At 37.3% G+C, this 72,089-nt stretch overlaps 1 protein-coding gene across 1 annotated transcript; it reads right to left on the minus strand.

Moving 5' to 3' along the window:
- Nucleotides 1-10,243: 10,243 nt before the first annotated feature.
- Nucleotides 10,244-45,989, minus strand: LOC150089147 (uncharacterized). The gene is made up of 4 exons (XM_090390351.1): nucleotides 45,734-45,989; nucleotides 25,261-25,433; nucleotides 16,817-16,852; nucleotides 10,244-10,412 (listed from the first exon to the last, which is right to left on the minus strand). The coding sequence occupies exons 1-4, from the start codon at nucleotides 45,956-45,958 to the stop codon at nucleotides 10,298-10,300; spliced, it is 549 nt and encodes a 182-aa protein (XP_090246477.1). The 5' UTR covers nucleotides 45,959-45,989; the 3' UTR covers nucleotides 10,244-10,297.
- Nucleotides 45,990-72,089: the final 26,100 nt, after the last annotated feature.

A 72,089-nucleotide genomic window follows, 5' to 3' on the forward strand; every position in this document is an offset into this window, starting at 1 on the left:
TATTCTCAGTGGACTCATGAAGATATTCACAATGAGATATACTTAATGATGCCAATTAACATTAGTTAAACTATTTACATAACCTGAGGCTTTAGCAAACTATACCGTTAAATTTTATATTTATTCAGAAACAAAAAAAAAAAAAAAATCTGAAAAGGAAACAGACTGTACCTAAAATAATAGAATTTTTAAGCAATGGGAAATTCGCATTTTCACTTTAGAAAGGAGTTCCAATGCTTCAGCCATATACCATTTCCAACCTGGAATTCAATTCAAGTTCCAGCAGGATCACTGTTCCCCAACCACTGGGGCATCTTCAAAACAGAATACTGGATAAATTTTATTCACCAATTTAGGTGTTAAGCCTGTAAAAATTCAATTAGCTGATACTGTAAGTCTGTTGAGAAGTAATAGGAAGTCATGGTTGATCAGTTCTAACAGTTTTGTGACTAAATGAATTATAGTTCCACTGGTTATAATCTCATTGGTGTTAAACTGGCCAGATGTTGTGGGGATCGTGGCTTTTGCTAAATGACAAACTCCCTGTCAAGAATGGATTAGTTTTTAGCTTGAATTAATATAAATCATAATTGTACATTAATATAATACATAATCATATGCAACCTTTTTACTCAAGAGGACCCATTCAGTGTGCCTTAATTTTCAAAATGTTGAGAAATAACATTCAAGAAATTCACAAAAATGATTGAAACTAAAGTCTGGAATTCATAGTTAAAAGTGAACACTTACTTATGGACAGCTGTTAAACAGAACAGAACTGAAAATTTTATCAAAAGTTTATTTTATGTGCGTATCCTCAACACAAGTATATGCCTCATGTTGAGGTGCTACGGGGAACTCAGAGATTTTTTTAAGTTCTATACAGTGCGACCATTGATGATGTTACCAACAGCAAATTCTAAATGGGAAGTAATCTTGGAAGCTACTAGGCTTTTTGTTCCAACTAAGATATACTGTTTAGGCACAAATGGATGTCAGATGAACTAATGAAATGTAGCAGAGAAGAAAAATGCATGGATGTATATAAATTATCAAGCGACACAGAAGCCTATGGTATATACAGGGTGTCTGGGCTAGAGGTATCCAAAAATACACACATATCAGCATCTATGAGGTTTATTAAAATTATTTTTTTGTTATTATACAAAGTAACTCACCAAGTTTTTATAAAGGTTAGTAAAGTTCAATATCGGCACCTTTTGTAGCTCGACAGATGTCAAAACTTCAAAGATACTTTGAAGCATTTGCTCTAATAACGCCTCAGATGCTGAAAAACACTTGGCAAGAGCTAGAGTATTTTATTTTATTTTTTTTTTTTTTGCATAGTCATATCTATGAAAAAAAATGGACCGATGAAGCCGTTTTTGTGCACTCCTAACCAGACATTGACTTTTGGTGTGTCCCTTTCATTTTCGATCACTTGGTGAGGATTCTCCATACCCCAAATGCAGCAAAATGTGAAGAAACAAATCTTGGAGAGATTTCCTATCGACTGTATTATTGTTTGAGAAAATATGAATAGTTCTCGCATTATAAGCCAGCACCTCCGTAGCCAGGTGAGCAGAGCAGCACTGCCTAGCACATGCTTCTTGATTAGACCAGGGTTCGAGCCCGTGACCACCAAATACAGAGGTTGCGGAAAGGTCAGGGAATGATCACCGCATATCCCCGGAGCAATTGGCCTTAGTTGCTAATGCTCCTAAAAACCAAATAACAACAACAGCAGCATTATAAGCTGTTATTTTTGGATACCTCTAGCCCAGACACCCTGTATAAGCTAGTCTGTAATCAAGTCACAAAGGAGTTCAGGCAACCGAAGGCAGATTATGAGAAATCTTGGGCAAAAATTTCTTTACTTATATAAAGTATAAAAGGAAGGGTATGAAGCAGATTGGTCCACTTAACATAGATGGTTTGACTATTGATGATCCTGCTCAAGTGGCTGTAAACTGAATGAGTATTTTGCATCTACATACACACGAGGAGTTATTCAAGGAGGAAAGCAAAGTGGAGGAGAAATTGTTGGGAAGTTAATATAAGAAAGGCACCTAGGGGTGGACGGGATCTATCCAGTTAAAAGAGGTGGCAAATGAATTAAGCAAACCCTTAGTCATAATTATGAGAGCATCCTTGGACTCAGGGGAAGCCCCCACGGACTGGAGATGTGCAAATGTATCTCTAATTCACAAAGGGGGATCAAAGAGTGATACGAATAATTACAGACCTATTTGAGATCTGTTCCAGGGAAAATAATGCAGTCACTGGTTAAAGAAACATTGCAGGATCATCTAGACAAGACAGCAGTAATAATTCAGACATATCATGGGTTTGTTAAGGGGAAGTCTTGTCTGACCAATTCGATTGGATACTATGATGTGGTTACAAAGGAACTGGATGCAAAAAATAATTTTGATATCATATACCTGGATTTCAGGAAGCTTTTGATACTGTTGCAATGGAAGACTATTGTACAAATTGGAGCATTAAGGGCAAGTTGCTACAACGGATAAAAGGATGGTTGAGTGGGAGAAGAGAGTGGTAATCAATGGATACTGCTCTTCATGGACTAATGTTAGTAGTGGTGTACCCCCAGGGTTTGTGTTGGGCCCATTGTTGTTTTCTGTATTTATCAATGATATTGATGAAGGTATATCAGGGGTAATGTCCAAGTCTGCAGATGATACAAAGGTTGGGAGTGTTGTTAATAATAACAGTATCTGGAAAAGTTGGGCAGATGAGCTGAGAAGTGGCAACTGAAGTTTAACATTGACAAATGCAAAATATTCCATATGGGTAGCAGTAACCCCAGAGAAATATACCAACTGGGTGGTGTTAAACTCAAGGTAGTGGAGAATGAAAGAGACCTGGGGGGTAATTGTGCAGTCAGCTATGAAGTTTTCTGAACAGTGCAGACAGGCTGCCAAAGTAGGTCATGGGGTCTTCTCAACAATATATGGGAATTTTGCAAACAGATAAGGTGATCATCCCTTTGTATAAGGCAATGGTCAGGCCACACCTTGAGTACTACGTAAAGGCCTGGAAGGATGGAGAGTTGCTAGAATGAGTACAGAGAAGAGCAACAAGATTGGTGAGGGGAACAAAGTGGTGCTCTTATGAAGAAAGGTTTAAGTTCTGAAACTTGCAGAGTCTGGAGACTAGGCACCTGCAAGGTGATCTGATTGAGGTGTATAAAGCCTTGGATAGATTGAGTAGGTTCAATGCTGATAGGATTTTTCCTCTTGCTCAGATTACAAACCTGAGGGTAGCATTAACTGAAATTGAGGAAAGGCAGTTGTCGAATACATGTGCAGAAATTTTCCTTTAGCCAGCGGGTAGATGATTGCTGGAACAAGCTTCCATCTGTCGTGGAAGTTGATAGCTTAAATAAATTCAAGGCAGAACTAGACAAACATTTGGAACAAATGGATGGGAAGGGTTTTTTTTTTTTTTTTTTTTTGATGCTGTATAAGCTTGCTTTCTTGCATCATATGCCTCTACTAATGCTAATGAGCAAAAACAAAAAATGTGCACCAAGCCACAAAAAAAAAATGTGAATCACTGATGCTAATAGCCCAGAGTTCAGTGTTCTGATAGGATTTAGCAGTTCATTTCATGTGGCATTACTTTTACACCATTCATAAATTTACTGTTTCACAACGAACACCTATGCATTATGGCACATCGGTTGCTGTGCTGAAAGGCATATATGTGCTACAGCACATCACTTGGGGTACCATTGTATATGCATCGCCACAGCAAACATGTTAAGGTAAGAATGAAACAGATGCTTCTAGTAAATAGTTCTTTGTAGAGTTGATTCCTTAGATCAAAGTAAACTGTTCAAACAATTCAATTAGTCAAGATACAATTTATTTTCCTTCCACTCCCTGAGGACACAGAGGAATAATTGAGTTCTTTAAGGAAACCTGCTGGTTGACAATGCAATGTGCAATCTGCAGTTGTGAAAATTATGATAACTTGACAACTTAACCAACATGGATTAAGTTTTTGAGATTAAACAGAATGGCAAAAACATCTTTCTCATTGAATAAAAGAAACATGAGGAAATAAATATGAACATTTCCACTGATTAAATTGTAGTTGATTACAAAAAATAAATGGTAAAATATATAAAATGTAAAGGATTTTATTAATGCAATGAAAATTCAGAGCTATTAAAAAGAAAAGAAGTATAAATAACATAAAACTAGAGAAGAGTCAGACACATTAAATATGATGATTTAGTTTAAAGTGAAGTAAACATGAAAGGTGTCCAGAAGCAAAGAAAATTGGGTATCACACAGTTCGATAAAATTAAACGGAACTCGAAGGTAATAAATAAACATGGAATAAACCTGAAGGAAAAATTACATAATACAATGAAAATAAAGAAAAATTGTTTATCACCAATAAATTATTTAATTTTTCTTTTATTTACCCATTGTTTGCTTGCATTTCACTTTCAATACTTTAAATTTTTTGTCCCAAATTTTCTACTTTCCTTTATCTGTACATCTGGCATATTTGCTTTGCCTTAAAGTATATCATATTTTATTTAAATGTTTATTAGGCACTAGAGTTTACACATTAAGTGGTTGCTAGGATTTTATAAAACATCCCAATTTTAAAAGCTTATAACATATAGTAATATTTTTTCTTTTTTATCTTGTTTAATAATAATGCATGCATCATTATTAAATTAATTATTAATTTATAAAATGGCCATGTATGAATTTTTTTCCCTCATTAGTACTATAAATGTAAAGTTTAAAATAAAAAATTCAAAAATGCTTCACTTAATGCTCACTTCTCTACCTGTCAAATAGGACTTTTATTGAAATCTTTTGTCCACTCAAACCTTTGAATACAGTTTATGCTGCTTACTGTAATCATGAATAATGTTATCATTTGTTTAGTGTTATCACTTTCATGAAGTTCCAATTGAACATAAGAAAAATGACATTTATTGTTATCACCCACTTCAGTTATTGCTTTTTTGAATTATCATGACTTCCACATGTACAGTGGAAGTGATTACATAACATCCAGATTTGAACTCTGACATGCTGTGTGTCTAGTTATTGTTTCTAACTGTTCTTATGGTTGTTGGTGTTGTTACTTGAAAGAAGGTTCTGTGTCTGTACTCCTACTAATGTGATTGTTTTGCAGTAGAGCATTAACCCTTTTCTAATTCTTGATTTCAATATTTTCTTTTATTTGTTTTAAAAGTTTGCACGGATTTCCAGAAACACATAGTTTCATATTTTTATTGATGACTTTCTTGAAGAAATAGTGAATAGTCAGATTAAAGTAATTTATATTGCTTGATTTTAATGTTTTCTTTCTGTCCATTTCCACCCTTTTTAAGTACACAATTCCGCTGTGAATCAAACATCACTGAACAGCTGCATTCTTGTTCTATTGGTTCTTGTTACAGAAACAATTTTTTGTTTTTTTGTTTTTCAGCCTAACTGGTCATTTTTTTGTAATACATTTTTAGAAAATTATAACGTGGCAGTGAATAATTTTTTAATCCAGTTTTTTTTTTTTCTATTCCTGCCATTAATGGTATAAAATTATCAACCACAGGGTGAAAAAAAAAAAAAAAAAAAAAAAAAAGAGAGAGAGAGAGAAACATCACTCATATTTTAGGCTACACAAATTGTGCACCACTAACACAGCAAGGTCTAACTTCACTCAAGTGCTATTTAACCCTATCTAAGGCTCCTACCAGTGCTGGACCAAAGTATTTTCACACCCCGGGCAGAAAGATTTTTTGGCACCCCCTTTACTAAGGATATGTGTGTGTATATATATATATATATATATAATTTTTTTTTCATGATTTGTAAAATTTGGCACCCTTTAAACAATGGCCCCTTTGACAAGAGTCCTGCTAGCTAGTGCCTTAATCCGGCACTAGCTCCTGCTCTGCTGCTGAAATTTTTACCATCACATACTTTTCATAATGGTTGTTGTTATTTGATTTTTAGGAGCATTAGCAACTAAGGCCATATTGCTCGGGGGGATATGTGGTGATCATTCCCTGACCTTTCCGCATCATCCATATTTGGTGGTCACGGGCTCGAACCCCGGTCTAATAAAGAAGAGTGTGCTACGCATTGCTGTTCCTGCCCACGGAGGCTCCTTCATAATGGTAGTTACCACTTCATAAGAAGCTGTACTGTTTAGCACGAAAATGTCAAAAAGTCACTAGAGTGCTTCAGGTGTCCTTTAGTTTGTTTTCCAGAGTTCTATGCTTATTATTTATTTTTTTTGCAATTTTGTTAACTAATCTGCATTTTCCTTCAGTAAAATTTACAAGCCACCATATCCTTTACTCTACTTAATTGCACACAAAAACATATAAAAAAAGATGTGTATAAAATATTTATAAAGAGATGTTTTAGGGGTGGGGGATTGACTGATTATTATAGAACAAGTTAAAGCTACAATTAGGGTTATTTTAAGCAAAATGCCATATTGCCACCTGGATACTCCAATATTAAAATAAAAATAATATCATAAAAAGAAAAGACAAGGCAAACACTTACCCTCAGCAGTACAAAAGTGAAAAGAATTTCGACCATCTTTGAAGTCTATACACATCATCTGGAAGGAGTGTTGTTTGGTGCTGATCATTAACCACTCTCCCAATCTTCACATTATCTGCAAATTTTGTTCAAAAATTCTGAACAAAAATTTTTGGTTCAAGGAAATAATCGAAACTTTCTCTACTTTCATAAATACAGATACTATTTTACTGGACCATTTTTTGAAGTGAAATTTTATGGTTTCACAGCATAATTGCATGAGAATACCTGTCAAGTGTAGCATGTCCTCTACTCCTTCATCAATGTCATTTAAGAAAATCAGAAATAACAATGTCCCAGAACTGATCCTTGGGAAACCTCGTGAAGATTTCTAACATTAGCACAATCTCAAGAGTAACCATTAATTGCAACCCACTGCCTCCTGTCCTGCAGTGATCCATCTTATAATCTTAACTGTGATTCCAACATGTTCCAGCTTATATAGTAACACCTGATGAACTGAGTCAAATTGCTTACTAAAATCCAAATAATGTCAAAATTATTTCCTACATCCAGCTCATGAATAAATGAAGGCAATGATGAGTGTAATACTGAGTAAAGTTTTATAATTTTTTTTATAAATTCATAAAAAATTTATAAATATATAAATTTTGTATAAATATTTAAACTAAAGTTCGCTCTGAGTGAAAAAAACAACAAAACTTTCTTGTGTTCTGAATTATATAGTTAGGATTCCTGTTTCAGTAGATATACAGGGTCCAGTCACATTATTATGACCACCTTACCCTAGTATCCAGGATATGCACCTTTCTCACATGCACGGCAGCTAGCCACCTTGGGAGGGACTCAATAAGTCCACGAAAGGTTGCTACGGGTATCTGTGACCATGCAGCAGTACACCCCGGAGTTTCTGTAAGGTCCTCGGTAGAGGATCCATCCGTCTGATGTGTCAATCGAGGTGGTCCCATAGATTTTCAACTGGGTTAAGATCCGGGGAATTTGGTGGCAAGGGAGTAGCTTGAAGTTTTCATCGTGCTCCTCAAACCACTCACAGACAATTCTGATGACACAGCATGGCGCATTATCTTGCTGATAGATGCCATCGCCCCCAAGGAACCCGGTCAACATGTATGGATGTACCTGATCGGCAACAATTGATAGGTAACCATTTGCGTTCAGGGTGGCCTCCAGAGGTATCAGCGGACCCAACCATGCCATGAAAACATTCCCCAGACCATAATTCCACTCCCACCAGCCTGCCTTCTGTCAACAGTTGTGTCTGTTCTCAAAGGTTTCATGCCTAATATGCCACCGTCCATCCACCCGGAGGAGCAGAAACAGTAACTCATTGGAGAAGGCCACCTGTTGCCACTTGGCCAGGGTCCAGTGTCAGTATTACTGTGAAAACTGACACAGTTGTTTGCAATGAACGGCCATCAGCATGGGTGCTGTCTACAAGCGTCTGCTCTGGAGCCCAATGTACAACAGAATTGGCCGCACTGTTGTGTTGGAGACCTTTCTGGTAGCCCCATGACTCATTTGGACGGCCAGTTGAGCAACAGTAGCATGCCAATCGGTCCTGACCAACCGTTTCAGCTGACTTTCACCTCTGGGATCAATGGTGCATCGGGTCATCAAAACTATCCAATTTGTCCAGACTTGACACACTTTCACCACTACAGCACGTGAGCATTTCACAAAGTCAGCTGTTTCGGAAATGCTAGCACCCCTGGCTTGATAGCCAATGATCATGCCTTTTTCCAGGTCTGTTAGGTTGCATGCTTTACCCATGACAGAGGCTGTTACTGTGTTTACGGATGCCAAAATTCAAGCCTTATATGCTTACGGTGTGTGAACTTGACACATGCGCTGTTTGATTCGCTAGACATGTGTGATGTCTGCCTTGGGGGGTGGTCATAATATCGTGACTGGACTCTAATCTGCCTAAGGTAGATTTAACTGATAGAATGAATAATTTCATAATACCAGAACATAATACGAAACCTCTTTTTCAGTTCCCTTTTTTTTTTTTTTTTTTTTAATCACATAGCAGAACAAAGCAGTGGTCATGCTGCTGCTGCTGCTGCACCTGACAGGTATAGTGCAAAAGTAACCTACACGATTATTTCCTTGAACCAAAAATTTTTGGTTCAAGGAAATAATCAACTTTCTCTACCTTCATAAATATAGACACTATTTTACTGGACCATTTTTTTTTTAAGTGACATTTTATGATTTTCACAGCATAATTGTATGAGAATACCTGTCAAGGGTAGCATGGCCACTTTTGCAACTTTTCTGTTTAGGGGTCATGATATAATTTTTTTTTGGGGGGGGGGACTCCACCCCAAAAAATTATATATATATATTAGATAGTATGTATGAATCAGAGCTGTAATACTCAATACGTTCTATGTTGATATTAATATTTGTAAAATAATAAGAGGAGTTTACCTCAATATAGTACGTAGAACACTTCCGTATGATACTCTCCAGAAATTAAAATCGAAGACTTACATTAGAGTAAAAAATTCATAAGGAAGGAAAATTGTTTTGAATAATTTCATTAGATTCTTTTTAATTTTTAATTGTGTTAAATTGATTTGAATTGTGTTAAACTGGTTTTTAATTATTTATTTTTTACTCTAATGTAAGTCTTCGATTTTTTCGTTTTAATTTCTGGAGAGTATCATACGGAAGTGTTCTATGTACCATATTGAGGTAAACTCCTCTTATTATTTTAATAAATAAATATATATATATATCTTGTTTATATGTGTGTGTGAGTTCATGGCTTTTTAACATTTGTATACATAGCATAGGTGGACTTTTCAGATATTTCATTAATGCAATTATTTAGTTAAATGTCACACAGTGGTATATTCTAGCTGGGAAGCAGGACAGCTTCCCCAGGTGTAGCATGAGAAAGAGATACATGTACAAGGCTATGTAGATTGGAATGGGGGACATTTCTAGGGACTTTCTCTCTGACATGACATACATCCTTTACTGAGATTATTATTAACCAACCAAGCAAGAGAGATATGATTTTCAAAAATACATTATAATTTGTATAGTAAAGCCATGTCACCTATGCTACTGTTCTTTTTATTCACGACAAAAGTACTGCTGGTATCTGATATAATGATAAATGTTGGAAAAGGTACTGTATATCAAAGTGAGATATTAAAAAAGTAATAACATGGATGATAATATGCTTTATATTTCATAAAATATACACAATGAGAGCAAAATGAAGTCATTTTCATGCTGAACATATAAATTCCACAAAACAAATCTCAAAGTTTTTGAGTACAGCTGACATGTACATTTTAACATCTATAAACCAGAAATCAGAATGAACTATTTATTGTTAGCATAATGAATTTATATTTCTCTTGTGAAATATTTTAATAATATACAAAATATGGTTCATTAAAAATTTTTAATGATAAAAAAATAGCTGACTTAAAAATTATCTATGACGTAGCTGCTACTAGTGTTATTAAAAAGGAAAAATGTACTTAGCTGCACTTCCCCTCCCCCCACTAAACGTGTGACCTTAAATATTCACAGTGATACTGTTATACCTATTATAAAAAAGACACACACACACACACACACACACACACACACACACACACACACACACACACACACACACACACACACGGTAAAATAAATGTTAAACTGATGCTGATTACAAAAGCAGCACAGGTTTTCTACTCCAATACTTTGCATCCCAGTTTCTTTGCCATTGAACTAAAATCTCTCATTCCAGAAGACAAATCTTCTACGTCTTTCCTGAACTTGCCTGAAGGACTTGAAAAAGTATACCTTGAAACAATATTAATAAGCATTATCAAAACTTCTATCATTCTAGTTCTTGAACATGCAACACACTAGTAATTTTTACTATAACAATAGAAATTTATATCCATGTATATGAGTGTGATAAAAATCATATTCAAACTTTGCTTGCAGAAGTAAATCTAAGGTAAAAGCTAATTTTGTACTTAGCTATGAGCACACTAAGTTTGCTCAAAATAATTGATCTAACATTGTGTAGGCATTTTATGATGAGTTGGCCCAATATTAAATAAAAGCACACTGCTCCAAAGGAAAAAGTATGTTACTATTTATTTGAAATACAAGCCATTATCCCCACAAGGTATCTTGGGATGCATTTCAAATTAAAAACCACATACTTCTCCATTTGCAGCAGTGCTTTTCATTTGAAGTCCAAGTGAGGCAACTTTTGAAGTGCTTCCACCAACATGAGATTAATTCATTTCATATTTGCTTATAGCCATGTATAAAACTGATACTATTGCCCTAACCTCTACACCTTGTGCTTACATAAAAGTTCTGTTGGGTATGGGGGAGATTATACAGAATCTCATTTGTGCTATATTCTCCGTTATTTCAAATCAGTCACTGAGGAATAATAAACATTTTGTAAGCTTGCAGCAAGGTAAATAAGCTCCTTCCACTTTTCAGGAAGAGTTAATGACTAATACAATTTTTAAATTGTATTAGAAGAGTTAATGACTAATACAATTTTTAAACAATTGAAAAGCTTTAAGCTATATATATAAAGTTATTTCCCACTTTTAAAGATTAACTTGAAAACAGACTACATACAAATTTTTTTTTTTGCATTGTAATCAGTATATGTTCAAGTTTCTTTAAACAATAAAAATTTGTTCAAAATTTGACCAAAAGGAGTCGCAAAGTGATTCATTTAGAAAAATAACACACAAGTAAATTTTTCCAGTCTTTATTGATAATCAACTCTACATGCCCACCATTATTTTCTAATAAGCAATTAAGATGGAGCATTGTCTAATTTAAATTTCCCTTGAACAGATTGCATCCTTCAAATCTGAAAGATGATATTGTTTCACTCCAATTCTTTGAACAACTTTTTGTAATGCTGATGGCAACCACTTCTAGACTTAGAAGTAAGATAGTTCTCTTTGAAATGCCTTACAATATTTAATATAGTTCTTCTCAAACAAGGAAGCCTAGAGACGTCTCTCTTTGATACACTCTGATTGCTGTAATAACACTATTGCCCCTCTTTTAATAAATTTAATTAAAAGGCAATGTTTTAAATTGAACTTGAGTGGACTTGGTTACTTAAGTTAGGGCAGCAGCTTTAAGCTATTTTATCTTGAAGAAGAAGAACACGACAAGCAACCACTCAAATTCTCGGATCCCAGTCATTCCTTTTTTCAGAAATTAAAAAAAAAAAAAAAAAAACCTCCCGTATACACTGATTACAATGCAAGAAAGTTTTTTAATACAATCTATAGTTCTTGAGTTAGTTTTTAAGTGGGAAAGGACTTCATAACCCTGTATACCCCAGGGGCTCACATCTGGTGAGTATGGGCTTGGCACACCCAGAGTCCTAAGCTGGATATCATCATTCTTCTCTTTCTTGGTGTTTCCCTTCTACCTCTCTCTCTCTCTCTCTCTCTCTCTCTCTCTCTCTCTCTCTCTCTCTCTCAAGGTAACTCAGAAATTTTTTTTGGCTGGTGCAACGTAAGCCTCAGGTTCCTTGCACCATATGGCTAATAATAATAATAATAATAACTTGCTTTTTTGACTGTGAAGAGTATAGGTTTGTCGTTATGGAAAAAAAAATAAAATCCTGGGAATTTTTAATTCATTTAAATTTCAATTTATCTTTTATGACAACTGTTACTCCTTATCCATTATTATGTTCTTTATTGATTACAAGTTTATTAAGTCTGCAGTTACCAAAATTTTAATGGACAAATCCTGCCATTACTCCTTTTAGGAGTTAGAGACTTAATGACTCCCATTTTAATGTGTCCATTTGCAAGGACACCTGCAAGATTTTAAGGAAGATAAATTAGCTCTTTTGTTTAATTCAATTTAATGCCACCAAGGAAATATAAATGCTACACAACTGTACATTCTTAAATTTAATAAGAATAATGTAATTCAGATAAACTAGCACATGATGTACTCTAAGCATGGCACCATCTTTACCAGAGCACCAGAATACTGTCTTGCACTACCAGCTTGTGAAACTTTGTTTTCGTGCATGCACACCAATGCAGAGAAACAACTTTCAAACTGACAGGTAGATCCAAATGTTAACAAGACAAGTTTCTGCAGATGATATAAAGGTTGACAGGGTGGTTAATGAAGGAATCAAGACCTAGATAGATTAGGCAGATGGCCAAGAAGTGCCAATTAAGATTTAACATTGGTAAATGCAAGGTACTGCATATGGTATGAGTAGCAGTAATCCCAAAATACATACCAATTAGGTAAACTTTAGGTATTTACTCAATTAAAGTTTACTCAATAATTTAGATTGAGTAAACTTTAGGTCAAGGTGGTCAAGAATTAGAGAGAGATCTAGGGTCTCTATGAGTAGTCTGATATGAGGTTAGGAACTTAGCTAGCAGGGAAAAGAGGTGATTATGCTACTGGATAAAGCAATAGTTAGGCCATATCTTGAGTATTGCATACAGGTCTTGAAGCCCCGTTTTAAGAAAGATGTGGATCTCTTCAAATGGGTGCAGAGAAGAGCAACCATATTAGTCAAGAAGACAAAGAAGGGGACAAAGACTCTTATTGCAGAAAACTTTAGTTCTGCAAATTACAACAATTAGAAAATAGGCACTTGCAAGGAGACCTGATTGCAATGTTTAAGGCTTTAAATGGATTGAGCAAACTTTATGGTATTCTAACCCTTTCTGAGACAATGCACACGAGGGGACATAAATTGAAATGGGATAGCTATAGGATAGATGTACGAAAATTTTCTTTCAGCCAGAGAGTACTTGATTGTTGGAACAAATTACGATCTGGTGTTGTGAAGTGGGTAATTTGAAGAAATTTAAGAAAGAATTAAACATACTTAGATGAGATGGATAGTATAAGCTTGTTTCCTTGCATCATTTGCCAGCATTACTATTACTAAAATGAATCACTATAACACATTTGGGAAACACTTTCATCAAATCACTGCACAATTTGTCAAGTTTTTCTTCCTTAAAGAGAAAAACTTGAAATTGTCATAAAGCTGTTCATGCTTTAAAAATCAATTTGCTTCAAGGCATGGTTTCTATATGTAACCAGGCAAATATTCACTGAATTGCATGCTGCTATGCTGTGCATAACTGCATTCAACCTCACAACTTTGCCACTTTTTTTTTTTTTTTTTTCCCATGGATCACTAAAATTACGTTATCCCCACTTTGAGAACAGCAGCATTAGATACTACCAGCAAAGCCTCTAAGAGAGATTTTTTTAAAAACATTTTCCAGAATTATTTTATATCTCGTGTGATAATCTCAGAGAAAGCTAGGGATTTCAAAAGCCAATTCTTTGATTAGTATTCTTTTGGAGACAGTATCTTATTACACACCATGAGAACAGCAATAAAATAATACATTTATAAAACAAAAGCATCTTTCCAAGTCATAATGAGTGTGAAATTTCAGTTGCATTTTCAATTAAGCTAATGGCATACATATTTGTCTCAACTACTAATTTTGCAACTTCTGTACACATTTTATATAATGCACATACCAAAAAAATGTCAACTTCTTTTGGATTACTACAGAATAAGGAAACACTGTTTCCTTAATTCCTGAATTGATGTTATCAAAGTTATATATTTTATGCTCAAATTTATCCCTATGCGATTTCATTTTGAAGGTTATTGGCCTCTTTCTTCACAGGCTGTTTAATTTCTCCATTAGGACTTGCCTGAACATACTGGAATTTCTGATCACTAGGTTAGCTCTATTTCATCAAAAGCAACATTTTCTGAATCTTTGACATCAGATTCACAATTTTAATATACTTATGACATTGTCACGTAAAACTGCAACTTGATCGATCCACTATTGTCAACTGTTTATACGCCACTCCACAGTAATGTTTCAGAACCACAAGATATGTTTATGGTTTATGAAAAAAAGACTCCCATTTCTTAAATATGACATTTAGTTGATGGTTCATTAGTTTTATTATTTGCAATCATAGTTCACAGTCATACAATCATGTTACGTGGTTTTTTCAATTAAGATTATTACTATAATTAATACCACTCACATATCACGCGAAATTAATAATTTAGTTTATTAAGCTAATCGCCTAAACCACTAGGGGGGGGGCAGAAAATAGTCCAGATATCTGGAAGAGCAGCAGCCCACATGCAAACCCCTCCAAACCCGCCGAACCAGCCTGCACTCCAACGCCAATGTTTGAAGTATGAGAGCAAAGGTCACCCCAAGCTTCCAATATACAAGAACCACCGGATCCAGAGTAGAAATGGCACCCTTCCATTGGCTAATGGTCTTAATCCCTCGCCTATAAATTAACTTCTGGCAGCATCCCTTGCTTGAATGCACATCAAGTTTCTGGGAACACTGGCACAAGGAGCTTGTCAGCAGGTAAGAATGTAATCTTTATGTATTTGGTTTCACTTAATTTAATATCCGTTTTCTGTTGTAACAATAATTCAAACTTAATATTTTAGCCTTCACAATTAACTTAAATTTAATTAATTCACAATTAATTTATACGTAATTGTAATATATTCAAATTTGTAGCCCTTTATATATTTCTTCCCCCCCAACAGCATGGTCTGATGATGGTATCAGTAAGATGCATGAAATGTCACCTTAAATGTATAGTGGTTTAGGAGATTAGCTTAATAAACTAATAAACTATTAATTTCATGTGGTACATGAGTGCTATTAATTATAGTAATAATCTTAAGAAAGAAAATTATTTATTCCTTTCATCTCAATTAAGTGCATCTGTGAACTGAAAAGAAGAAGATATATTTTTATTAACACGCAAGGTGTGATTAATCGGCTTCTTTGATTTAAAGGTAAGGTTTTTACTTTTCTATGTCATAATAGTGAAAAATCTTAAATAATTTTGAACATGTTCCAAAGGACATTTTAGTTTTCTGCACTCTACTAACATATAGTATTTACATATTTTTGTAAAAATTAAGTGCTAAATTATATTATATTTTAGTTTTTTTACTGAAGAACCTTCATTTAAATTTATTAACTTTTTTTTTTTCATTGTACTGAATTTTTCAGTGGATTTATTTTATAAATTTGAAATTGTCATACATTAAATACTGCAGTTTAATTAATTTCAATATTATTTTTGTGTAATTTTGTCAAAATGCATTTTACATCCGTGTTTTTGTTAGCTGGTTGAAACTTTTCAAAAAGTACCTACCCTGAAATGATGGGTGGAAATGTGAAAAGAAAACTGAGCAGGAGTTCGTTTTGTTCACCTTTGGGTGAGCTACGTAGGCAAGGATATGATAACATGGCAAACATGAAAGGTAAATATTAAATTTAAATCCATATGCATTTTTCATTCCTTGTGCAAATCATTCATTAAATTTAGTGATTAATGATTCTGTATCAGCCTCAATAGAAGGATAGCTTTATTTAATACCATCCAAGAGCTTTATGTATATGTTTCTGGTTCTAATTCTAGGTGGGCTACATTACTAAAACATGTTACATCAATAACTTTAAAATCTCTGTCTGAAACACATTGGTCAAGTCACATAGATGGTCTTGAACCACTGTGATATCATTTAGATCAATGTTGGAGTTGTCAGAAAATAATGAAAAAGATGCTGTCTTGTAATTTAGCATTCACTAGCAAGAAAAATAATAACTTTCAAATTTATATGTTCAGTTGTGATATGCTATCCTAAAAAAATTTAAAATGTGGTTTGCAAGATTTTGCAGAACCCATGTTTAAATCTTATAGAATGTTTAAGACTCCTTAAAGAAGCTAAAGATTTTTTAGTAGAAAAACGTTCTGATGCAGGGTTTGAAGAACTGATACAAATTTCTAGCAAATTTAAAGATTGTATTTTACTTCACTATTATAGATAAAGCAGTATCTTCTATCAAAGAACGATTCAAGTTATTGGAAGATCATTGTAGCAAGTTTCACTTTTTGTATAATTTTAAAGCACTAAGAAAAATGTCAAAAGATGATTTAAGCAAACACTGCATAGATTTACAACTATCTCTTACAGATGGTGAACATAAAGATATTAATGGGACAGAGCTTTTCAAAAAATTACTAGATCTATCTCTTCCCATTGATATTCATTACCCTTTAGACGTTCTCAAATATTTGCATAATAACAAATTGCTGTCTTTGTTTCAAAATGTAATAATTGCATTAAAAATTTTACTTACTTTATCTGTACCTGTGGCTTCGAGAGAATGCAGTTTCTGAAAATTAACAATAATTGAACTACAAGAGAACAATAATGACACAAGATTGTTTAATAGCGCTAGCGATAATTTCTATAGAAAAAAAGAGATATCAAAAAGCATCGATTATTCTGAACTTTTAAACAAATCTGCAGATGTAAAAGCCAGAAAGATTGAGTTTATGTAAAATTTGTTTATTTGTAACCTTTATATTTTCCTGATTTGAAAATATATTTGTTAAGCATCTTTGTATTTATCATTTATTTTTAAATTTGCATCTTTTATAATAATAATGTCTTTATTAATTTAATAAATTTATATACCTATGTATATAACATCTTTAATTTATTATAATTATCTACTATAAATAGTGTGTTTTACTCACCCCTCTTGTTAACGTTTCATAACTCAATTTTGAAAATACAGTCAATCCTCGTATAGCACGATAGTTGTGTTCCTAGAAACCCTCATGCAATATAAACAGTCCCTATAGGAAAAATAGGGTTAGGTGCCGACCACCCAAGATTGAACACACATTTGTAACCAAAACATTACCAAACACAATAAATATCATAATAAAATACTTACGTATTTTATTACAACTATTACGTAATAAAATATTGCTAATGCTTTTACTTCGATTATAAGCAAACTTGTGCTTTGTTTGATTTTCTATCCAAACAGATGACAGCCGTTCCATCTCTTCCAATTCTTTGTGTCTTGATATAATGGATTTTAATTACACTTTGAATTGTTCCTACTATGAAAGTTGTTTTTATTTTCTCTGCATTCTTTCTAATTCTCAGCGTTGCCTCATTTAGGCCTGTAGCATGTGCAATATTACATGGTCTTTCATTTCACAATTTCATATTTTTTCTCCATCGACAGAGGCGGACTAGCCATAAGCCTTACCGGGAAAACCCCGGTGGGCCAGAGGCCAGTGTGATTTTGGCCACAAACACTAGTATGAGGCCACTACAAATTTTCCTGGGTAAGAATTTTTTGACCCAGTCCGCCTCTGTTTATCGATATCTTCACCAGGATGCTTCCTCTTCACACCTTAAGTATTTTACTCATTTTTAGGGAATAAAGCAAAATTACAAAATGAGGAGGCACGCTTGATACATATAAACAAAGCTGCGTGCGTAGCAAGTGAATAAACAACACTGTAAAGGCAGAGTTATTAACACCTCACTAGCTCACATTTTACTAAAGCACATTTCTGGGCGTTACTACCATAAAACAATAAAAACAATTTCCTGTTGCATTTCTGCTAGTGGAATCTGTTATAAACTGGTAGTAAACTCGATCTAATTGCATTTGCGATAATACCGATAGCTGGAATAGTGTGGGTTTTTATGTTATTATGGTGAAATGTGTTTCCACTTCACTGATATAAAAAACAAATATTTTCAGAATCTTCTCTTCATTCCTATCATGTTGTGTTCAGTTGGAGTGATTCCGCATTTGACTGCCATTTCTTGTAAACACAAAGGCAAATTCGGTTCGTGTTATATACAATATCATTCCCCTATTTATAAATCGTGTATGATCGAATTTGTGTAGTGTAAACACATGTTATACGAGGACTGACTGACTATCTAAATTTAGGAATTATTAATGAACTATTTTGATAATGCTTTCTTTTAATGGTTCTGCAGAGTGCAGACAACACTTTTCTATATTAGTTGCTGTTACAAGGTTTATGACCCCAGGTGCCACAAACGCTAGCACCGGCCCTACTGGTGGTTCTAGAGATCCACTAAAAATCTAAATTTATTAGTCCCTACATGATAATAGAACAGCCCTTAGTAGTCAATCTTCAATAATGAAAGTGATAGTGATAATTATGTGCAACAAGTACTAACAAATGTAAATAAAACAGATATTTTATGAATACTCTGCTCCCGCGGTTATACCGCAGGGTTTTAGGGGCAGGTTGTGACCCGCATTATAAGACAACCGTATTATAACCAATGCCCACAAATTTTCTCCAATTCATTGATTCTCGCTCCAAATATATATGCGAGTGAAATCCGACCATATTTGCGATATTTACCATGCTCTATTCCGTGATTCCATGCATAAATTTTTTTTTTAATCCCACCTGCAGACCAAAAAAATCCACTTGGGAAGGGTTAATACTAATGTGTGAACAAATGAATTTTTCAAAAATTATTTATTTTCACAAAAAACATGTAGCAGTAGATACATAATTATAACAAATTCAAGGAATTTATTTGATCACTTCTTTAAAAAGTCTGTAATTTTTTGTTGCTTTTTTACGGGAGAATCGTTTTTGAAAGATCATATTTTGTAAAGACACAAATTGCAAAATCTTTACTTGTTCAACCTCCTGCTGTGCCTCTAACCACCCAATCACAGTCTCTTAGCCTTGTACTGCTTCCTGATCTGTGAAAACTTTAACAGGCTGCTCCTCTAGTTCTTCCGTTTCCCCATCACTTCCATCTGTTCTTTTCTCATTGGTGATGCTTTCAACAATGTTTTCATCAGTTAATAAGTAACATACTAATTTTTCTTTGTCAATATCAACCCAATGATCGATCATATTCTCTGTGAGTTCCTGTTCCTTGAGAGTATCTCTAACTGCTTGTATATCACAATGCATAGCAATTTGCTTTGCTCTTTAATGGCCAGTTTGATTCTCTCCATCAGCTGTTCTCAGAAAACCACTTTTTCTCCAACAATTTTGAACTTTATCTTCTGAAATACTCTCCCAAGCAAGACCAATTTTATATGCTACTTCCTTTAAAATTAACACCTTTAGAAATTCAGGAACATCATGATCGGAGGACAGCAAAGATAAAAGTAGCTTGCGTCTGTAATTTACCTTAAAATTATAAATGATTCTTTGATCAAGGGGTTGGATTAATGCTGTGGTATTTTTTGGTAAATACATGGCTCGAATCTTTCCATCTTTGGATATGAGACTGTCAGCAGGTGGGTGTGCTGGACAGTTATCTAAAAACAGTAATGCTTTTGGTTCAATGTGTATTTTTCTCAAATGCTGTTGCACTGATGGTACAAACATTTTGTGGAACCAGATCAAAAATAAATTTGCAGTCACCCATGCTTTTGAGCTGCTGACATATTTTACAGGGAGATTTTCGGTTGATGGATTTAAAACATCGCAGATTCTTATTTTTTCTGATTACTACGGGAGGCACCTTATGGATTCCTGTTTTATTCAAGCAAAACAGTAAAGTGACATGATCCTTACTTAACTTCAATCCTGCTTTGTTCGGAGCTGATTTTAAATCCAAAGATTTTGTTGGTAACATTCTGTAAAACAGTGCAGACTCATCGCAATTGTATAGTGCTCATCACAAAAACCTTCACATGTAAATTTTAAGTGACTAATAAATTGTTTTGCACTATCAACATCTGATGATTTTGATTCACTGCTAATTGTTATTTCCCCAATACCATGACATTTCTGCCAATGCCATAGCCATCCATCACTGGCAGAGAATTCACCATCAAGCTTTAACTCTTGAAAAAATTTCTCTGCTTGCATCTTCAGAATGGGAGCTGACAGTGGAAATCCTAAACTGCGTTTCTGAACGAACCACATTAGCATTAGCATTAGCATTAGTAGAGGCATTTGATGCAAGAAAGCAAGCTTATGCAGCATCAGCCAAAAAAAAAAAAAAAAAAAAAAAAGTAACATAAATAAATAAAAATAACCACTTCCACTTCACCCCTCTGTTCGTTCGAAATACCTGTCCAGCTGAGCCTTAAACTTATTTAGGCTATCAACTTCCACGACAAGGGATGGAAGTCTGTTCCACCCACCAACCACCCGCTGGCTAAAGGCAAATTTCCGCACATCTATCCTACATCTGTCTTTCCTCAATTTGAATTTATGCCCTCTCAGGTGATTTTTCTGAGCTAGAGGAAGAATCCCATCAGCATTGAGCATGCTCAAACCATTCAAGGCTTTGTACACCTCTATCAGATCACCCCGCTGGTGCCTAGTTTCCAGACACTGTAATTTGCAAAACTTAAGCCTTTCTTCGTAAGAGAACCCCTTTGTCCCATTCACCAATCTAGTTGCCCTTCTCTGTACTCGTTCCAGCAGCTCTACATCCTTCCTGAAATGAGGCCTCCAGGCCTGTATACAGTACTCTAGGTGTGGCCTGACCATTGCCTTATACAAGGGAATAATCACCTCCTTATCCCTGCTAGAAAAATTCCTATATATCATTGACAATACACCATGAGCTACTCTTGCAGCTCGTCTGCACTGCTCAGAGAACTTCATATCTGCCTGCACCACCACCCCCAGGTCCCTTTCATTCTCTACCACTGTCAGTGTAGTACCACAGAGTTGATACGTTGCTCTGGGGTTGCTGTTTCCCATATGTAGTACTTTACATTTGTCAATGTTAAACTTCATTTGCCACCTCGAAGCCCATCTGCTCAACCTTTCCAAATCCTGTTGCAGCAGCATAGTGTCAGTAGTGTCCTTGACAACCCTGCCAACCTTCGTATCGTCTGCAAACTTGGACATTAAGCCTGATATACCATCATCAATATCATTTATAAATACAGAAAACAATAAAGGCCCCAATACTGAACCCTGAGGGACTCCACTAATAACATTAGTCCACGATGAGCAGTGTCCATTGATTGCCACTCTCTGTCTTCTCCCCCTCAACCACCCCTTTATCCATAGCAGCAACTTGCCTCCAATGCCACACTGCTCCAATTTGTGCAGCAGTCTTCCATGTGCAACAGTATCAAAAGCCTTTCTAAGATCCAAGTATATAATATCAAAGTTATTCCCTGCATCCAGTTCTTTTGTGACTGCATCATAGTATCCAATCAAATTGGTCAGGCAAGACTTCCCCTTAACAAAACCATGCTGTGTCCTAGCTATAACTGAAGTCTTGTCTAGATGATCCTGCAGTGCTTCTTTCACCAGTGCCTCCATTAATTTTCCGGGAACAGAAGTTAAACTCACAGGTCTATAATTACTTGTGTCAGCCTTTGATCCCCCTTTGTGAATTGGGGTCACATTTGCACATCTCCAGTCAATGGGTACCTCCCCTGAGTCCAAGGAAGCTCTCATAATTATGGCTAAGGGTTTGCTTACCTCCTTTGCTGCCTCCTTTAATATAACTGGATAGATCCCATCCACCCCAGGTGCCTTTCTTGTGTTTATCTTCAACAATTTCTCCTCCACTTTGCTCTCAGTTATTACAAGATTCTCTAGCTTACTGCTAGAGTTGAATACACCTCTGGCATTCCCCTCGCTGAATAACTCCTCATGTGTGAATGTCGATGCAAAATATTCATTTAGTTTGTTAGCTACCCGAGCAGGGTCATCAACAGTTGACCCATCGATCTCAAGTGGACCAATCTGATTCATCCCCTTCCTTCTAGAGTTTACATAAGTAAAGAACTCTTTGCTGTTTTTCTTCGCATCCCTTGCCAAGGATCTCTCGTAATCTGCCTTCGCCTGCCTAACCTCCTTTGTAACTTGGTTACAGATCAACTTGTATCTATCATAGGCGTCCGTGTCACGTGTTAATTTGTATGTATCCCATGCATTTTTCTTCTCTGCCATATGCCTCATTAGTTCATCTGACAACCATTTAGGCCTAAACCTTGAACAATATTTCTTAGTTGGTATGTAAAGCCTAGTAGCTTCCACGATAAGTTCTTTGAATGCTTCCCATTTTGAATTTGCTGTTGGCAATATCATCAGTTGATCCCACTGTATAGAATTTAAATACTGTCTCAGTCCATTGTAGTCGCCTTTACGAAAGCAATACCCCTTCCCTTTACCCCTAATGGTAGTTACCTCTTTGAGTAACTCCCACTTCAGCACACTGTGATCACTGCCACCAAGTGGTTCATTTATCTGCAGATTCTTAATGCATGAAGAATCACTACTGATAATCAAATCAAGAGTATTACTCCCTCTAGTTGCCTCCCGAACATGCTGATGTAGAAAACAATCATCCAATAAATCCACAAAAGCCTTGCTACTGTGTGAGTGACCAGCCCCCAAATTCCAGTCAATATCTGGGAAATTAAAATCCCCCATTATAAGACTCTCTGATTTACTGGCCCACTCTATTTCTCCGAACAGTTTCTTATTATACTCATCAGAGTCATTAGGCCTATAGCACACTCCTACTCTCAATTTTGATCTCCCAATGCTTATGTCACACCAAACTGACTCGACACTGCACTGTCCAGCGATGTCGACTGGCTTCACTTCCTTGGATTTTATGTGTTTTTTAACTAATAGCATAACCCCTCCTCCCTTCCTATCCTGTCTATCCTTTCTGTAGACATTGTACTCCCCAAATTCCAGTTCTGCATTTCTTATATCTGTGTGACACCACGTCTCTGAAATCCCCACAATATCTGCCTTTGATGTTTTGAGCAATACCTCAAATTCATCAAATTTATTTACTAAACTCCTAGCATTGGTGTACACACAAGTATACATGCACCTGTTCTTTTTCTTAGCTACCCTAACACAACCCATGTGTTTACTTGTACCCCAATGATTCCCAGCAGTCTCTGAAATATCCTGCATCTTATTTTCCAGGCTGCGGCTCATTCCAATAGAAGCAGTGCAAGAATCACTTTCACCTCTGCCAGTGGCTACTGTTAATCTATTAGTCCTTGTATCCCCCCAATCTAGCAGTTTTCCGACCCACCTAACATTGCCTCGATAGCATCAGCAAACATTCTTGCACCCTTTCTATTTAAGTGTATCCCATCCCTGTAGAAGCAGTCTCTCCTGTTAACAAGTACAGACCAGGCTGAAAAAAATTCTACCCCTTGAGCCCTGCACAATCTTTCCAGGGCCGAATTGATTGACAGGGCTCTCATCATATACTCCCTCCTATCGTGTCTGGGCAGAATTGCAGACACTTTCAATTTCAACCCTAATTCACGGCTTTTTTTCATCAGTGACCTGTACTTGTCAAGTAATTCCGCCGGTCTCATGTATAAACAATCATCCACTACCTTGTTTTTGCAGAGTCTTGATTTCTTTCTTTCCAGTCCTGGGGTCCAACTTATCCAAGAAGGAACATGGTCTCCTTTTTCTGTAATCCATTCTCGTATTGCTCCAGATACCCAACTCCCATTTTATTTGTGCATTCGAAACATCACTTTTTACCACTTTTTACTTGTCTGATTACAGTCAGCTTTTCCTTGATGGTGTACGACTTTCTTTTATTAATGTTCGCCATAACCCCTTAAATCAATTTTAATTTATTATGAATGATAGCCATGTCTGTAAAGCTCGCAAAAATGTAAAAAAAATCGCCAATACATATCGAACAGTCACAAAAAACACAACCGGCACAGGTAAGTCCCAAACTGCGGATCACCTTTTTTTTTGCAGTAACAACCCTTACACAAGGAAAGACGATAGATACTAACTGCAGACTTTAAAATCACGTCACATCTTTCGAATGCACTGCTCCCATCTGACTCATTTTGGGGAAAACCATTCTTTTATGTTGGAGGAGATAAGCAAATCGTGCGACTCAAGCTATGGGTATAGTAGTTAGTGACCTTGAAGAAGATTAGCAAATTTTCTTTGTTCAATAAACATCCTTTTTGCTTCTTAACTTGGCAGGAGGGTAAAGGTCCCTGGGATTTCCGAGAACCTCCACTTTTTCCCTTTCTCGCAAACACTCATTTGAGTTGGGAAGCCTCGTGCAGTGCAAGGTTTGCAAAAGAATGTTAATGTTTTTCTTGGAATTTAATAGCAATGGCAATGTCAGGGAGTGAGGCCCATGGTATATCTGAATCCACGGTATAAACAACAGCATTATATCCGTGAAGCGGCGTAGAAAAAGAACATCATAAAAGAAAATACAAGGCTGCATAGAAAATCAAGTGAGAATATTAATATTTATTAAGAACCAAGACTAATTTGCACATGAAGTAATTTTTTTGGGGGAGGATGGAATTATTAACACAAATATTGTTTTGGGAGCTGTCTTAGTCCCTTCTTCTAAGGTCAGAGGAACACCTACTGGCTGGGACCATCTGCTGAAGTGCCAATGGTGTTAATAGTTCCCCGCTTCAAGCTCCCAAATTAGTCCTAGTTTATAATAAGCATCCTCACATGATTCTCTATGTATCCTTGTGTTATTTTATACCATTTCTACTACTGAATAAAGCAATAATGTCCTTCACACAATATATTTTAGGTGAAAATGAAGGCCACAGATCCTTGAGAAACATACAAAGAAATTTCAATTACTACACAGAGCAAAAAAAAAAGTTTCATTTACTAGAAGCTAAATATAGGCAATCTGTATTTAAGATTATTGCTTATAACCATTGTTTTTGCAAGCTAATAAAATAAATAACACACATGCTTGAAATAAACTATATTAATCTCACAAAATTCTAGGACCTACCTCTTTGGAGTAAAAATGCTTTCTGCAGGAATTTCAGCATCCTTTTTTTGAGGGCTTGGTGTTATTATATAAAAAGGGGAATAAAGTTTGACTGGTGTTCCAAGTTCTTTTAATTCATTATAGCATTTTGGAGTTGAAAGTGAACAGGTCCTTTGTGCAGAGTTTCGAAATTTCTTCAAAAAATATGGAAGAAAGTAAAAAATTGAAATAGTAATTTAATAATAAATTCATACAGGTAATAACTAGATCTTATGTATAGCTTAGCTTAATTTTCAGCACTCACCTCATGAGGTGAGTGCTGAAAATTAAGCTAAGCTATACATAAGATCTAGTTATTACAATACAGCACATAAGGACTCCTTAAAAATATAGGTAATACATAGTTAAAAAATATTCAACTAATAAATTAACGATGAATTCAGCTTCACACTAAAATAGAGGTACCCAAACTGTCTGGCTTTTGGATCCCTCACACCTAACACAAACAGTTTCTGAATAATTCTCACTGGATTCTTTTTTTTAACAATTACGTATTTTAAAATACATGCACTGGCTATAAAATATGAACCTTTGTATTAAGATAATCACAGATAGAAGAAATGCAAATAGATGCAAAGAAAGCTATGATATTGAGTATAAAAACTGCACAGGCTGTTCAACTGCAGTAATACAGAACGGGGAAAACACGTGATCTATCAGACTTTGAAAAAAGGGTCTTATCATAGGTGTACATTTAGCAGGAGCCATGATTTGAGAAACGAAAGAAATAACTGGTTTCTTAAAAGCATCCATCTCAAAGGTGTAAATGTAGTGGAAAAACAAAGCCATACTTTAAGGAGGACTATGCAGAAAAATAGGATATTCAGTGTGCTAAAAATAACATCTGAATTCAACCAGTAGAGAACTGCCCTATTTCAAGCCATACTATGCACAGGGAATTTAAGAAACTGGGTATTAGCAGTCGCCTGCCTATTTGGAAGCCACTTGTTTCAGAGAAAAACAGAAAAATCCACTTCCAGTGGTGCCAAGAACATTGTGACCGGGCAGTGGAGCAATAGAAGAAAGTCTTGTGTAGTCAGACAAATACCACCTCCAATGATCTGGAGGTGGTATTATGATAAGGGGAACGTTTTGTTGGCAAAGACTAGGTCTGTTGATACCAGGGGAAGGTCGAATGTCATCCAGGGAGTACCTGAATTTTGTATCAGATCTACTGTGCCCTGCAATGTTAAAGTTTTATCCCAAAGGTGGTGGCCACTTTGTGGATGACAATGCAACAGCCCATTATGCCAGAATGGTTTAGAGAACATGACATGGATTTCCACATTCTTGCCTGGCCCCCCCACATTCATTTCATTTAATCTCAATCCTATTGAGAATGTGTGGGATATGCTGGAGAGAGATATTCGGCAACAAAGCCCTCTTCCTTCAACTTTATCACAGCCATGCGATATTTTGCTGGAAGAACGGTTACAATTAGATAAAAATGCACTAAAACAACTTTCAGAATCCATGCCACACCCCACACTTGCTGTTATTTGAAACAGGTGTTTTTTCTTCTTGTTTTCAGTTTGTAATGCAAGTAGTTACAATGAATGACTTTAACAACCCAACGTTTAAAAATTCCTAATTTGAAAATATATTTTTCATTTAATTTATTAATTTTTTTTCTGGCTTGTAATTCTCATCTTAATTATTTAAAAAACCCAGAAAAGTTCATAATATAAATCAATGTTTTTCAACCTCTGAGTAATAGAACACCTTGTTTGTTTGTTTGTTATTTGGTTTTTAGGAGCATTAGCAACTAAGGCCATATTGCTCCGGGATATGCGGTGGTAATTCCCTGAATGACCTTTCCGCATCCTCCGTATTCGGTGGTGACGGGCTCGAACCCCGGTCTAATCAAGAAGCGTGTGCTACGCACTGCTGCTCCTTCCACCTGGCTACGGAGGCGCCAATAGAACACCTTGGAATGGTTAAGAAATTGGCAGAAAACCATGTATGGCATTCCATACATTGGCAAAACATCAAATCTATATAAATTTTAACTTTCACTTAAAAAAAAAAAAGTTTTGCGACTAGAAGCAAATAATTCAAATTAATTACAGCAAATTTGTTTTTAGTATATTTTTCTTGTAATGTTAAAGTACAGTGGATTCCGGTTATTTGGGGCAAATCTTAAAAAACAAAACCCAATCGAGAAAATAGCCAGAGTTTATTTCGCTTAATTGGGACAACATACCGTTTAATCGGGGCAGGAGACCGCAGCACTGGAAATCACCCTACGATTGTCTCCGACCGTACCACGTGGTCCGATTTCTGGAGGTCACAACCATAAAACAATTTGGCAGTCACTTGTTTATTTGGCTTTTCTGTTAGTGCAGCCTATCATAAACGGATAGTAAACTCGATCTTATCGAATTTGCGATAATACCGACAGCTGGAATTCTGTGGGTTATTATGGTAAAATATGTTTACACTTCCATGAAATCTTCAATCATATAAAAAAATTAATTTTCATAATCTTCTCTTCATTCCTATTTTTAAAGATTCATAACTTGTTATTCCGTTCTCACTTGCGCGTATCGTGTTACTTGCAATTTGTGTGTGCCGTGTTCTTTGTTATCGATTGCTTATCTTTTTACTGTTTTTAATTTTAACCCCACCCACAAATGTCAGTGAACAGAAATGTCAACTAGTTAGTATGTACATATTACAGTACGTATTAATTGCGATTTTCACATATCATTTAATTTTTTAATTGGTAAGGTAATAAAGGGTAAATTTGTGCTTAATATATCTTTACCTTTATAGCCTGTGGATAATATTCCTCCTATTTTCGCTAATTAGAATCGCAGTTTAATAGAACTAAAATTCAATTCACAAACGTGATCACAATGAACAGCGCTTACTACACATCGTATAGTGAACGGTACTTTACTTAGGTGACTCCATCGTAACTTTTTTTTTTTTTTTACGTGAAACTTCGGATAATTGGGGCAGCCGCTTAATCGGGCCAAAATGCACTAGTCCCGATGTGTCCCAATTAACCGGAATCGACTGTTTATCAAAATACTGAAACGTAGATAAGTGCTTGTTTTTGGCAGAACATCTCCCATGTTTGTTAGCATTAGCATTAGTAGAGGCATTTGATACAAGAAAGCAAGCTTATGCAGCATCAGCCAAAAAAAATAGATAAATAAAAAATAACCACTTCATCCCTCTGTTCGTTTGAAATACCTGTCCAGCTGAGCCTTAAACTTATTTAAGCTATCAACTTCCACCAACCAACCACCCGCTGGCTAAAGGCAAATTTCCTCACGTGTATCCTCCATCTGTCTTTCCTCAATTTGAATTTATGCCTTCTCAGGTGATTCTGAGCAAGACGAAGAATCCCATCAGCATTGAGCATGCTCAAACCATTCAAGGCTTTATACACCTCTATCAGATCACCTCGTTGGTGCCTAGTCTCCAGACACTGTAATTTGCAAAACTTAAGCCTTTCTTCATAAGGGCACCCCTTTGTTCCATTCACCAATCTTGTTGCCCTTCTCTGTACTCGTTCCAGCATCTCTACATCCTTCTTGAAATGAGGCCTCAGACCTGTATACAGTACTCTAGGTGTGGCCTGACCATTGCCTTATACAAGGGAATAATCACCTCCTTATCCCTACTAGAAAAATTCCTATATATCATCGACAATACACCATGAGCTACTCTTGCAGCCCATCTGCACTACTCAGAAAACTTCATATCTGCCTGCACAACCACCCCCAGGTCCCTTTCATTCTCTACCACTGTCAGTGTAGTACCAGAGTTGATAAGTTGCTCTGGGGTTGCTGTTTCCCATATGTAGTACTTTACATTTGTCAATGTTAAACTTCATTTGCCACCTCTCAGCCCATCTGCTCAACCTTTCGAGATCCTGTTGCAGTAGCATAGTGTCAGAAGTGTCCTTCACAACCCTGCCAACCTTCATATCGTCTGCAAACTTGGACATTAAGCTTGATATACCATCATCAATATCATTTATAAATACAGAAAAGAATAATGGACCAAATACTGAACCCTGAGGAACTACACTAATAACATTAGTCCACGATGAGCAATGTCCATTGATTACCACTCTCTGTCTTCTCCCCCTCAACCACCCCTTTATCCATAGCAGCAATTTGCCTCCAATGCCACACTGCTCCAATTTGTGCAGCAGTCTTCCATGTGCAACAGTATCAAAAGCCTTTCTAAGATCCAAGTATATAACATCAAACTTATTCCCTGCATCCAGTTCTTTTCTGACTGCATCATAGTATCCAATCAAATTGGTCAGGCAAGACTTCCCCTTAACAAAACCATGCTGTGTCTGAGCTATAACTGAAGTCTTGTTTAAATGATCCTGCAGTGCTTCTTTAACCAGTGCCTCCATTAATTTTCCTGGAACAGAAGTTAAGCTCACAGGTCTATAATTACTTGTGTCGCCTTTTGATCCTCCTTTGCAAATTGGGGTCACATTTGCACATCTCCAGTCCATGAGTACTTCCCCTGAGTCCAAGGAAGCTCTCATAATTATGGCTAAGGGTTTGCTTACTTCCTTTGCTGCCTCCTTTAATATAACTGGATAGATCCCATCCACCCCAGGTGCCTTTCTTGTATTTATCTTCAACAATATCTCCTCCACTTTACTCTCAGTTATTACAAGATTCTCTAGCTTACTGCCAGAGTTGAATACACTTCTGGCATTCCCCTCGCTGAATAACTCCTCATGTGTGAATGTCGATGCAAAATATTCATTTAGTTTGTTAGCTACCTGAGCAGGATCATGAACAGTTGACCCATCGATATCAAGTGGACCAATCTGATTCATCCCCTTCCATCTAGAGTTTACATAAGTAAAGAATTCTTTGCTTTTTTCTTTGTATCCCTTGCCAAAGATTTCTCGTAATCTGCCTTCACCTGCCTAACCTCCTTTGTAACTTGGTTACAGATCAACTTGTATCTATCATAGGCTTCTGTGTCACGTGTTAATTTGTATGTATCCCATGCATTTTTCTTCTCTGCCATATGTCTCATTAGTTCATCTGACATCCACTTAGGCCTAAACCTTGAACAATATTTCTTAGTTGGTATGTAAAGCCTACTAGCTTCCAAGATAAGTTCTTTGAACGCTTCCCATTTTGAATTTGCTGTTGGTAACATCATCAGTTGGTCCCACTGTATAGAATTTAAATACTGTATCAGTCCATCGTAGTCGCCTTTACGAAAGCAATAACCCTTCCCTTTACCCCTAATGGTAGTTACCTCTTTGTGTAAATCCCACTTCAGCACACTGTGATCACTGCCACCTAGTGGTTCATTTACCTGCAGATTCTTAATGCATGAAGAATCACTACTGATAATCAAATCAAGATTATTACTCCCTCTAGTTGCCTCCCGAACATGCTGATGTAGAAAACAATCATCCAATAAATCCACAAAAGCCTTGGTAGTGTGTGAGTGACCAGCCCACAAATTCCAGTCAATATCTGGGAAATTAAAATCCCCCATCATAAGACTCTCTGATTTACTGGCCCACTCTATTTCCCTATACAATTTCTTATTATACTCATCAGAGTCATTAGGCCTATAGCACACTCCTACTCTCAATTTTGATCTCCCAATGCTTATGTCACACCAAAGTGACTCGACACTGCACTGTCCAGCAATGTCGACTGGCTTCACTTCCTTGGATTTTATGTATTTCTTAACTAATAGCATAACCCCTCCTCCCTTATCACTTATCCCTTTTGTAGACATTGTACTCCCCAAATTCCAGTTCTGCATTCCTTACATCTGTGTGACACCATGTCTCTGAAATCCCCACAATATCTGCCTTTGATGTTTTGAGCAATACCTCAAATTCATCAAATTTATTTAATCAACTCCTAGCATTGGTGTACACGCAAGTATACATGCACCTGTTCTTTTTCTTAGCTACCCTAACACAACCCATGTGTTTACTTGTACCCCAATGATTCCCAGCAGTCTCTGAAATATCCTGCATCTTATTTTCCAGGCTGCGGCTCATTCCAATAGAAGCAGTGCTAGAATCACTTTCACCTCTGCCAGTGGCTACTGTTAATCTATTAGTTCTTGTATCCCCCCAATCTAGCAGTTTTCCGACCCACCTAACACTGCCTCAATAGCATCAGCAAACATTCTTGCACCCTTTCTATTTAAGTGTATCCCATCCCTGTATAAGCAGTCTCTCCTGTTAACAAGTACAGACCAGGCTGAAAAAAATTCTACCCCTTGAGCCTTGCACAATCTTTCCAGGGCCGAATTGATCGACAGGGCTTTCATCGTATACTCCCTCCTATCGTGTCTGGGCAGAGTTGCAGACACTTTCAAATTCAACCCTAATTCACGGCTTTTTTTCGACAGTTACCTGTACTTGTTAAGTAATTCCGCCGGTTATTTGGTTTTTAGGAGCATTATTAACTAAGGCCATATTGCTCCGGGATATGAGGTGGTCATTCCCTGACCTTTCTGCATCCTCCGTATTTAGTGGTGACGGGCTCGAACCCCAGTCTAATCAAGAAGCGTGTGCTACGCACTGCTGCTCCTTCCCACCTGGGCGGCAGAACATCTCCCATAACACTTGGCAATGCTTGCAGAACACCAGTTGGAAAAATTCTTATATTTTAAATTATCAACACTGCCATTGTACATCTACAATATTTATTACTTTACAGCACAAACGCATATGAACGTTTCATGCTAAGTTTTTGATTTTGAGTATTTTTAATATTTTTTTATCATTATTTTGATATGCATTATTAAAATTACAATATTTTCTAAAATGTGCAAGTTTTATTATTTGTTTACTTCAATTTCACCCAAGTTGTCTTGCATGCTAATTTTCATACACCAATGATGTAGCTGCATATATCACTATTGCTCCCTGATTTTTTTTTTTTTTTTTTTTTTTTATGGCAATCCCAAACATGAAAGTACTAGAACCTGTAGTACTTAATAGAATGTATGGGTTGCAGGTTGAGAAGACAGAGGATACTTGTTGATATTAGACTTGAATTTCTGCAGATTGTAATTTTTGGAATAAGGAAGGTTGTTAAAAAAAAAACAAAAAAAAACATGAACTAGAAAAGAGAGAGAAAAAAAAAAGCTGGTTCTCTGAGTTTGAACTCAGACAGTGAATGGATGCTACCAGGTTGTGGCATGTCTTCAGACTAGTCTGGGAAAAGAGTGAGGAAATTACCGATGCCAATTTTAAAGAACAGTGCCCATGAAAGTATCTATACAAAAGGCATACAGCAGGAACTGAACATTCTATGAGATGGATGGTTAATTAACTTGACTGCCCTCTTTTGAATGGAGTCTAGAAGCTTGAAAGAGGTTGTGGGGGTTTCACACTAAGATGTGGGAACAATATTCCATGGTAGGGTGGATTTGCAATTCGTACAGAGAGCAGCTGTTTTGAAGGGAAGTAACACTGAAAGCAAAAGAGAAAACCCATTTTAGATGCAGAGGAAACAATATTTGAGATTATGCCAAAGAGATATTAGAAGTTAGGGTAATTCCTAGTAGAGATATGCATTCTTGTCTAGAAATCTGAGTGTTATCAAAGAAAAGCATTGGAGCAGAAGAATATTTTTTGAGTTATAAGATAGGACTAAGTTTAAGAGGAATTAAAGTTAAATAAATTTTCTTTGCCTGACTAAAATTACGTGGAGATTGGCATTTAAGGACTTGATGAAGGATATCTGAGAAGTTGAAGCTGTTTTTCAAGGAGAAGGTTTTGCAAATTGGAAAGTGGATGTAGTATGCTGTCATCAACTAGGCCAGTGGTTCCCACTGAGATCTACTATGGCCCCCTTCAAAGAAAAAAAAAAAAAAAAAAAAGTTTCCAGATCCCATTAAAAATTTAAAACGTTTGCGGACCCCTTCAAAAATTAAAAAACAAGTTTGCAGACCCCTCTATATATATATATATATATATATATATATTTTTTTATTATAGTATTATATCTGTTTAAGTTGTTAGTACTTTCTACTATATAACCGTACTTTTCATACCTCATGAACTATTAGAGCAATTCGAGGGGGATTGAGGTACTACTGCTATACTTTACCCTGCTTCCGCTCACCTACTCTCAGCTTATGCTACTTTTGATACCAATATGATAAACTATAAATTATACCACATACCTACATGAATAACAGTGGATGGATCTCTTTCTACATGGTCATTCTCGTTTGAAGTTAAGCTATCCGTCGGGCTAATAGTCATCTAGCCAGTTAACAACTAAATTGTGATTCACTTTGGTGCTATTTGCAGCCTAATTAATATAATATGCTTTCATATATATCTTAACTGTCTTTTGGAAATGGTTATGCTGGATGATGACAAAAGAAACAGATAGCTGCGTTAATTATGGTTGATACATTGAGAGGGTTAGCCCTCGAAAAAGTCCCTTTCAATGTATCTATATACCTATAATTAACATAATCTTAGATTTAATATTTAATTTTAATGTTCATGTTATATGTAAGGTCTTCCTTACATTGTATTGCATATATATATATATATATATATATTTTTTTTTTTTTCCCCAGTATACCGGGTTGTTGCCTCGCACAGGCCGTTCTCGGTCTGCACCGTATCCCGCAATATTTGTAACTATACCTCAAAGTAGATTCTGTATTTACAACTTTAGCCTCTACCTCCTTTAATACTATATTAAATAATATACAGATGGATGTAACGTTTAATCTTATATAGATGACATTAATCAGTTCTGGGTTAATTTAATTTAATTTATTTATTTATACTGATATATTTATTAAACATATCTATGCATTTTGCTTATCATGGATAGATATATATATATATATATATATATATGCATATATTTATATATATATATGCATATATTTATATATATATATGCATATATTTATATATATAAAGAAAATTCAAAGTTATCTTTAAAAACAACAACTTTATTCTTACATAAATATATAATACTAACTATATCATCAATTTGCTATACATAGAATGAATAATTTGACCACTTCCGGGGGGGGGGGGGGTGTCTGTGAACTGGACTACACACCCCAGTTTGAGAAATGATGAACTGGGCTGTGGATAGGATTTTCAGTCAGTGGAAAGTTATTATAATGTAAACAAGAGGGAAATAACGGAAGAAAGAACTGAACCTTGGGAAACATTAGTGAAGAAGTTAGAAGAGAGGGAACCATATACCCAGTGCTGTAGTCAAAATTCGCAGAAGGTATACTCTTCATCCTCACTAACAGAAGATATATCGTGAATGATGTTACCGTCCTGAACAAGGTAAATATTGGAAGTTATCACAGAATGATAAGATGCACACTTGATATAGATGTAAGAAAAGAAAGGAAAAAACTAACTCGAGTAAATAATATGAAGGTCTTTGAGACAATAGAAGAGGAGAAAAAGCAGTACGTATTGGAACTTAAGAACAAGTTTGAGCTTCTGCAGACTGCTCAGGACCAAGATATCGACAAGGAATATTACAACTTTCTGAAAGTGATAAAGCCCAAGAAATCTATAGGTAAAAAGCAATCCAAAGAAGAAAAAATTAGTCAAGAAACACTTGTCATGATGAACCGAAGATGACAAATGAAGAGCAAGATAAACATTGACAAGGAGAAAATTGAGTATACTGAGTTATGCAAAGACATTAGAAAGAGACTCAGAGAAGACATAAGATTTAACACAAGAAAAGTAGAACGAGCATTAAGGGAAAACAAAGGACTTAAAAGCAGTAATACAGAAAGACAAATGATACTGAAACTGAAGAATAGCAATGGTGTACTTATAAATAGCAGAGAAGGCATAATTCAAATAGCAGAAAACTACTATAGAGAATTATACAAGGAGTGAGGGAATGATGCCAGCAGTGGAGAAGATGGATCGCAAATTAGTAACACATACAGCATACCCGATATCCTTCTTGATGAGGTAGAACATGCGTTGAAGAAAATGAAGAATCAGAAAGCTTTCAGAAGATTAGACTGGTCGCAGAAAGGAGTCAATGTGAATGGAGAGTACCTAAACCATTTAAGACTTGCAGATGACATTGTGATCATAAGTCATGATCCCAAAGAATTAGAGGAAAACCTGAAATCAGTTATGCAGAGTTAGTAAGGATTTTGGGCTAAAGATGAATATGGCTAAATCAAAAGTAATAATGAACAAGTATGCCACAGAAAGGGAAATAATGATTGAAGGAGCAGTAATTGAAAAGGTGGAGTTATATACTTATCTGGGACAAGTCATTGGCTGTAATAATGATAAATGGCTGGAAGTCAAGAGAAGAATAAATTTTGGATGGATAGCATTCAGGAAATATAGTCACATACTGAGGAGCAATATCCCAATTTTTCTGAAATGTAAAATAATGAACCAATGTATACTCCCCACCATGACTTATGGAGGTAAAGCTTGGGCACTCACCAAAAGAATGGCAGAGAAGCTGAGAACTACACAGCAAAGAATGGAACAAATTATATTGGAAATAAGACTGTTAGATAAGAAGAGAAACACATGGATTAGGCAGCAAACTCAAGTAAAGGACATTCTTATCAAAACTAAAGAACTAAAATGGTCTTGGGCAGGACACAAAGCTCAAAGACATGATGACATGGGACTGAGAAAATAAAAGAATGGTACCCAAGAGGAGCTAGAATAAAACCTGGAAGACAACGATGGAGATGGACACATGAAATTCATGAGTTTGTAGTAAGTAAATGGATGGCCATTGCACAAAACAGAAGGAAATAGAAAGTTGCTGGAGAGGCCTTCATCCTGCAGTGGATTGAAAATGGCTGATGATGATAATGATACTCTATGAATGTTACGAAAAACAGAGTGTATACTGTGCATGTCAATCTTATTAATTGAATTTTCTTCAAATTCTAATTAATTTATTTTTTAATTTTCAGTAAATATTTGTTATTTCAAGTCTTTAAAAAAATCAGAAGGTATATGCTATTCACCTAAAAAAATCCAGAGGGTATACGATGTATATCCTCCATTACAGCCCTGCATATATCATTACTTGCACAGAACAGTCGGAAAGAAAAAAAATAGTCAAATCATAACTGGAGCTTGTTTAGAAGACCTTTATGCTAAACACAATCAAAAGCCTTGGAAAGTCAAGAATAGTATAAAAAAGAGGTATCAAAAAGTTCTTACCCTGACCTAGATAAAACATCAGTAGGATGATGCCTTTTTAATATAAGTTGTCTACGTATTCAATAACTGACATGTGAAATTTCATTGGTCTATCCACAGCATTTTACATGACCATCTGGAGATTCTAAGGTCTCCGCATGATGGGTTTAAAGATTGCTAATACCTTTGCAGAAGTAATGTCGAATGAAATGTTCTCACCAACTGTTGGATTTGTGTAATGCGGATGTTGAGAACTTTTTTTTATGATCGGTTGGTGACAAATGACGAATGCTGGATGTACCAGTATGATCCGGAGACTAAAGACATGTCAAAGCAGTGGAAGCACACATTCCAAAAAGGCAAAGACCACTCCATCTGTATGTGTTTTGGGCCAGAAAAGGGATTATCCAGGCAGATTACCTACCTCGTTGTTCCACACTTACCGGAGAATACGACAGAAATCTTTTGAAAAAGTTACATGATACTTTGAAGGTGAAAAGGCATGGAATGTTAACCAAAGGTGTCCATCTTCTGTCAAGGCACCTGTGAGGTGTTTAAGGCTTTGAATGGATTGAGTAGGCTCAATGGTGGTGGCATTCTTCCTCTTGCTCAGACTGCACACAAGGGGGCATAAATTCAAATTGAGAAAGGATGGTTTAATGGGATTTACTGTTGATGAACCATCTTACAGCATGTCCTTGAAAGTTACTCACAGTTGCATGGGACTGAAAAAAAAAATTTTTTTTTCGGTGGTAAAAAAATATAGGGATGAAAATCACCCCACACAAATAATGACAGACTAACACAATGTAGGTCACACCACTACAAATTTCAAAGTTAAACTTTAAATAAACCTTTAATTCATGAAATGTTTTCCTATTAGAAGGCACTTTTATAACTATGAAATATGAAAATATTTAAAGTTTCAGCAGTTAGAGTTCATTTCAGAGGAATGACTGATGGATACGATGAGAGAAAATTCTTCATGTGTGCTATTGATCAAATTAAACGTTCAAGTTGACAGCTGGCAACAAGCTGAAGAAATAAGTCTACTGGAGACACATGCCTTGATATGGCTGATTCATCATCATCATGAGCCGTTTTCAATCCACTGCAGGATGAAGGCCTCTCCAGCAACTTTCCAGTTCCTTCTGTTTTGTGCAATGGCCATCCATTTACTGCCCACAAACTTGTGAATTTCATCTGTCCATCTTCATCTTTGTCTTCCAGGTTTTCTTCTAGCTCCTCTTGGGTACCATTCTGTTATTTTCTTAGTCTATCTGTCATCATGTCTTCGAGCTGTGTCCTGCCCAAGACCATTTTAGTTCTTTAGTTTTGATAAGGATGTCCTTTACTTGAGTCTGCTGCCTAATCCATGTGTTTCTCTTCTTATCTAACAGTCTGATTCCCAATATAATTTGTTCCATTCTTTGCTGTGCCGTTCTCAGCTTCTTTTGGTGAGTGCCCAAGTTTCACTTCCATAAGTCATGGTGGGAAGTATACATTGGTTCATTATTTTACATTTCAGACAAATTGGGATATTGCTCCTCAGTATTTGACTATATTTCCTGAATGCTTATCCATCCAAAATTTATTCTTCTCTTGACTTCCAGCTATTTATCATTATTACAGCCAATGACTTGTCCCAGATAAGTATATAACTCCACCTTTTCAATTACTGCTTCTTCAATCATTATATCCCTTTCTGTGGCATACTTGTTCATCATTACTTTTGATTTAGCCATATTCATCTTTAGTCCAAAATCCTTACTAACTCTGCATAACTGATTCAGTTTTCCTCTAATTCTTTGGGATCGTGGCTTATGACCACAATGTCATCTGCAAATCGTAAATGGTTTAGGTACTCTCCATTCATATTGACTCCTTTCTGCAACCAGTCTATTCTTCTGAAAGCTTCCTCAAGGGCAGCTGTAAAGAACTTTGGAGATATTGTCTCCTTGTCGAACTCCTTTCTCAATTTTAAATTTACTACTGTTTTTGTCTAGTCTGATAAAGGAGGTAATGTTCTCATATATTTTTTTCAAAATCATAATATATGGGGTTTCTATGCCTTGTCTTTCCAGTGTCCGAAACATTGCCTTAGGCTGTATGGAATCAAATGCCTTTTCATAATCCACAAATGCCAGGCATAATGGTGTTTTACATTCATTTGCTTTCTCCATTAGCTGTGATATTACGTGAAGGTGATTCATTGTTGAGAATCCTGTCCTAAAGCCAGCTTGCTCATCAAGTATTCTTTCTAACCTGTTAGTAATGACCCTTGTGAACAACTTGTAAATGTGGGATTACAAGCTAAATGGTCTATAATTTCCAATTTCTGATTTATCTCCTTTCTTATGCAGAAAAACTGTGATTGCATTATTCCACTCCTTAGGCATCACACCTTTTCTAATGCATTTTGTGAAGAGACTACTGGAGACACATGCCTTGAGATGGCTGATTCATCATCAAGCTCTAGAGAATCTAACTTTGAAGCTACAAACAGCCATAGACAAACCTGTGTTTCCATGATACAGAGAGCTGAATTTTCATGGAAAATCTGCCGTCGCAGACATTCTTCTAGTGATGACAGCTGAGGCTACCATTTAGTAGTCTAAAACACTGATGAAGCTGATATTCAATTCCCATTTCTGAATGAAATGGATTTTGATTTCTGCCAAATCTAGTTGTTCTGTGCGACAATTTGGTTGTCGCACAGAACAACATTTCTCTCTCTGTAATGGGTATATTCCCATATACAGAAATGCTATACCGGTATCAGGGAAGGAATCACCCTGATGTGAACTAAAATAAGCAAGAGTTGAGGTGTGCCAGAGGAATGGATATAATTACTATGATACTAAGAAATATCAGGTGACAGAAGATTTATCACCCAGTGTAACACACACCATTTTGCTTAATAGAGGCTTGAAGTAGTGAAAACTGACCTCCAGAGCAAAGCTCTGGCATCTTCCAATTGCTTCACTGTGAAGTACAAGTCATATCTTTTGAGGTTATAGACATTATGCAGGACCAATATTCCTTAAATTAAGAATAATGCTTTAAAACAGTTTTTATAGGCCAGCTGCCAAATAGTACACCACCGCAAACAAATTGGAACACTGAGAACCATCAAAATCAGCCAGTTTATAACCCTTCTGCCTCTACTCGGCTAGCTGTGATTTGAGGGAGTCTGAGTAATGCATCAGCCAAAAAAAAAAAAAAAAAAATCACACCATTCCCTCCAAATGCCTGTCCAGTTCTTCCTTAAATTTATTTAACCTATCAACTTCCACAACGACAGATGGAAGTTTGTTCCAGCAATTAACCACCCGCTGGCTAAAGGCAAATTTCTGCACATCTATTCCACATCTGTCTTTTCTTAGTTTGAATTTATGCCCCCTTAGGTTCGTAATCTGAACAAGTGGAAGGATCCCATCAGAATTCAGCATGCTCAATCCATTCAAGGCCTTATACACCTCAATCAGATCACCACGCAGGTGCCTAGTCTCCAGCCACTGCAATTTGCAGAACTTAAGCCTCTCTTGGTAAGAAGATCCCTTCATTCCCCTCACCAATCTTGTTGCCCTTCTCTGTACATGCTCAAGCAAATCTACATCCTTCCTAAAATGAGGCCTCCAGACCTGTACGCAGTACTCAAGGCGTGGCCTGACCATTGCCTTATACAGATGGACAATCACCTCCTTTTCCCTGCTAGCAAAATTCCTATATATCATTGACAAAACCCCATAACCTGCCCTGGCAGCCTGTCTACATTGCTCAGAAAACTTCATATCTGACTGCACAATTACTCCCAGGTCTTTTTCATTTTCTACCACCTTAAGTGTAGTACACCACACAGTTGGTACGTTTCAATTGATGTTACAATTAGCAAATTCTAAATGAGAAGCATTCAAGGAATTAATCATAGAAGCTACTAGGCTTTTCATACCAAATAAGAAATACTCTTCAAGGTTTCAGCCTAAATGAATGTCAGATGAACTAATGAGACTCGTGGCAGAGAAGAAAAATACACAGGATGCATATAAATTATCAGGAGACACTGATGCCTATGGTAGTTATAAACTAGTTTGTAATCAAGTCACAAAGGAGGTTAGGCAAGTGAAGGCAGATTACAGGAAATATGTGAAGGATGTAAAGAAAAACAAAAACTTCTTTACTTAAGTAACACTAGAAGGGAAGGGGATGGATCAAATTGGTCCACTCATTATTGATGGCTCGACTGTTGATCTGGTACAGATTGCTGACAAAGTGATTGAGTATTCTGCATCTACATTCACACATAAGGAATTCTTTAGGCAAGGGGATGCTGGAAGTATATCAAACTCTAACAGGGAGCTAAATGATTTTGCAATGACTGAGAGGAAAGTGGAAGAGAAACTGTTGAAGTTAAACATAAGAAAGGCACCTGGGTTGGATGGGATCTATCCAGTTATATTAAGGGAGGCAGTGAAGGAAGGAAGCAAACCTTCAGCCATAATTATGAGAGCATCCTTGGATTCAGGGGAGATCCGTATGAACTGGAGGTGTGTGAATTTATCCCCAATTCACAAAGGGGGATCAGAGGATGACAAGTAATTACAGATCTGTTAGGTTAACTTCTGTTCTGGGGAAAGTAATGGAGTCACTAGTAAAAGAAGTATTGCAGGAGCATCTAGACAAGGTTGTAATTATATTTCAGACACAGCACTGGTTTGTTAAGGGGAAATCTTGTCTAACCAATTTATTTGATATGATGATGTGGTCACAAAGGAACTGGATGCAGATAATAATTTTGATATCATATACTTGGAATTCAGGAAAGGTTTTAATATTGTTGCACATAAAAGACTGCTATACAAATTGGAGCAGTGCAGCATTAAGGGCAAGTTGCTGCTATGGTTAAATGGATGGTTGAGTGGGAGAAGACAGAGTGGTAATCAATGGATACTGCTCTTCATGGACAAATATTATTAGTGGAGTCCCCCAGGGTTTGGTGTTGAACCCATTGTTACTTTCTGTAGTTATCAATTATTGATGAAGGCATATCAGGCTTAATGTTCAAGTTTGCAGACGATACAAAAGTTGGCAGGGTGGTTAATGACAGTATGCTACTGCAACAGGATCTAGAAAAGTTAGATAAATGGTGCTGAGAAATGGTAATTGAAGTTAACATTGGCAAATGCAAAGTACTGCATATTGGTAGCAGTAACCCAAGAGTAAAGTACGAACTGTGTAGTACTTTGACTACCACACAGTTCCACAGTTGGTGAAAAATTAAAAAGATTCAGGCGTAATTGTGCAGTCATATATGAAGTTCTCTGAGCATTGCAGACAGGCTGCCAGGATAGCTCACCAGGTTTTGTCAACTATGGTCATTTCTGATTTTATTATTTTTTTTTCCATATAGGTGAGCTACTAACAGGAAATGCATGTGGCACATTATTATTATTAGCCATATGGTGCAAGGAAGCCTGAGGTGTATGTTGCACCAGCCAAAAAGAACAAGTCAGAAATAGAAGGGAGAAGAATGATGATATCTGGCTCAAGACCCTAGGCGTGCCAAGCACATACCCACCAGATGTGAGCAGAGGCAGACTGGGTCAAAAATTCTTACCAGGGAAAACTTGTAACGGCCTCATACTAGTGTTTATGGCCAAAATCACACCAGCCTCCAGCCCACCGGGGTTGCCTAAGTAAGTCTTATGGCAAGTCCACCCCTGAATGTGAGCCCCTGGGGGCATGTGCCACAGAGATTGCCACCTCTGTAACTTACAGTCCAATCTAAATATATATCACCACGTTCATACAGTATGTTTTGATAAGAAGCAGGGGAATTTTAGGCAACATTTTTAAGGAAAACAAGTAGGCTGACAAATGTGGTGCTTCACCATTTTGAAATATATTATAGGTTTGCAGTATACTTGTATAAGAACAGTTATGGACTATAAATTCCAGTTAAATAGGAGAGGGAATCTAAAAAATTTAGATGATTTTTTTAGAAACCTTTCAAGGTCATCCACAAAAGTTTGGATCACAGGTGGGAAATTACCCAATCTAAAAAATGAATGAAATGTAAAATTTATATGAGAGTACATAATATGAAATAAGGCAAATCAACAGATATCACATTATTCAGAAATTATGGACAACATTTCAATACCTTAATGCCTTCTGAGTGTTCTAGATGTAAGCTACTGTCTGTCATAAAAAGTAAGATCGAAAAGATACAGCACAGATTTTTAAAAAATATCTGAACATTAAATAATGAAAAACTTATATTAATCTGTAACTTAGAAAGTCTAGAATTTTTTGCAGTAGCAGTATTTTAGTTGAACAGGGACAATGATTTATAATAAAATTTTGCTTTTTGTTGAAAAAATTAGCTTCAGAAAGTGTATCACATGCTATCTAGGAGCATATCAATAAGCTACCAGAATCAATATTCTATCCCCCTCTGCCAATTACTGATCTGTGCCACCAAATGTTTTTGCTAACAAAATAAGAAATTGCTGTATATCTTAAGCACTTGTAATAAAAATAAAACAACTGTTGAGACATACCTGAAGGATCACAGAGGATATCCTAACAGTATCAGTGATTCAAAGATAGATGCAATATTAATGAGGATAATGCAAGGTGGGAGACTTTGTATGTTGATAAATAAAAATGATAAATAACAAACTCAGCTTCCATCTTAGTAGCATTATTCAGGCTGACTGTCAAACAGCTTCTCAAGTCAGAATGTCATGTGATAATTTAAACACAAAAGGTGGCAACTTCCATGTCTTCGAGTTTTTAACAGCAGATTAGATGGAAATGAAAACTGAACTTTCAAAAGAACTAGTTGAAATTTGCAATTGTCACCTAGGACTAATAGTCACAAGGGATGAAAAGTGGCTAGTACTGACATGTAGGCAATACATTTCTGAGAGTCATGGGCAAATTATTTTATTCTAGATTTATTTATTTATTTTTACAATAAAGGCATATTTCATGTGGTAATACTGTTAATAAGGCAGATTGTTTACAAATCGTAAAGTACTTTGTTTGGGGGTATGCAATCGGAACGATGAGACCTGCTCTGTGGGCAAAATAAAACTGGAAATTACTTCATGTTATTGCTCGTACTCATCATGCAACAATAATTTCAACACACTGTAACAACTGAACACTGTAACCTCTTTATCATTAGCACTTTTAATTAAAAATAACAAACTTATTAATGGAGTGATTTTCAGGCAAGTAGAAATTAGCATAGAATACAAGAAAGCAAGCTTATGAAAAATTAGCAAAAAAAAAAAAAAAAAAACTTCCCATTTCACCCATCCATTTACTCCAAACTTTGTCCAGTTCTTCCTTGAATTTATTTAAGCTATCAACTTCCTCAACAACAGATGGAAGTTTGTTTCAGCGGTCAACTACCCACTGGCTAATCTGTCTATCCTCGATTTGAATTTATGCCTCCCCCCGAGGTTTGTAATCTGAGCAAGCGGAAGAATCCCATCAGCATTGAGCCTGCTCAAAACATTCATACACCGCAATCAGATCCCTCACAGGTGCCTAGTCTTCAGACACTGATTTTTTTATTTGATTTGGTAGTTGTTGGCGCATCGGCTTCTGTGGCCATATTGCACCTCCCAAGGTTTTTGCAGTACTTTGATCCAAGCCCGAGGCGGGAATCGAACCCGCGACCTTTGGGTTGCCGGGCAGGTACTTTACCCACTCGGCTAGCCCGGTCGGCCCTTCAGACACTGCAATTTGCAGAACTTAAGCCTTTCTTCGTATGCACACCCCTTTGTTCCTCTCACCAATTTTGTTGCCTTTCTCTGTACTCGTTCCAGTAGCTCTACATCCTTCCTAAAATGACACCTCCAGACCTGTATGTAGTACTCAAGGCCTTTGTAGTACTAAGTTGTAGTACTCAACTGACCATTGCCTTATACAAAGGAATAATCACATCCTTTTCCCTGCTAGAAAAATTCCTGTATATCATTGACAAGATCTTGACAATCCAAGTATATGATATCAAAATTATTTTTTGCATTCAGTTCCTTCGTGACCACATTATAGTATCCAATCGAATTGGTCAGACAAGGCTTCCCTTAACAAATGCATACTGTGCCTGAAATATTACTGCAGTCTTGTCCAGATGATCCTGCAATGCTTCTTTAACCAGTGACTCGACTATTTTCCCTGGAACAGAAGTTAAACTGGTCTGTAATTACTCCCATCACCCTTAGATCCCCTTTGTGAATTGGGGATACATTTGCACATCTCCAGTCTGTGGGGATTTAACTTGAGTCCAAGGATGCTCTCATAATTATGCCTAAGGATTTGCTTACTTCCTTTGCCATCTCCTTTAATATAACTGGATAGATCCCGTTATGTTAAGAGTACAACAAACAATTGTACAGAGAAATAGAGTGGGCCAGTAAATCAGAATTTCTTATAATGTATTTTAACTTCCTAGATATTGACTGGAACTTTCAAATTGGTCACTCGCACACTAGCAAGACTTTTGTGGATTTACTGGATGATTATTTTCTGCAGCACATGTTCAAGAGGCAACTAGAGCTTGTCAGCTATCTTAGCAGGATCATCAACAGTCGAACCATCTATATGCCAACTAAGACAAACGCAAACAATGAGGTATCAAAAAATAAAGAAAAATAACTTCAGAGTTTTACGTTATTTTTCAGCATTCTTCAAAGAATGCTTTTTGTAATTATTTAACCAATGGGAAAAAAATGTAAATAGTCAATGTCTTTGTTTTGAAAAACTTATATGAATTATATATTATTATTATTATTATCATTAGCCAAATGGTGCAAGAAAGCCTGAGGCTTTTGCTGCATCAGGCAAAAAATATATATATTCTAATTTACCCTAAGAGAGAAATAGAAGGAAATCACCAAGGAAGAGAAGAATGATGATATCCAGCTCAGGACCATGGGTGTGTGTGCCAAGCCCGTACTCACCAGATGTGAGCCTCTGGGGTTCTATAAATATTATATTTATTTTTAAAAAAATTCAGTCCTTGAACTTTTTTTGTATTTCCTATGCGATTTTCGTGCCTAAAATCACAGACATTAAAGATTTAAAATGTAAGCGTGAAGGCAGACGATGCGAACGAGCGTTATGTTTCGATTACGAAACATAAAACGACACATTATGTTCATGTTTCCATCATTAATTAAATATGATAGGGTTTACTCAGTAACAGCGAGATGGGGATAAATTTTTGAAAATGCTTACCTGGGAGAAACTGCCAATTTTTGACCTAACGTTTGACAACGTCTTGCCAGCAGTGGCTTTCCAATCGAGCAAAATACCATCATTGGCGAGATCAGTTGACCTGGTATATCTTTTATTCCTGCATTTTACTGGCTTTTTATTTTCCTTTTTTAGTTCTCTAAAGCTTTGGCTTTTACGGAAAAAATTTACTTTTGATAAAAATTTTGATTCATTGTTGCATTCCATTCCAGTATAGTTTGAAAGCTTGGCAACGGAGCTAGCAGGACGTGAAGCCATAACGAAAATTCAAATCTACCGCCTCCAATACTCTCGAAGCAGTCTACCCTGCATATTTACAGCCGACCATGACATTTGTAAAAGGGTGCATTGAAACGTTTCGTTGCTCGTGCTGCCCAGGCATGAATTTTAAATACACGGCCATAATCAGTACAGTTTATCAACTATTTTACAGCTTAGGAAGTAACTTACTGATGTGTTAACGAATCAGCAAACTTAGTTATTTAATCAAAACACCATAAGCTAAAAAGAAATCCCAGGGAATGCTATCTATTTGTAAGCAAGAGGTTTACTCGAAAACAATTTCAGCAAAAGGTCATCCCTGTTGAAAAAGTCTACCAAATTTTAACAGACTGTTTTGTTTTAACAACGGACTTGGATAATCCTTAAAATTTAACAAGGGAATCGAGCAATGTCCCTCCAAGTACCCCTAGGCAGGGCCGACGTTTAGGATGATAGTACAGTACTGTATGAGCGGAAGCCCAGTGTGTCGTTTAGCAACGATCCTCGGAACTGGTGTCACTTAAGGAAGCCACTCACACTCTCTCTCTCTTATTCAGAGCGTCATATAGGTCAGCGCCATTTTTATCTTGGAGACTCGGGTTTCCACTTTTCACCTCTGCCTGCGGTTCTAATTAAAATATTAGTCTGTGTATGCCCCTAGCAGTTTTCCGACCCACCTATCACTGCCTCGATAGCATCAGCAAATATTCTTGCACCCCTTCTATTCAAATGTATCCCATCCCTGTAAAACCACGCTGGAAAAAATTCTACTACATGAGTGTTACACATTCTCTCCAGGGCCGAATAGACTGACAAGACCCTCAACGTATACTCACTCCCCCAAATTCAATCCTAACTCGCGACTTTTTGCCACCACACAAAGGAGGTCATGCAAGCTAAGGCCGATTAGGAGAAGTCTCTAGCAAGAAAAACAGCAATGATTTCTGTGCTTATATTAAGTCTGCGCGAGTAGCACAGCAGTATCCTCACCGTCCTCCCCATTACCGGGTGGAAAAGGCCCTGGTTCGAATCTAGTCGATGACACAATGAACTTTAATAGACTTTTTTTCACTCTGTGGCTGACTTAGTCGGTCTCAGGCGTAGATGGCAAGGTTTTCACCCAGAAACTGGGGTTTTTCTTCCAGCAAAACAGACAAATCGACCATAGAACACACACAAATTAACAGACATAAGACACACAGCATGGCAGATTAATTAATTATTCAGATGACCTAAAAATAATAGTTTAGTTTATGCTTATATTACTGTCTGTGTGGTAGCACAGTGGTATCGTTACTGTCCTCCCACAACCAGTGGAAAAGGTCCAAGTTCGAATCCCGTCGATTACTCAAGGAACTTTTATGGTTTTTTTTTTTTTTTTTTTTTCATTCCGTGGCTGAATTAGTCGGTCTGAGGTGTAGATAGCAAGGTTTTCCGCCGGAAAAACTGGGATTTTTTTGTCCAGCAAAGCAGGCAAATCGATCAGAAAACACATGCAATTTACGGACACGATACACTTGCGCAGTTGAAAGTAACTTTCCAGATGATCCTAATGTGATAGTTTATTTTTATTTATTATTATTTTTTTTAAATGCTTATATTAACAGTATAAGAAAGGGGTGGAATCACATTGGGTCACTTGATATCTATGGGTTAACTGCTGTCTGCTGATGACCCTGCTCAGAATACATGCAATTCAAAGACATACACTGGTGTGCAAAACTTAAGGACCAACACTATTTCTAAAGGTTACAACCACGAAACAGCCTGTGGTGATTTACATTGGCCATTCAGTAGAAAGCTGGTGCACATGCAAAAATTTGAATCGTGATGAGAGGGCTCACATAACCAGATAAAAGCAGCAGTTATGATCAACGATCGCCAGTATGGATTCCGTCAGTGTCGATCCACTGGTGATATTCTGGCTTATGTTACCCATTTATGGACTAATTCAATGGAAAGGTTCGGTGAAACACAAGTAGTTGCTCTTGACATCTCAAAGGCTTTTGATCGTGTTTGGCATAAAGGTCTTCTAAACAAGCTTCCATCTTATGGTTTGCCAACTGTTTTTAGTAATTAGTTATCCAGTTTTCTCTCTGATCGCTCACTGAGGGTGATGGTAGATGGCTCTCTGTCTTCTAACTTCTCCACTAATGCCGGTGTCCCCCAAGGTTCAGTTCTTTCCCCCACTCTTTTCCTCTTGTATATCAACGACCTTCTTCCATTGACTGGAAATCCTATCCATAGTTTTGCCGATGATAGCACATTGCATTCAACTTTCCATTTTGAGAAATCTTGTCCTGCTCAATCAGCTTCAAGTTCTCGAAAATCTGCTGCCAATTCCTTAAATGCCGATCTTCAGGTAATTCTCCAGTGGGGCAAAGACAACTTAGTTGATTTCAACCCTCCTAAAACTCAGTCTTGTCTTATATCTCGCAAAAAGGATTCTTCTGCTCCTATGCTTATCTTTAGTGACACTCCGATTTCTAGGCAAAATGATATATCTCTTTTGGGGATTACCCTGACTTCTAATCTCTCTTGGCACAAGCACATTACAAATATTGCTTCCTCTGCATCTAAAAAACTTGGTTTTCTCTTTCGCTCTCGGCGTTACTTTTCTTCCAAACAGCTGCTCACTCTGTATAAATCGCAAATCCGCCCTGCCATGGAATATCGTTCCCACATCCAGATGTGGGAACAATATTCCATGGCAGGGCGGATTTGCCTGAGAACCCTGAGAGAGGTTTTGGTGGTGCCCCCAAAACCTCTCTCAGGGTTCTTGATTCCATTCAGAAGAGGGCAGTTAGGTTAATTAATGATTCATCTCTAACAGAGTCTCTCCACTCGCTTTCTCATAGACGTACTCTTTCTGCTGCATGCCTCTTCTACAGATACTTCCATGGGCACTGTTCTTCTGAATTGGCTTCTATAATTCCCGCTCTCTCTTTCAAAACAGTCCGAACACGTGCCGCCACCAGCCAACATCCATTTACTGTCCAACTTCAAACCCACAGAACCAACTTTTCATCTTCCTCATTTATTCATTCAACTGCCGTTTTATGGAACAACCTTCCTTCATACGTATTTCCTGAAAATTACAATCTACAGAAGTTCAAGTCCAATGTCAACAAATATCTTCTTTCGTCTTCTCAACCTCCAACCCAAGCACGGTACTAAGTACTATAGGTCCTCTCGTCTTTGGGGTTCTCATAAAAAAAAAAAAAAAAAAAAAAAAGTTATGTGAAAATTACCGAACGGTGAGCACGATTGTTACAGACGTTCGATTAGTTTCATGCAGTGCTACAGACAACGAAATGGCCAGTAGACAACATCTGGATGACTTTACCCGGGGTCGAATAATTGGAAAGAAAGGGCGAAGTGCGAGGCATGTGGCTGCAGAGTCCGGTATCGCCCATAGCATCGTCTCACGTGCGTGGTCGGCCTTCAGAACGACAGGTACAGCTGTTCGAAGGACTAGTGGTGGTTGTTCACGAAAAATAACGCCCAATGATGACCACTGTATAGTCTTACAGGCAGTGGCGAATTTAGCACTTGAGAGGCCCCAGGCGCAATTCAATTTTGAGGCCCCCTAACTCAATCCTAACTCGCGACTTTTTGCCACCACACAAAGGAGGTCATGCAAGCTAAGGCCGATTAGGAGAAGTTTTTAGCAAGAAAAACAGCAATGATTTCTGTGCTTATATTAAGTCTGCGCGAGTAGCACAGCAGTATCCTCACCGTCCTCCCCATACCGGGTGGAAAAGGCCCTGGTTCGAATCTAGTCGATGACACAATGAACCCTCTAAATATTTTCGGTACCACTACAGTATGCATTCTATGCGCACGTTTTTACTATAGCACGCGCTCTAGATTTGGTGTTCCGGTTTTAATCATTTTGGTTGCACAATTCTTTCATACATATTTTAACTAATGTTTAAATGAAAAAATGGCACAACTAAGCATTAATGATAATACGTATTCTACTTCAGATTCACTTAGTTCGCATAGATATTTCATATAATATGTAGGGATATTCGCATAAGAGTTTACTAACTTCTCATATTAAATTATAGTTTTATTCAGTAACGGTAATAATAATGAGTGTAAAAATTAAAGATGAAACAATTTTATTTTTTTTTAAGACCTGAGATTTGAGGTCCCCTCTATTTAAGAGGCCCCAGGCGCGCGCCTCTTGCGCCTGTGCGGAAATCCGCCACTGCCTACAGGCCAAGAGAGACCGAAACCAGACAGCGGGATCCATTGCAAACTAGCTGCACAGGATATTGCGGTTTACAGTGGCCAGACGACTCCACAAAGGTGGACTGTTTGCTTGACGGCCAGTACGCTGTGTCCCTTTAACACCTGCCTATCGGAGACAAAAAACTCTGAATTACCCAAGAGAGAGAAGTAGAAGGCAATCACCAAGAAATAGAAGAATGATGATATACAGCTCAGAACCTTGAGTGTGCCAAGCCCATACTCACCAGTTGTAGCTCCTTATTAGAAGGACTGATCATTATTTATTTCTATAAAATCATTTTTAGCAAGTTTCGTCTTTTTAAATGCCAAATTATAATTATAATTTCGTTTTGATTTATATCGTGTTTTAAAAGTCCAGTTAAAGGAGTTTTCAAACTAATGCAGATTATTAGTATTAACAAATGATGCAAGAGAGCAAACTTATAGAGTATCAGCCTAAAAAACAAAAAACCACCTCACCCGTTCATTCCCTCCAACAATTTTTCTGGTTCTTCCTTGAATTTATTCAAGCTACCTACTTCCACAACAACACAAAAGTTGTTGCAACAATCAACCACCTGCCTAAAGGCAAACCTCCGCACGTCTAGCTTGCAACCATCTTTCCTCAATTTGAATTTATGCTCCTTCATGTGAGTAGTCTCGGCAAGAGGAAGAATGCCATTAACATTGAGCCGACCGGGCTAGCCAGGTGAGTAAAGTGCCTACCTGGCAACCCAAAGGTCGCGGGTTCGAATCCCGCTTCGTTCTTGGATCAAAGTACTGCAAAAACCTTGGGAGGTGCATTATGTCCACAGAAGCTGATGTGACAACAACAACTACCATTAACATTGAATTTACTCAGTCCATTCAAGGCCTTAAACAGTTCATCAGATCTCCTCGCAGGTGCCTAGTCTCCAGATGCAGAACTGAACCAGACACCACCAGGGGCTCACATCTGGTGAGTATGGGCTTGGCACACCCGGGGTCCTGAATCTGGATATCATCATTCTTCTCTTTCTTGGTGATTCCCTTCTACTTCTGACACTCTCTCTCTCTCTCAGGGTAATTCGGAAATTTTTTTGGCTGGTACAGCAAAAGCTTCAGGCTTCCTTGCACCATATGGCTAATAATGATGATGATGCAGAGTTTGCAGAACTGAAGTGTTTCTTGGTAAGAACACCCTTTTGTTCCCTTCACCAATCTGGTTGCCTTTCTCTGCACCCGTTCCAGCAGATCTACATCTTTCCTAAAATGAGGCCTCCAAACCTGTATACCTTATTATGCCCTATTAAACCTGTATACCCTATATAGCAGAGTAAATATGTTCAGTGATTAAGAATCTAATTTAATTCTTAATTAAATTTTTAAAACTATAGAACTAATTGCATGTCATGCATTGTCAACTTCTCTTTTGCACATAATTTTATAAAACCCAAAAATACAGGCCTGAAAACGCATTTCGATGTTGAAATACGAAACGTAGCCAATTTTTTTTTTTTTTTTCTTGGGACTGTTTATGGGCTAAATCAGAGGTTCCCAAACTTTCTCGGTTCACGGCGCCCTTAGTGTCCCAGTAATTTTTTCACGGCATCCCTAGGCCAAAAAAAAAAAACAGTGGTTTTCGTCCTTTTAATAATCCGATCTCTCTGTGTATATATATAAAATTTAAAAAATATGTTATATGATAGTTATTATAATAATATAATTATAAACAAAATTACAATTCATAATATAAATTATATATACTTATATAATAATTTTATTCTTTATGTAGAGTTACTAAATAAACATCAATTATAGATCACCACAAAATTAAAAAGATACGGTACAATTGATACCGTACACCTTTTTATAAATTAAAAAATTAAAAAAAATAAGTTTAAATAACTTAAACCCAAATTACATGGTACCTGTGTAATGTTGTTGCGGCATTCTAGTGTGCCGCGGCATCCCGGTTGAAAACCACTGGTCTAAATTTACCAACTGTCCTTTCCATATCGATAAGCTAATTAAAATACTTCACATGGAAAAGTGTCTCTATTAAATTTTCCTTACTGAAATAAAATGTACTTTGTGAGCATTTTGGTCCAACGAAATGCGTCATGGTGGAGTTTACCTCCACCATGATGCATTTCGCCAGCTTGCTTGCAATCTCGTTTTCAATAGACAACACTGCCAATGATGAGAGGGTCTGTTATTGCGTACCAAAGGTAATGTTTAATCAGTTTCAATTTTGAGAAACTTCTTTCGGCACTGGCAAGCATTACAGGTAAGGTCAAGAAAATATATAACACCGACCATATATTCGGGGCCCTCGCGTTTAGCACAGTTGGTAGAATGACTGTATTCCCCACACCGGGTAGAAAAACCTGAATTCGAATCCCGTCGACGACGTCGAGAATTTTTTTGGGCCTTTATCACAATGGATTAGTTGGTCTCTGACGAAGATAACATGGTTTTTTATTTCTGGAAACTCGGGGTTTTCGTCCAGCAAACAGGCTAATCGACCACAAAACACACGCAATTTACGGACATAACATGTATGGCACAATATGGCCTGAAACCTTACAACGAACTGTATTCGGGAGGGTACTGGTCATACTTATATCATGAATGAATTGAAGAGTATATCGTACACACGCAATTTACAGACATAATATATATACTGTGCAATATGGCTTAAGTTACTGATGGCCCTGAAACCTTACTGCTACTACCACCTTCAATCTGATAATGATAGTGCAGTTAGTATTAGTGGCGTAACTAGAGTTTATGGCGCCCCTTGAAAACTAGCGACCCCTAAATTTGGCGCCCAGGGCACGTGCACCACCTGCTTCACCCTAATTACGCCACTAAGAGAAGCTCTTTGTTTTATTGCTAATATCGATGGCATTGTAATTTTAATACTTGGGGAATAACTCCGGAGACTGTTAAAATAATATGATTGTATGTATGTATTAAGCACCAAAGCAACTAAGGCTATGCGGCGTCAGTATATTGTATCTGTAATTGCACGTATCCTTCAGTCGGTTTGCGACTGCTGGACGAAAAACCCGAAATTCTGGGGTAAAACCATGAAGCCCTCACCTGAGACCCACTAACTCAACCGTATTGCGGGAAAAAAAAAAAAAGTCCATAAAAATTTCTCGCGTTATTGACAAGATCCAAGCCCAAGTCTTTTTTATGTGAAGGGATGGTGGTTATAACCACGAAGGAGGTGATTTTCTATGTTTATAATAAATACAGGAGTGAGGAAAATAAAGATAATCCCATAGATTAGTAAGCCAATCAATATGTTATTGGCAATGTTTCTCCGAACTTCAAGCGTTTTTTCATTAGAAGTTACTTTCTAGCAAATGCAATGAAATTATCGGATGGAGCCTTGATCAACAAGACGAAAAAAACAAAAAGTTACTTGTTTAAGTGACGATTTTTATATACGACTTGAACCATTCCTTGCAGTACATCCAAATTTCTGCTCCTTCGCCGATAATTTAAATTTTTTTATTATTTTAAAATACCCCAAACAGATTCAAGAAATTAATAATCAAACCTCCAATCAAATTCAACAATTAATAGATCATTTACAGTTAGCTGGACTCCAACTAAACAGTGCGAAGTCAGCCCACATGACAATTACGAAGAGGAAGTTCAGGAATGACATCCGAATTATGGTTAATGGCGAGACAATTCCAAAAGTTTCATCACATATTGACCTTGGACAAACGTGGGATGAAAGACTTAAATTTCAAAGATCACTTCCCCAAGACAAAGACGAAGACCTACGCTCAGGGTAGGATTACCCATTAAGGCAATGAAGCATGTGCCTAGAAGCCCCAGGCTTTGGGGGCCCCAAGCCAAGACATTTTCCTATAGTGTTCTAAAATAGATTAATGTTTTCAGTAAACATCATAAAAATCTTGATTATTTTAAGCGAAAATTTTTTCAAAACAATTATTACGTTTTAATACATATTTTGAACAGCGCGGACTATCTACGCTTTAAATAATGCCGCAATACCAATGGCTGTAATGAGCCAAGAGCGATAAAATGCTTTATCCCTAATTTAAATTGAACACGAGTTTGCCGAAAAAATAAACTTTGAAGACATAATCAATAAATTCGCGAATTCTAAAATTCGCAAAGTAAATTTGTAAAAACGACATAAAAAATTGTTTATTAAACTAAAAAGTTTTATTATTTATCATCCTTTAACCCTTTAATCGGCAGAAAAATCCAGAAGTTCAAAAAATAAAAAAGTACAAAATTTCGTTTATTTGCCACCTAACTTTTATTATTTTTTTTATTCTTTTTTTTTTTTTTTTTTATTATTTGTTGGTGGGCCCCCAAATATAATTTTCCTAGGGGTTTCAACACTTAATTCGCCACTGCCTACGCTCATTCTGGTCTATCAGGAGCTCGTAGGCTGCCACAACATCAATCTGATTTGTCAATACGTTGATAGGTGTCTCACTCCTATACTTTTACATGCATCTGAAATCTGGTCCTCAGCACCTCCTCTGCATAACAGATTCCTGACGATGGAATACTGGATTCTGTGGTGGCTGAACCGTCTGGGAGGGAACCCGTTCACCATTTCGAAATCTATTCTTCTTGTCAATCTGGGCATGACTCCTTGGAAGCTCACTGTTCTCAAAAAAATCTGTCCACATTCTGTAAGCTACTAACCCGTCAGATTGATGCTCCATCAATAGAGGATATTATCTCACTTCCAAAAGAAAGCAACAGAAACCACCAAAGCGGGAAACGTCCACTTAGGATGAAGTTCACTACACTGGACTCCTTAAAAAGAATGTTCCCATGTAACATGATCCAACACCTTCTCCATAGATCCAAATAAGTTTGAAGAAAATATAACATACAGAAGCCAAATTATGAAAGAAATATGGACCAAATCACCAGAACTACTATAAAATCTGAGCTTGATTTATATCAGAAATGTAAATAATTTAATGTAAAAATATGTTGTAAAAGCTAAACAAATTGTAATGACAATTACAGAAATTAAATGAAATGTAGGTAAAGCCGTATATATATAATTACAATTTTAATTAATATCAATTTTATTTTAAAGTTAATCGTTACTGCTATTAAATAAATATAATTTTACCTAAACAATGTCATTATTTTAAATATAGAAAATTTGTATAAAATTTTATGCTGTATATAAAATATATATAAATATATATATATATATATATATCTGTACACCCTCCTAGCCCACTGGCTGTTCAAGGTGTGAACTTAAGGTGAATAAACAGAATAATAATAATAATAATTACCCCGATTTTTGAGATATATTTGGGAAACTTTTTGAAAAGTATATGAATTTAAAGGCTTTACCAAATGTCTTTGTTTGAAAGATTGCTAGATAGAAAAAATCATTTTCTCGGTTACGCAGATGATTTGAAGCTCCTCTATCGGATCCATGGGACCGACTAACCTGAGACTGCTTCCGACACCATCAACAACAGCCTAAAAGCTCTAGTTACGTACTTAGCACTGTTCTCTCTCCAGATTAACCCAAATAAATCTGCACAAATGGTAAAAAGTGCAGCCATTATCAACCCACTGCAGGATGGAAGCCTCCTCAACAATTCATGCTGAGAGAAATGGACCATAATCTGCCACGCTGGTCCAGTGCGGGTTGGCAGATCGACCGTATTCAGCAGTCAGGGGTTTGAACCCAGGTCTACTCAAAGAGCGTGTGCTATTGCACTCCCGCTCCTGACCACTGCACAAATGGTGTTCTCACTCAAATCACACCCAACTCAACTAAACCTGAAAATCCATCCCTCCAGTAGCCAAACACAGAGATCTCGGAGTCATCTTTGACCCTAAGCTCAGCTTTAAACACCCTGTGGCAGATATTCACAACAAGGTCTGCCGATCCAGATGGCTTGCCAAACAACACCTCCTTCATGTCACAGAGTCCCAGTACACCACTAAATATATTTACCGGTTTCTTCAGCCAGTCATTACCTACGGATCTGAAATCTGGGCATCGGCAGCAAAAATCATCTCATCTGATGAGTACTGGCTTCTTCGGTGGATGCTCTTCAAGCACAAGCTTCCACCCCTCACACATACTTCAGAAATGACCAAACTTCTAAACTACAGAAAAGCCTCAGAACGGATCTTCACCCTCCGCTTACTCGTCACCATTAAAATGATAGCGGGTGAAATCAACACGCTAAGTTTTTGACAGATTTGTAGTTGGAGAATCCCCCCAAGACACTTAAGGGCCCTCCCTTCTTTACAGTCCGTGGCATGGAGGCTCAGGAAGAGCGACAGATTCCTGCCAATGGAGATGCTCCAAAACGTCCAAGATATGGATGCTGACTACAAGAAATTCATTGAGGATAAAGCCTACAGAAGACGTATCATCGGGAAGTAGCTCTCATCTTCAACCGAGTGACTGTCACTATTTTTCCTTGATTGGTTTGTTATTATTGTAAAAAAAAAAAAAAAAAAAAAAAAATCTGTTTTCATGTGTTTACAACTAATTTTTTTGTTGTTAGAGTTTTAGTTCGTTTCTATGTTATAAACCCCTATCATTTTTGCTGTTATGGGCATCAGACACCCATGTAAAATTTACTTATTTTCGCTGATTGCAATAAAGATATTATATATATTTTTTTAGCATTAGCATTAGAAGAGGCATATGATGCAAGAAAGCAAGGTTATATAATATATAGCATCAGCCAAAAAAAAATAATAAAAAAATCCTTCCCGTTTAACCTGTCCATTCACTCCAAAAGTATGTCTAGTTCGGCCTTGAATTTATTTAAGCTGTCAACTTCCACAACGACAGATGGAAGTTTGTTCCAGCAATCAACCACACACTGGCTAAAGGCAATTTTCCTCCCTCGCATCTAGTCTACAATTGTCTTTCCTCAATTTGAATTTATGCTCCCTCAAGTGCGAAATTTGAGCAACAGGAAGATTTCCAGCAGCATTGAGCTTGCTCAAACCATTCGAGGCCTTATACACCTCAATCAGGTAACCTCGCAGGTGCCTAGTCTTCAGATGCTGCAATTTGCAGAACTTAAGCCTATCTTGGTAACAGCAACCCTTTGTTCCACTCACTAATCTCGTTCTGGTAGCTCAACATCTTTCCTAAAATAAGGCCTACACACCTGTATGCAGTACTCAAGGCCTGACCGTTGCCTTACACAAGGGATAATCATCTCCTTATCCCTGATAACAAAATTCCTATACAGTATATCATTGACGAAACACCATGAGCTACTCTTGCAGCCTGTCTGCACTGCACAGAAAACTTCATATCTGACTGCACAATAACCCCCATATCCTTTTCATTCTCCCACTACTCTGAGTGTAGTACCATACAGTCGGTACGGGAACTCTTGGGTTACTGCTACCCATATGGAGTACTTTACATTTGTCAATGTTAAACTTCAGTTGCCTCTTCTCAGCCCATCTGCCTAACTTTTCTAGATCCTGTTGCAGTAGCATACTGTCTTTACTGTCATTGACAACCTTTCTATCATCTGCAAACTTGGACATTAGGCCTGATATACCTTCATCAATATCATTGATAAATACACAAAACAATGGACCCAGCACCAAACCCTGGTGGGGTCCGCTAATAATAATAGTCCACGTAGAGCAGTGTCCATTTATTACCACTCTCTGCAGTCTCCCACTCAACCATCCCTTTATCCATAGCGGCAACTTGCTCTTAATGCCATACTGCCCCAACTTGTACGGTAGTCTTCCATGTGCAACAGTATAAAAAGCTTTCCTAAGATCCAAGTACAGTATATGATATCAAAATTATTTTTTGCATCCAGTTCCTTCATGACCGCATCATAGTATCCAATTCAATTGGTCAGACAAGACTTTCCCTTAACAAACTCATGCTGTGTCTGAACTATAACTGCAGTGTTGTCTAAATCAGTGGTACTCAAAATTTCGGCTACGGAGGCCATTGGCACAACTCCAGTCCGTGAGGACCTCCTCCTCTGAGTCCAAGGATGCCGTCATAATTATGGCTAAGGGCCTGCCTACTTTAATAATATAACTGGATAGATCCCCAGGTGCCTTTCTTATGTTTAACTTCAACAATTTCTCCTCCACTTTGCTCTCAATTATTACAAAATCATTTAACTCCCTGTTAGGGTTTGATTAGCTTCTGGCCTCCACTTCCCTACAGAATTTCTCGTGTGAGAATGTAGAGGCAAAATTCAGTATTTCAGCTATCTGAGCAAGATCATCAACGGTCGAACCACCAATATCAAGTGGACCAATCTGATCCATCCCCTTCCCCTAAATGAATATACATTAAGTAGCACGTTCATAATTCATTATTTGTTTAACCTAAAGATGTTTAGTGATTAAAAAAAAAAAATGCGGTCACGAAATATTGAAGTTAAAAATTCGATAATTACTGTACATTGATCAACGCAATCGCGCGTTTCAAAATACAAGAGATTGTGTACACGTAAAGGTATAAAACCTAATTTAGAAACAAGATTTAGAAAGTATGAAACAACCAAATTTTTGATTTTACTGGAAAAAAAAAATGACAAGCGTACACAGATTTCACTAATAATCGAAAAAAAAACGTGAGGAATTTAATGATGACACAAAGTCACCGTGATAACAACACTACTTTACTTGTCATTCGAATGAAGATGTAATGGCAGGAATGTATTTTATTTCTTGGTGTCTTTGAAATTTACTAAAAATATTTAAATATTTTCAAAATATTTTAAATATATAAATCTAATTTTATTAATTAGTTAGCTTGCAATATGATTTTATAATAATTATTTTTATTTATATAAGAATATTGGTTATTTTTTTATTTTACGTTATTGTACTCCACCATAAATAAATAAATAAATTTGTATAGTAAATAAATTTGATGAATTTGAAGTGTTGGTCAAGACATCAAAGGCGGATATTGTTGGGATAGCAGCGATGTGGTGTCACAAAGATATAAAGAATGCAGAACTGGAATTTGGGGAGTACAATGTGTACAGAAAGGATAGACAGGACAGAAAGGGAGGAGGTGTTATGCTGTTAATTAAGAAAAACATAAAATCAAAAGAAGTGCATCCAGTTGATATAGATGGACAGTGCACTGTTGAGTCAGTTTGGTGTGACATAAGCACTGCAAAAGCAAAAATAAGAGTAGGAGTGTGTTATAGGCCTAATGACTCGAATGAGTACAATGAACAATTGTACGGAGAAATAGAGTGGGCCAGTAAATCAGAATGTCTTATAATGGGGGATTTTAACTTCCCAGATATTGACTGGAACTTGTGGGTTGGTCACTCACACACTAGTCAGACTTTTGTGGATTTATTGGATGATTTTTTTCTGCAGCAGCATGTTCGAGAGGCAACCAGAGAAAGTAATACTCTTGATCTGGTTATCAGCAGTGATCATTCGTGTATTAAGAATTTGCAGATAAAGGAACCACTAGGTGGCAGTGATCACAGTGTGCTGAAGTGGGATTTACTCAAAGAGGTAACTACCGTCAGGGGTAAAGGAAAGGGTTTTTGCTTCCGTAAAGGGGAGTACAGTGGTCTCAGACAGTTTTTAAATTCTGTGCAGTGGGATCGACTGACGATGTTACAAACAGTAAATTCTAAGTGGGAAGCATTCAAGGAATTAATCGTGGAAGCTACTAGACTTTTCATACCGATGAAGAAATATTGTTCAAGGTTTAGGCCTAAATGGTTATCTGGTTATCAAATGAACTAATGAGACTCGTGACAGAGAAGAAAAATGCATGGGATGCATATAAATTATCAGGCGACGCAGAAGCCTGTAGCAGATATAAGCTAGTCTGTAATCAGGTCACAAAGGAGGTTCGGCAGGCAAAGGCGGATTACGAGAAATCTTTGGCAAAAGATGCTAAGAAAAACAGCAAGGATTTCTTTACTCATATAAACTCTAAAAGGAAGGGGCTGAATATGATTGGTCCACTTGACATCGATGGTTCGACTGTTGATGATCCTGCTCAGATAGCAAACAAACTGAATGAGTATTTTGCATCTACATTCACACGTGAGGAATCATTACAGTTTGAAAATGGAAGAAGGTTATCAAATTGTAGCAGTGTGCTTAATGATTTTGTAATAACTGAGAGCAAAGTGGAGGAGAAATTGTTGAAGTTAAACATAAGAAAGGCACCTGGGGCGGATGGGATCTATCCAGTTATATTAAAGGAGGCGGCAAAGCAACTAAGCAAACCCTTAGCCATAATTATGAGAGCATCCTTGGATTCAGGGGAGGTTCCCACGGACTGGAGATGTGCAAATGTATCCCCAATTCACAAAGGAGGTTCGAAGGGTGACACGAATAATTACAGACCAGTTAGTTTAACTTCTGTTCCGGGTAAAATAATGGAGTCACTGGTTAAAGATGCATTGCAGGATCATCTAGACAAGACTGCAGCAATAATTCAGACACAGCATGGGTTTGTTAAGGGAAAGTCTTGTCTGACAAATTTGATTGGTTATTATGATGTGGTCACAAAGGAACTGGATGCAAAAAATAATTTTGATATCATATACTTGGATTTCAGGAAAGCTTTTGACACTGTTGCGCATGGAAGGCTACTGTACAAATTGGAGCAGAATGGTATTAAGGGTAAGTTGCTGCAATGGATAAAAGGATGGTTAAGTGGGAGAAGACAGAGGGCGGTAATCAATGGGTGCTGCTCTTCGTGGACTAATGTTATTAGTGGAGTCCCACAGGGTTCGGTGTTGGGGCCACTGTTGTTTTTTATATTTATCAATGATATTGATGAAGGTATATCAAGCTTAATGTCGAAGTTTGCAGATGACACGAAGGTTGGCAGGGTTGTTAATGACAGTAATGGCAGTGTGCTACTGCAACAGGATCTAGATAATTTGGGCAGATGGGCTAAGAAGTGGCAACTGAAGTTTAACCTTGACAAATGCAAAGTACTGCATATGGGTAGAAGTAACCCCAGAGAAACGTACCAACTGTGTGGTACTACACTTAAGGTGGTAGAAAATGAAAAAGACCTGGGAGTAATTGTGCAGTCAGATATGAAGTTTTCTGAGCAATGTAGACAGGCTGCTAGGGCAGGTCATGGGGTTTTGTCAATGATATATAGGAATTTTGCTAGCAGGGAAAAGGAGGTGATTGTCCCTCTGTATAAGGCAATGGTCAGGCCACGCCTTGAGTACTGCGTACAGGTCTGGAGGCCTCATTTTAGGAAGGATGTAGATTTGCTTGAGCGTGTACAGAGAAGAGCAACACGATTGGTGAGGGGAATGAAGGGATCCTCTTACCAAGAGAGGCTTAAGTTCTGCAAATTGCAGTGGCTGGAGACTAGGCACCTGCGCGGTGATCTGATTGAGGTCTATAAGGCCTTGAATGGGTTGAGCACGCTGAATTCTGATGGGATCCTCCCACTTGTTCAGAATACGAACCTACGGGGACATAAGTTCAAATTAAGAAAGGATAGATGTAGAATAGATGTGCGGAAATTTGCCTTTAGCCAGCGGGTGGTTAATTGCTGGAACAAACTTCCATCTGTCGTTGTGGAAGTTGATAGGTTAAATAAATTTAAGGAGGAACTGGACAGGCAATTGGAGGGTATGGTGTGATTTTTTTTTTTTTTTTTTTTTGGCTGATGCTGCATAAGCTCCTACTGCTTTCTTGCATCAAGTGCCACTACTACTACTACTACTACTACTACTACTACTACCATAAACTGTGAAAAGTTCCAATAAGAACCGAAGCTTTCGGGCGCAAAAACAACTAAACGTGTTAAACAACGATTATTCAACAATAAAATTAGAATATTTGTGTTGTTCATTCTTTGATTGTTCTGCTCAAACGGTTCTTTAATTCTCGAGGTATTACACAGACATTTCTGTAGCTGCGCGTTGTTCAGAAGTAACTACAGTTACAGCTCTCTCGTTGCGACTTGCTTTTGTTCCATAAGTAGTTTCTGTTTTGTTTTGTTTTTTCACAGTAGGGTACCATTATTTTATTTTATTATTTATTTATTTATTTATTTTTGGCTGATGCTGCATAAGCTTGCTTTCTTGCATCGTATGCCTCTATTAATGCTAATGCTAATTAATTCGTGTGTCGCTAAATAACCTCTTAATTCGAGGTTACTCCTAGCAAAAAAAGTTATACAAATACGTAAATAAATTATATTCGGAGCTAGAGTTAGGAGAATTACTTCATTGTAGCTGTTTTATTATAACCAACAAAACAGCACAGCAACTAACAAGGGATATGTGCTTGGCGTAGCCGAGTGGTCAGGAGCGCGGTGCGATAGCACAAGCTCTTTGAGTGGACCGGGATTCGAACTCGTGGCTGCTAAATACGATTAACAATTTGTATTGATTGATTTATTGTAAACTCTACTAACCTGGTGGTCATATCGGAGTATAAACAAGAACTTTTCTGTGGAAACTTAGGGGTTCGATCTTGCAATGTGTGAATTTGCGTCTGCACAAGTTACTCCGGAATCACAGAAACGTTAAATTATTAAATAGCTAATGTATCTTTGTCTTTTCGAAATTATGACATAGAAGATTTTCTTAGCCTCTCGCGTACTTTTTCGGCCTGCAGTATGTAAATTGTATGTATATGAAATTGTTTTAATGATAGCTGAACGAACTTCACCTTTACCATGAATTGCCCAGGTATTGCACTACCTTTAAACAAACGGCATTTCCGAAATTATATCATGCCATTTATTTGAGACATTGCTATAAGAGTCAGTATTAGACATTTGCAAATTAAATCATGAGGAAACCATCTGCCATTAATGGCGGATGAGTCAGGAGTAAGGGTGCTTACACGTAGAATGCAGGTTGCCACTTACCGGAAACCAGCAGCGACATAAAGCAGAAGCTTCTCACTATCTATGAACACCTAGAAAGCATTTGACCAATGCAACTTCTCGGTATGAACACATAGAAAGCAGTTGACCAGTGCAACTTCTACGTGTAAGCACCCTTAGGGTGCTTACAGTTAGAACGCAGGTAACCTTATTGGAACCAACAGCCACATGCAGATGAAGCTTCTCACTGGCTATGAACACAATAGAAAGCAGATGACCAGTGCAAAACTTTACCCCATCGCATACCGAAAAGTTGCACTGGTCAACTGTTTTCTACGTGTTCATAGCCAGTGAGAAGTTTCCACTTTGTTGTCGCTGGTTTCCAGTAAGCAGCTACCTGCGTTCTACGTGTAAGCGCCCTAAGATGTGCTTGCTACCTGGATTTACAGCCTAATCCACTAGTTTAAACAAAAATGAAGCGGGACAAAATGTGGTATGGTGATGGCTTAACACAGAATAACGATGAAATTAGGAGACAGCGAGAAACTTCGCACAGGTAAAGGTACATTTATAGGAATTGTATAAGAATTACCAGAAAAGTCACATTACACAAGTCGATACAAGGTGATCTTAAATATGGTCACATGACATCAGTACGACTAATGATTCCCCTCCAACGACTAAACAGGCCTGACAGCGGTGAACCATCCTCGATATAAGGATGTCTATAAGATTCTGTGGCAACAAATCCCATTCTTCCACCTTAGCTCACCAAATGACCGAGGAGTTGGCTGTCGGTGTGCAATGCGACGCCCAAGGAAGGATATCCCATACATGTTCGTTCGGATTCAAGTCTGTGATCGTGTTGGAGACAGCAGTTGTTGGATATCTTCAGTTTCAAGATATTCCTCTACCACTTGAGCTCTATGTGCAGTGGCGTTGTTGTGCATGAAAAGAAAATCTACTAGGCCAATCGCATTCCTAAAAATTCGCACATAGGGTTCGAGGATCTGTTCTCGGTACCACTGCGCAGTTACGGTACCCCTATCAAAAACATGAAGAGTGGTACGGCCCTTTGATCATTATTCCGCACCACACGCGAACACCGCCTTCACCGTAAGTGTCCATTTCCCTGATGTTAGATGGATGGTACCGCATTGCTCGTTGTCTCCAGATGAAATAACGTCTAGAATTTGTTGTATGCAAAAACGGGACTCATCAGAGAACAGAACTATACCCCATTTGTCAGGGCTCCAATTACATGTTCATGGCACCAGTTTCGACGAACTCTGCGATGGTTTTGGGTTAATCGGATACAAACCACTGGCTTCCTTGCGTAGAGTCACCTCAATTGAGCCTTCTTAACACAGTCCAGTTGGAAATGTTTTCATCTGCGGACGGAGCAACCTCAAGAGACAGTTGATGACAGGACATCGTAGGGGTTCGTCTTGCTGTGTTAGAGCCAGATAGCGTTCTGTTCTGGTTGACGTAGCTGTCGGGCGACCGTGGTCAGCTCTTTATATCTTGTAATGGTTCCTGTCTCCTACAACTGCTTCCAAATTATTATTATATTAGGGTCACCCGTAATTCATTACATAAATCCATATTTGTGTCTGTAAATTGCGTGTATTCTCTGGTCGATTTGCCTGTTTTGCTGGACAAAAAAAAAACCCAGTTTCTGGGAGGAAAAACCTTGCTATCTACGCCTGAGACTGACTAACTCAGCCACGGAGTGAAAAAAGCCTATTAAAGTTCCTCGCGTCATTGACAAGATTCTAACCCGAGCCTTTACCACCCGGTGTAGGGACGACGGTGATGATACTGTGCTACTCGCGCAGATAAACTGCTTCCAAAAAACGGTGCTTACGCGTAGAACGCGGTTTGCCGCTTACCGTAAACCAGCAGCGACATAAAGCGGAAGCTTCTCACTATCTGTGAACACCTGGAAAGCAGCTAACCAATGCAACTTCTCGGTATGAACACAGAAAGCAGTTGACCAGTGCAACTTCTACGTGTAAGCACCCTAAAGTATGTTGATGCCATGCGGCACCTGGGGTTCCCCCCATCTCCGCGTTGCTTTCATTGTGGGTGTACCAGTTTGCTGGGAATGCCAGCCAGAGATTTAAAAGTGTGTGGGTATTGTACATGTGTAATGTCGTGTACCGTTGTTCATCTGGTCATTTAGCCGCTGGGGCCCAACGTTGCCCCACTTTCACCCCGTGGAGGCAGACCAGGAACCCAGTAGACTTAGTTACTCTGGCAGGTCCGGATCTTAAAAAAAATAAAATAATAAAAAGTGTAGTAATATATATATATATATATATATATATATATATATATATATATATATACAGGAATACCTAGCATAGCGCGGTTAATTCGTGGCAAAAAAATACCGCACAACAACAACAAACATAATGGGACAACGAGTTTCGACAACAGTCAGAATGGCCTTGAATCTATAACGCATTGGCCTACGTGCTGGCATTATAATACATACATACATATCAACTGTATTGGTGCGTAACGCAGTTAATTTTTTTTCAATTTGTAAACCGCGCTATAGCAAAACCCGCGCTGTTCGAAACCGCGCTATGCGAGGTATTGCTGTACTCATTTCGCTTGTCTGCATATAGCATGCGTTGTATGCTCGTGTACACCGCAGAGGGCTAGATGTTACGTGGATGGATAAGCCAAAACTGGGCGAAAATTATTATGAGTGTTGTTAGATTTAGTGTGGGGCATTCGTGTTGTGTATATATAGAGTAGGGGGGGAGGAAGAAAGCTGTGGGGTAAAGATAGAAGTATGGAGGCGATAGAGGAGATACTCCCCAGTTGGTCAGTGAGGCATGCCCATGCCTCACCAGAGAGGAAAGGGGAGGAGGTTTGTTAGGTATTCTCGATTTCTTTCAAACCCAACCGGGGGGGGAGACAAGATGTCTTCACCGCCGGTTGGGTTTGAAAGGAATCGAGTCAGGTGCTCGATCCTGATCGAGCGAGGCTGTCTGGTTCAGGTCGGTGTGTCCTTTTACAGGTTCAGGTTGAAGTCATACGGTTGTAGGCCGTCCTTTTATTCTTGTCGAGTTTGTTTGTTGTGGGAACAGTAGCTTGTCCCATTTTCTGTTGTCATTATGTTGTTTGTGATTGTCCCATTCTTGGATGCCATTTTGCTTGCCGAGACGACACTGAGTGACACATTAAGCCAACGTGCCACCTCCGTCTGCGAGGCTTCAAGTCTTCCACCTCGCCCGCCGTTCCAAAGGATGATCTAAAAGACGACGGCTTGCCATCTGGAGATGTGGCTAACCCACTAAGCAAGCCAAAAACGGGAATGAAGTGATATGGTCGCAACTCGTGTTTTTATAGGCATGAATAATTTACATAATGTGCGGTTCTGTAAGGTGGTAGATCGATTTCTATCGGATACTCGGAATTTGCATGCCAGGATGTCTATTATATCAAATATTCGCCTTCGGCGACACTGTTAACAATAAAGTATTCATGAAAAACATTTCGTTCTGTTAATTTTGTCGAGTATTTATGACTACGTTTCGGGAACTCATTTTCCCACCTTCGGGCCTGAAGACGGGAAACAGTAAGTTCCCGAAACGTAGCCATAAATAGTATTTGGATTTGAGGTGGTTCGATTCCTTTCATTTCGATAATAAATTACCCAACCTGCCACGTGATATAATAATATCAATTCATTGACATAAGAAACTCTTCTACTTAATAAATTTATATACGCAAGTTTCAAATCGTGATAATAATATTTATGTCAGTCACGCATATCAGAAAAAGATAAGCTTAGACCATTTCTCTGGATATATGATATTTTTTTCAAACTAAGAGTTCCCTACAAAGAGAGTTTCCTCACACACTTTGGCAAACTCTCATAAGAGTTTCCTCAAGTGTGTGGGGATTTTCCTGGTTGGAGCGCATTTCAATGAAATTACTGCTGTTTCATTTCAATAAAACAGCAGTTATTTCAATTATTTCGTTATGTTTTAATATATGTGTAATCATGCCAGCCCTTATATTTGGATGCACGGGCATATACAGGTGTTTGTTTGTTATTTGGTTTTTAGGAGCATTAGCAACTAAGGCCATATTGCTCCGGGATATGCGATGGTCATTCCCTGACCTTTCCGCATCCTCCGTTTGGTGGTGACGGACTCGAACCCCGGTCTAATCAAGAAGCGTGTGCTACGCACTGCTGCTCCTTCCCACCTGGATATTCAGGTGTGGCAAAGAGGGTATATGCCCCCCTTAACCAAAAATTTGAAATTAAAGAAACAGAGCGCAGGAGACATTCTGAAAAAAAAAAAAAAAAAACTCAAAAGCCTGGTTGCTATGCACCCCCTTACGATAATACCTGTATACGTCGGTGTTTGGGTGTACAGTATATTTAACCTTGTTGGTAGTTTAAGGCCTATGCATAAACGCGTGATTGAGCATAATGGATCAATAAACTAATTCAGTGTATTTAAATCAGAATTCAGCTCAACTTTACTTTTTAAGTTTTTCAAAATTATTATTTCTTTAATCTGACCATGTATATTATTATTTTCGAAAAATCACTTAATGATATATATATACATCCTTTACTTCCGGTAAGGCATTAACAATTTATAACCCCTGGCTTTTTGGCCGTGAAGGGCATTAAAGATTAAAGAGAGATTATCTAATTTTTAATGCCTTTCGATTGTTATTGCATGATGTTAGGCTTAAATGGCACCCAATAAGGGATTTGGACTATATTTCTCAGTTGCATCCAACAGTATTTTACTATGTATTTATTGTATTTAATTAACAGAACTGTTTGTATATTTTTTATAGCATATGTACTCACCCCAGGGGCTCACATCTGGTGAGTATGGGCATGGCACACCCAGGGTCCTGAGCTGGATATCATCATTCTTCTCTTTCTTGGTGTGACAAAAGGGTGATTCCCTTTTGTCTCTCTCAGTGTGGGTCAGGAATTTTTTTTTTTTTTTGGCTGGTGCAGTATAAGCCTCAGGCTTCCTTGCACCATATAGTTATTTTGTATATGTGTGTGGGATAACTCGACTATCCACTTGTCCCAATTCTAAGTAAAAAGGTGGAGAGAAAGTAATAGTAAGAGTAGAGGAGTAAAAGAAACGGTCTAAAACTCCTTTGAGTAACTCAAAAACTCTATGAATTGAGTGCCATTTAGGCTTAAATATATATGTTATCACAGATATTTTAATCTTTGCATTACCTGCGTAAGAAATTTCTTAATTTTTTTCGGTAAATTAAAAAAATAAATGTCAATATATAGTGCACAGTTTTTGTCATTATTCTAAATTACACTATCAGTAATTTAAATGACTTCCGAGAGCCAAAGTCCATTGCAATGCAGTAGAGAGAGAATGTAACACAGTACTACAGTTCCTTGGTTTACACCAAATAACTATACGAAATGTAAAAAATCGTTGTTATATTAAAATATCCAAATTAAAAAAAATGTATATAAAATACTCTAGCAATTTAAACAATAATTGAATTGTTAAAATTTAATTTTGTTTTTTATTATTTAAAAAAAATAATAATAAAAATTAAAAGTACACCAATGTATTATTTTCTTAGATTGCTAAACGAACTGACATGCATAAAGAATAAAATGAAAGTTATGCTTATTAAACCATTAAACTTAGTGTAGTCAGTTAATTTTCTATAAAATAAATCTGGATTATTAAGAAAAAAATTAGATATAACAAATATCATCGATTATCACTAATAGAATATGAGAATCTTGATTATTCATAAGACACCGTAAGTTTATTAAATTTCGATTACATTATATTTCCCGTTGTGTTTTGAAACGTGCCTTGTAATTAACGATATTGGAAACACGTGTTTTGATTAATGGAAACACTAGGAAACATGTGTTTTGATTACACGTGGTTGCTGAAACTTCTATTGGTATTGTTTCTTGTTCCTCAGAAACATTATTTTTTTACTTTTTTTTTATTATTTTTTAACTTTTTTTTTCTGGGGGCGGTAGCCCCAGAAAAAAAAAAATAAAAATTAATAAAGAAAAAGAATGGCAATTTAAAAAAAACAAAAAAAACTGAGAAACAAAAAATTACAGGAAGAACTGTAATCAGCCAACCAACAGTAATCAGCCAATCACAATGTGAATGGCTGATTACTATTGCGCCATTTCCAGGCTCTGGTGGTCATTTTTAGTCTGTATTTCATTTGTGCGGGTGTCCTGTTGCTGCTGTGTAATCTCCTTTGTCACAGGTTTGTTTTTTTTTGTTGGTTTTTTTGCATTTCGTGTAACTTTTTGTTATATATTAATATTTTGTTGATTTGCGGTTCCTTTTCTTTCGCGAAATTTCGTTGTCCCCTTTTCAGCTATATCAGACTCATTCAAATATCACGTGACTTTTTATTATCGCGAAAAAACGTGCATTTTTGTAACTTGGATTTACCATTTGTTTTCTGCCGCCATTTTTGTTGCTGTGCCAAGTGCCGTCCGCGTGTCACTTGAAATCCATCGGACGAGGAGAGGAGGGGGAACGCAGTGAGTGGGCGGAGTCACAACCCGCCAATCATTGCTTTTCCCCTCCTCTCCTCGCCGCCATTGTGAAAGGGGTACCCGTTTCTGAATCTCTACCCCCTGTTATTTTTGATGTTGATCCATTGATTGCTAATTAATGAAAATACACGCTCTACGTTCCACTGTGGGCAAAAATAAAAATTGTATATTGAGCAATTTTTTGAAATCGCGGAACTAATATTCAGCCCACTTTCTACGGGCTAATAAGTTTTCCCAATACAGTATTTTCCTTTTCTTTTTTTCAGAAACAAATTCCTTAAAATTTATAAATTCGTCAAAAAATCTACTATTTTCGATTAGGCAATGTTGTACAGTTCACTTGTGTAATTTTGCGATAATACAGTCCATTTAATGCAACCAACGCATTGTTTTGGTTTATTTATTATTAGCCATATGGTGCATAGGAAAACCTGAGGCTTAAGTTGTAATAGCCAAAAAAAAAATTCCCGAGTTACCCTGAGAGAGAAGGAAGTAGAAAGGAATCACCAAGAAAGAGAAGAATAATGATATCTCAGGACCTTGGGTGTGCCAAGCCCATACTCACCAGATGTGAGCCCCTAGGGTTATTTATTCTGAAAATTTTAAATTCTTAAGAGTAATTTATTCAGGGCATTCCCTTCAAATAAAATTTGAAGGAAAAGATAATAAGGATGTAAAGCAAATTAATTTTTTTGTTTATACTCCGGGACGACCACGTAAGGGCAGCGAAAATACATTAAGAATTATGCAGTACAATTGTATTTACTATCACGTGGGCATGAACTATGGTTACTGAAAGGCGTGTACTACTGTAACCCTCGCTTGACCACTCAGCAAGGTTGTGATATTCGCTCTTTAGCTGCTGGAAACATGTAGCTGTAGACGCAGTGGCCCGTTATATCTTCATGGGGACCAAGGCAAAATGGAATTTGGGGGCCCCATCAACATTAAATATTGAGTGACCAGAACACGGAGAGCTGAACTAACTTCAGCTCTCCGTGTTCTTGCGTTGGTTGATAAGACCTGGCTACCCTCTCCCTGCTACCATACTGCATAAGGGTGCCGTTTATATACAAGGTAGTCCTTATTTAAAATAAATATATATATAATTAAATTTCATACAAAGTACAAACTTCATCGCAAGAGCTACATCTGTTCAGAATCTGTTGGAAAGTCAGCAGCACAAGTAGCTGCAGAGAACAGAAATGCCTGTACAAGGAGCTGGGGTTGCAGTGGATATAGCACGCTCATGCTTCCTCCAAAACAAAGCCTTTCAGAACGATTCCACAGAACTTTAGGTAATCTGACACTTCACCATACCAGGCGCCTCCGTGGGCAGGAGCAGCAGTGCGCAGCACACGCTTCTTGATTAGACCGGGGTTCGAGCCCGTGACCACCAAATACGGAGGATGCGGAAAGGTTATGAAATGCCCACCGCATATCCCCGGAGCAATATGGCCTTCTTCCAGATGCAGAAGAGTCTTCCGCCTAAGAAATATAGCAGTTGCAAAGGTCTTGGAAAGCCATAAAGTTCTAGAGTCGTCTCGTAGCCTTCTGCCATAAGATTGAGATTATTCACCCGAGATACCAATTCAATTCGTAGATCGCTGTACTCCTCACAATTGTACATAATATGTTCCCATGATTCCCTTTCGCCACAATGGCAACTAGATCGTTCAGTAATTCCTAAATCGTGCAACTTTGCATTAATTGAACCATGACTATCATAGCTTTCCGACAGATTCTGAACAGATGTAGCTCTTTGCGATGAAGTTTGGACTTTGTCATCATAAGAACATAGCTTGTAAGTTTGGTGCAAACCATTTGAACTTTATCGAGGCTTCATTTGTTATATCTGGGAAAAATTTTCCTGTAATTCGCCCTTTATCACAAACACTCCAACCAGACTTTTACCAGAGCGTCCCAGATTCTTGACCTTTCCTTCCTGCTATCTGCCAAGATGTCCACCTCTATATTCAGAAAAGAACAGGGAATGCCACGGCGAACGAAGTAAGCCAACGCACAGAACACCAAATGCAGATAAATGGGCAATTTACTAGTGACAACTGCAAAGCTGGGGTTGAATGGAACTGAACTTTCTAGTAAATACTTTGCCACTTACACCCTCAAACCAAATTGGTGCACCATACGTTACCATGGGGATAAATACACACTCATATAGCAAGTTCAGTGTCTTACCTTTTATTCCCCAGACAACCCTAGTGATTCGAGTAATCATCCCAATAAATTTCCTCACATTTTCTGATAAATATGTAACATCCGAGTTGAAAGTCAAAGATCTGCAAGATATAAATCTTACAAATATAGGGGAGTTAAGAGTTTATGGGAAGATATTTGTGGTTTCGGAAAAAAAGTATTCTTTGGTATGGATAGGGAATTTTTGACATTTAAGAGATGCATATATGGCAAGAATC

This window comes from Mastigoproctus giganteus, chromosome 2, assembly GCF_048544385.1.
Source record: "Mastigoproctus giganteus isolate SK-2022 chromosome 2, ASM4854438v1, whole genome shotgun sequence".
Taxonomy (NCBI): Eukaryota; Metazoa; Arthropoda; class Arachnida; order Uropygi; family Thelyphonidae; genus Mastigoproctus; species Mastigoproctus giganteus.

Bases quoted from the DNA above. Each gene is read 5' to 3' on its own strand.
- LOC150089147 (XM_090390351.1), bottom strand. From the start codon at position 45,958: ATGGAATGCAACAATGAATCAAAATTTTTATCAAAAGTAAATTTTTTC. The intron at 25,434-45,733 runs GTAAGCATTTTC...TATTTTTTGAAG, and splicing joins AAATTGGCAGTTTCTCCCAG to AAATTTCGAAACTCTGCACA. The intron at 16,853-25,260 runs GTAGGTCCTAGA...GTTAATTTTCAG, and splicing joins AGCATTTTTACTCCAAAGAG to AAACTGCATTCTCTCGAAGC.